A 72,089-nucleotide genomic window follows, 5' to 3' on the forward strand; every position below is an offset into this window, starting at 1 on the left:
CAGCTGTTTTTCTGCGGCTACATAGAAATAATAACGATGAATGACATTTTACATTATTTTGTCAGCTTCTGTTAAATATGATGCCAGACTGGTCAGGTCAGACTTCAGTCGGGGATGAGGAGAGGGTTATTTCAGGGTCATGCAATGAATTCAAGACCTACATAATTAGGGTCTTGTGAAAGGATGGTTTAGGTGTTAAAGCACCGTGAATTCATCGGTAGTGGTTTCTTAATGTGGGGGCTCGCCATACATGTCTATTCCCTAGCTAAGCAGTTATTCCTACCGGTGTTAGAGTCTGCCCTAGACCCACTGACACCAGCTTGATCTGGGTCCCGTTCTGTTTCTAGGCCGGAATGGAAGTTTATCCTTCTTCCTTCAAACCCTGCAGGTTACTGTCTCACGTATGCATTCAGGGACATTAGTACACACCATACGATGACTGAATCTATAGCAAGAGTGATGTTATACTCTACACAATTTAACTCTTGTATTGCTAAATGCAGCATCAGAAACATAACTCTCAGTACTGTTAAATGCCCAAACCCTTCACAGAAAATGAGATAAAGATTTCTTTTTCCCCCATTCTTAATTCACGATGTGAATCTGCCTCAGCACCCACTGGCTATAAAGTACCCCTTTAATCTTTGCCTGTGGATCTCTGTGCAATCTCATAATTATAATTGCTGGAACGCTACCGATTCCAATGTTTTTTCAACGAATACTGGCAGCTCCAACGAAGCATATTCTCAGAACCATTTGTGGCATGTGCTTTTAATGCGACTGGCACAGACATATTTATGGGATGGTTCAATTTAAATGTCCTGCGAGCGCCAAAGATAATAGGGGATGCTTTGTGAAAAATGCTAGACATCTGGAGCTGTGATGTGCATTACTGAGAGAGAGAAAAAAATCTATAACCTCTTATCTTCTTCGTATTATTATTTCATATTACTTACCCCATACGTATCACATTTGTCAACACCGGGACAAGATTTTTATGTTTCAAAATAATTCTGTCCCGAGCATCATCCCGCGCTTTAAGCACATGTTTGTTTTTAATTGTTCAATTGCATATGCTGTGTTCAATGTTTGCTAGCTACTGAGTTGGCCCCAATACGCCTGAGTTTATAGTAAACTGATGATCATTACAATGGGTGTTTAGTTTGTTTTACCTTGACCTATGTATCCTCTCATTATATCCCTTTATGTTGCTTTATATGACCTCTTCCAACAACCAGAAATGTATTTATGGTGGTTCCTGCTCTAGTGTAGCACATAGCACACCCGAATGAGTGTACCCCAATGTCTCTCTTCCTAAGGGTCCAGCATGGTGGTAATTTATTACCTCCTCCAGTCAGTGCTGACTGCTCAGTGCAGCAGCACAAGGGAAAAAGTGACAGAGTGTGTGCAGCAGGAGCTCAGGGCATATAGGGCAAAATACTTGAGGGCCCTTACAACTAGTGGTCATACTCTAACACTAGAACATACCCTCAACATTTCAGATGTCTAAATTGGGACACCTTTGGTAGGGAGAAGGATAGTGGCACAGTTGGAAGTGTTGTTACAGTTTGCCAGGGCATGACCACCCACCTACCAAGCCTGTCTAGCCACCTGGTGGTGTTCAGCATCGATGGGTCATGAGGTGACCAGGTGGGAGCAGCAGAGGAGGTCTGTGCTGCGACACCACAGACAGGGCATGACCAGCCTCCAACTGTACACTACCCATCTAGCCACCGGGCAGTGCTTAGCATCAATGCGCCACAAGTTGGCCACTGCAGTTGAGGACTATGTTGCAAAATTCATTTTACAGCTCCCTGGACTGGTTAGGGGAGATCAGCCAAACAGTGCCTGAAAAATGGGACACTTAAAAGGTATGTTTTATTTCCTTAGTAAGTCATCCACCTGCATTGCTACACTTTTATTTTATAACAATTATTTATTGCGTTCGTGTGCTACAATAAAATGATATAAAAGAGAGTAGTATAATTTTTAAAGGAAATTATACCCCTACTATTGCTTCTACCTCCCCTCTAATAAAAAACATGCCTGCGATAGATACCTATTATAAATTCAGAAATAAAAGCCAGAGTATGTCAATTAGATCTCTATTTATACAGTGATTAACAAATAATATTATAATGGAAATGTAGTTGCTCAATAAATTGGGATTAATTAATTTATATTTAATTTCCCACTTTACTCTAAACAATACTACATTTAGTGTAATGGTGTGATAATCAAATATGTCTATAAGAAGCAGTTTTGTTAGCTTCCTGTTTTCAGGGTTTCACATCTTAAACAGTGCTGGATAATGGGATTTGTTGTCCCAAAACTCCTAACCATTCGTTTCCAGTCTTCTCGCCCCCATTGTACTGCGTGCCAGAATGTTATATCATTTTCTGGCACAGAATCAGCATGTATGTGAGGAAATAGCTGCTGGAATATAGTTTTGTGGGACCCATGTTTATTCCAGGACAGCATATTGTCTCAGAAGAGGTTTCCTGATCAGGTAGTCCAGGAACCCATGGTCATCCTAGTGTGGTTGCCATAGTGCATAGTGGGCCTGTTAGAAAGACATGAGCCAGGATCTTCATCTGTGTCGGCCCTTATCTGATTCTGGTGTCTATTTTAACTCCCCATAATAAGGTTTATGTCCCTTATTATTAAGTCTCTTATTCTTGCTGATTGGTTAAGGCAGCCTTTGTAGGGGAAGGGTGAGGAAAAGGAAGTAAGGAAACTGAATAGATAACATAGAATTTGACAGGAGATAAGAACCATTTTGCCCATCTTATCTGTTCATTTTTCCTGATGTAAGGGGTTGAAACCCCTATCAGTCTTTGATAAAGCTCTGCCATGTTTTGATTCAGATCTCAACCTCTTTAATGTAGTCTATTTTTAATACCATTATACAGTGTCTGAAAAATGTTATAGGTAACTTTCATAAATAATTTTATTTAGCTGAAAGCTGTAAAGCCAAGTTCCACTTTAACATTGCAGAAACCCATGCCTTCTACCTATAGTTTTTTAACATGAAGTTCAGGTAAATTTTTTAATGCTGTATTTCAGGAAAAGGAACTGGCAATATATACTCACTGGACACTTTATTAGGTACCCCTGTTCAATTGCTTGTTAACACAAATAGCTAATCAGCCAATCACATGGCAGCAACTGAGTGCATTTAGGCATGTAGATGTGGTCAAGACAACTTGCTGAAGATTAGGGGAAGAAAGGGAATTTAGTATTTCAGAAACTGCTGATCTACTGGGATTTTCATGCACAACCATCTCTAGGGTTTACAGAGAATAGTCTGAAAAAGAGAAAATATCCAGTGAGCGGCAGTTGTGTGGACGAAAATGCCTTGTTGATGTCAGAGGAGAATGACAGAAAGGCAACAGTAACTCAAATAACCACTTGTTACAACCAAGGTATGCAGAATACCATCTCTGAACGCAAAAGATGTCGAACCTTGAAGATGGGCTACAGCAGCAGAAGACCACACCGGGTGCCACTCCTGTCAGCTAAGAACAGGAAACTGAGGCTACAATTCGCACAGGCTCACCAAAATTGGACAATGGAAGACTGGTAGAATGTTGGCTGGTCTGATGAGTCTCGATTGCAGCTGCGACATTCAGATGGCAGGGTCAGACTTTGGCGTCCAGCAGGATAACACACCATGTCACAAAGTTCACATCATCTCAAACTGGTTTCTTGAATATGACAATGAGTTCACTGTACTCCAATGGTCTCCACAGTCACCAGATCTCAATCCAATAGAGCACCTTTAGGATGTGGTGGAACGAGTGATTCGCATCATGGATGTACAGCCAACAAATTTGAAACAACAGCGTGATGCCGTCATGTCCATAAGAACCAAAATCTCTGGGCAATGTTTCCAGCACCTTGTAGAAAGTATGCCACGAAGAATGAAGGCGGTTTTGAAGGCAAAAGGGTCAAACCTTGTACATGTACATTTTAAAAATACATTGTTACCAGCTTCTCGTTGCTGGAAGTTATTGACAAATAGTTTAAAACCAAAACTAATGTAATCTTATGGCCTGATTCTATCTTTTATTTTAGTTTTTATGTTTTTTCGGGTAATTTGGCAACCCTAAATCCTTACTCCCACTATGCATTCACTTAGATTTGCTAGATTTGGATGTAATCTACAAATTATCCCAAAGAGTATAACAGCAAACTTTGAGATAAAAAAGGGTAATCTTGTCAAAGAAAAGCATTCTAGCCTTCTGTGTGCCCAGAAGGCATTGCTGGTTCTAGTTAATCTGTAAATCCTTAGTACAGGTTAAGGACTTCACATAACACACATAGTCAGGAACTGCATTTTCAGTTTCTGTATCTCTTGCATGGATAAGGGAGAAAAGATATAAGTGAAGCACTGTCTAATTCCTCTGTACCTGGGTCCTTTGCTATCGTAGCTGACACCAGATAGGGTAGGATTGTGTGACAGCTGGCTCAGTGACATCTAAGCAGCAGTAACCCAAGAAGGCATGCAAAGCATCAGGGAGATTCAGCTCATCATTCACTAAGAGATCAGTGTAAAATGAGTCATAATAATGCCTTTATCCCTGATGCCGACTCTTTATTTTTGTTCACTGCCTTTCCATCTTCTCTAGTCATTCCCCAGTCTCATTTAACTTTTTGTCGCATCACATTTTCTAAAGTACACTGTGTGCTTATCTTTTATTCCTAGCCGTCTATCGTTCTGCCATTTTATGTTTAATTATTTAAAAATGACTTTTAATCCGCAAACATATGGATGATGGGAACCACATGGTTGGTTCATAACATTATTGAATTTAGCAACTATATAATGGATAAGCAGGGCATAACGAGCAGTGCATCACTTAACAATTTAGTCTTGCAGACCCAAAAAGTAAGGAGGACCCTACTCAAATGAACTTACTTAACAAGATATTGATACCTGTTTCTATCTCGTGATTTGTGCAAACATAGTACTTTTCTTTTGTCACACACGCCATACCTGGCAGACATTTAGCAAAGGGTTAGGTGTTTATCATATCACAAGGTGGCCATACATGACCTTATGTAATCCACATAGGACATAAGCAGAGAGATGGCGGCTACAGATGTTTCTTACTTGAGGTACCATTTGGTCTAGAACTGGACCCATATTTGTCTGTGCTTAATTTTGTTATTTCAATGATTCCTTTGCAGCAGGATTAACATGAATAGACTACCCATGCATCTCAGTCTAGGGAGCACATGGAATTAGGACATGTATCTAATGAGTATATACAGAACTAAGGTCTGTTATAACAGCCTCAAATGGTGGTAATATAAGGACACCCATGGTTAACAAAAATGTTTTGTGGATGCACTTAAGGTTTGCTAGAGTAATGCTGCTATTTTTATATATTATACGGTAATAAATTGACTATTACTATTAATATAAATATTTTAATTATCCAGTTTTCGACTAAAATCATGGTACATAACTGCACGTTTTTGTTTTGCTATTTTTGGTGATTTATTTTGTTTTTATTTTCCATTCTATCGAGTTCCTCTTGTGACATCATTTGTTGGAGGTATAAAACTATCTCTGCCAAGTTGCTGATTTGATGACATGTACTGTGCCAGATTTCTGTTCCAGTCAGTAAGGAATATTAGCATTGCTGTCTCATTCAATAAGAAAACATGTGGGCTATTGCCACAAAGGATTTCTCTGATCCATAGTCACAATTTTCTTAAATCACTTTAATGAAGGTATTATTCTGTACAATTGATGGTTCATTGGTGACATATGGCCCAGATCTGCTTGGAAAAAAAACATACATTTTGTACAATTAATGGTGATCTCTAGGTAATGGAATATGCTCCCTATCCAAATGTGTCTCCATTCCAACAGTTGGTAAACTCTGGTCAAAGTATGGTGCAAAACAAGTTTATATGCCACACACAAACAAACATATTAAACAGAGAACTATTCTATTGCCATATTTGTGAAACTGACAGATACTCTATGGGAAGGACATTAATGGGCAGATTACTCAAAATGAATGAGGTCTTTCTCTCTTGGAATAGGAGATGGGGATGTATATTTATACGCTACGTTTTATTGGGATCTTCTGTTAGTAATTACATATTATACTGGGAATGATTTTATAGTCTCAGAGATATTCAATTGTATGGTGAATGAGCTCACAGCTAATTCAGCAAGATGAAACATTTTGCTACAAACAAGCTCTGTGTACCATTTTCTCTGACCTGCTATCTGTCTGTCCTTTACTCTTCTTTCCCGTTATGCCCCAAATACCATACTAGTTCCTGTTTGCTATATATCACAATTCCCTTTCTCAATTAAACTTTTTAGTTATTCTTCTCTTTCACTTCTCTTGCTCTCATCTCCCCATATATTCCCTGGGACCCCCTTGACCATTCCTGCTTACCTTCCCACACCAGCTCCTCCTTCCTTCCTTCCTTCCTTCCTTCCTTCCTTCCTTCCTTCCTTTCTTTCTTTCTTTCTTTCTTTCTTTCTTTCTTTCTTTCTTTCTTTCTTTCTCACATGGTGATGAGGAGGGCAAATAAGGGAGCATTTGCCCCATGGGCTGCTCTGGTTCAAACATTTGGGTTAGTATCTGAAGCTTTGAGTTCTTTGTGTAATCCCATATGTATCCACTAGAGTAACAAGGACTTTAGGGCGACATTTACATCCTGACTAGATCCTTTTGTGCTGCTTTTCTATGATTTAGCTCTCTGTAAATTTGAATATTTTTTTTCTTGTTATCCTATCCTTACACAGTTATTCTGACCATTCTTATCACTTAAATCCTAATTCCCACCCTTTCCTTATTGACTCCATTTTCTATTATTAATATTCTATGTAAATCTCCACCAGCTTGTGTTGTTGTACCCTTACCCATTTCAACTCTCTCCACACATGAACTGCCCTAGCTCTTCTAATCTGCCTTTACCCTTTCCCCACTCCACAAGCACCAGATCTTCTCCCCTCACCTCATGTATTTGTGACAACAGAACGTCTCACAGGTCACCTTCATCCCTTACACCCTCCTTACACAGAAGAGCAGCAAGAGTTAAAAGCCCTAAAAAAACCCCACACATTTCTACATGCACTGCAGGTGGTAGAATACCATTAGCAGAAATGGCAACTTCCTTTATATGACACACACTTTATTCTCATGGTAACATCATTTCTGCAGTGCAGCACCTGGGCTAAAATCCCATTACTGGCAAGAAAGGGTGCAGTTAAACCCCCCATTCACACGCATGCTCATACCAGACAGCCTCTCGTCTCCCCCACCTTCACTAAAGGACTGGAGAGAGCAGGGTCTTCCCCTCAGTCTCTCATCCAGGCTTTCCTGATGGTTCCTGTCTAAGATCAGCGGAGGTTCAAGGGTCTGATGAGTGCAGACCCTAACCCCAGGCATCCCCAGCACTGCAGGATGAAGGGGCAGTGAGGGAGCAGTGACGCCGGACCGATTTATTAGACACACACCCCTTGCAAGGACTTGTCCTCCTAGATCCTCTCTCTCCTCACTGGTACCCAAGTAGACCTGGATGCCCGGTGCACCGCTTGCCCGTGTTATGCCAATAATCATCAGGGCAGCTGACAGTCCCTCGGTGATTCTAGTGCCAGCTTCTATTTCTCAGCCTGACTCACAACAGCTGCATCTTGGAGGGCTTTTATCAATGCAATCCTGAAGACTTTAGCCATGGATCGACAGCATCTAAGCAGGTAATATCTTATTATTTTAATTTCTGATCACATATGTGTGATCTGCTAGAGCCCACAGACTCGTATTTACTCTACATCCGAAGTGCTTTCAATTATCCTTCTAATAAACCTTTCCGTGTCCACCGAGGCTCTGCTTTTGGAAAGAAGAAACATTAATGGGATTTCTGTTGAATAGCCTGGCAATTGTATAAAACACAGTCTATTTCCGATTATCCCTTATCTGTTTCATTAGGGTGCTTGCTTTTAAACGAGATACTGTATGTTTTGGTTTTTAATTTCAATTTAACACCATGGGGGAAATAATAATGACTTAATTAAACATTGGTAATGGGATTGTTTTGCTACAATGTTAAATAAAATAGCATTACTCTAATTTAATTACAATAAATAATGCCATTTTGTAACCATGCTTTTAAGACTGTGTGCTCTGCATGAATATGTAATGTGTACTCAAAAGGTTAACCACAAAAATATATTGTTGCATATTATATTTACATCCATGTAATAATTTACTATTACATTATATATATATATATATATCAACTGCAATATATATATATATATATATATATATATATATATATTGCAGTTAACCCCTTGAGTATCAGTTTGGTAGAAAAAATGCATCAATTACATGTAAAATAAAAAAGTTCCCTTATTTTCCTGGGATAATGAGCTAAAATTGTATTTGCCATAAAGCTGACCTAGCTAAAAAAAAAAAAAAAAAAAAAAAAAAAAAAAAGAATGATAACACATAAGATTCTGAAATGTTAGAACTTAACAGAGCCAGTGCAGAAAATTGTGTTATACAATTAACTTATTCCTGCCAATGAGGGCTTTAATTAATTGAAATGTCTTGCTGGAATACAGAATACTCTAGTTTTGAATCAAATTGTATTTTTGGCAAATGGTTGCACTCATTTCAGAACAACTTCAGACTTCTCAAGGGGAATGGACATATATACATTTTATTTCTTATGTATTCAGGGGCTGGAATGAAATCCATTGTGGCAATATAACTGGCATTTGTTACTCTTGACTTTGTGTGGAGCAGGTGTGCCATTAGAGTACTGTTGGCAGTTATGGGGAAATTAATAGGGGTGAAAAGAAATATGAGCAAGTGTGTGATATTAGAAAATGAACTGGGTACTATTTGTCATTGTCACTCCCACTGTATGAATGGAGCTATGGGTACATGCTTCTGTATACATTTTCTATGTAACCAATGTAATCTATCTATAAATCTCTCTATATACCTTTAATATGTTTTATAGTGACTAGATCATTTATTAGCCATAGCCAGTGTTTCAGCACTTTAGGGTCATTTTTATTTGCACTGAAACATAAAAATATAATATATGTACACACATATACTAATATATATGTATACAAAATACAGTTTTCTTTGAGGTGCCAAGTCATCTAATGATAGATAGATAGATAGATAGATAGATAGATAGATAGATAGATAGATAGATAGATAGATACCCATTATACACTTTTGCAACATCCTCAACCTTACAAAAATGTATCCTATGTGATATATCATTGATATTTATGTTGAAATGTCCTCTTAAAACCTTTATGGCACTTGGGGATAAAAGCTGTAATAAATCCAACCCTTTATATCATCTTTCTTCAATCCTGGTTTATCCTACCTGTCTGGTGAGCTATCTGTCACTTATGTCACATTAATGCAACATAAGGCAAAGTTACAAATGACTTTATGTTAAAATGAAGTGGTTATTTTTGGCACATCGTGCAGCCTTATAAATACCCCAAGTCTTGTATTTTGTAACTGTAACTGAGATCTTTCCTAACTGAGGTTGATAAATGAGAAGAAAGGAAAAAAGAAAGAAGAGCGAATTAATGTGAATGACCCTGGAGTATATTGGAAATGAACAGATAAGGGGCAGGGAAGGGTTCTGGGTGGATATGATCCTCCAGGTTAATTTATCTAAAGAAAGGAAGACGAGACAAGGCTGTAGCATTATCAGCTGGAGAAAGAAAATATAGCAATTTGGCGCCTTCATTTCCATTATAGTCCTGCAGCGAGGAGCCTCTGTTTCATCGAATTCTTCCTTAGGATGTAGATAGGGCGATGACCATATTATGATTGATTGAACTCCACTTAGCTAGAGTTCTGCCCTTGGGCTTGATAAATGTTGGTAGAATTCAGACATTTGCAAAACCAAGCCATTTTAATAATATGAAAGAGCTACATTTATATACCGTACTTCAGAAAAATGCCGAAAAATGCTGAAAAACACCCTGTACTTGCAAAATCCCAATTGCTGAATACATTTCTTTGATCAAGAGAATTGCAGGATATTTTTAAAAAAAAAAAAATCCATTAGAGGCTGGTAGATAATTGGAACAGCCTCCATTTAGAAGTGGTAGAGGTTAGTACAATGAGGGACTCTAAACATCCATGGGATAGGCATAAAGCTATCCTGAATCTAAGACAAGATCAAGCACTACGTTCTGAGTCTCTATATCTTTTGTTTCTATATTAGAGTCTGATAAATTATGAGATATTATGCCCACAAGGGATCAGAGAAAGCATGGCGGGGGGGGCAATGGACCCCTTATTTGATAAGTTACAGTGATTGCCAGTTCTTCCTCCTTGGATTGTACATGTGTTTTACTTACTTATACAGCGCTGCCTAGAGTGTTGAGCGACAAGGGTTTTAAGCAGTATTCACACAATAATACAGCAGTTTCTGGAATTAATACTAAGCAGTTTAAGGGAAGATATGCATTTTTTTTACAATATTGGTTCATTTAGAGAAACCTGTCACCCCATCCTCTTTCCTGCAGTGTGTTTCCATGTGCAATGGGGGAGCCTAAGCCATATCATTGTGATGACCCATTGTGCTGGATGGAGACGAGCAAGGGGAGCCACACTGACCCTTTTTCTCAGGACATATACTGTAGCATGTACTATGTATAAACCCACAGGAGGGAATAAGTTACTCAATTACATGTTCCACATTGTTTACACGGTCTGGCTGGCACCATGTGAAATATGCATGTATCGTGAAAACATGGGCGATGTGGTAAAGCCAACCACTATTGAAGAACGCTTTGGGAATGCACAGACGCATGCAACCAATAACTTTACACGCGCACAGCATCACATGCACCCAAGGGTCAGTGAACCAGTGGGATTTCTTGAGCATTACCACCCCTTTAATGCCCCCCCCTTGAGCTTAAAGTCACTTACCCTCCCCTTCATGATAAAACTGAGAAGAAAATAATGGTAAAGGAATAGGTTAAATCATGTTTAGGCAATGGAGCAAAAAGTTTCACCAGTGGATCAATTATATTTCTATTACACAATATTACACAATATTACATTCCTAGATACTGGTAATAATAACTTAATTACCGTATATTTAACCGTTTGTAGATGCCTTGTGTTGGACTCCATTAGTGATGTAAAATGTTAATGCATATCTAATATGCTGAAAGGTTTTAGATGTTAAATATCACAAGATATGAGCTGGAATTTCCATGGCAACGATCTATAGAAAGCAAATTATGTCTTGTTGCATGAGTCAGCCATGTAACATCACTTCAGCATTGCATGAGTTAAGATTCTCCCAAAGCTTTTTTTCCAGGTTGAACTGATTCATGGCAGTCTAAAGGTTAAAGGTGCCTCGTGTTTTTTGGCTTCCTTGGTCTCAATCATAACGTCTTGATGGCAACGGGAGCCAGGAGTCTTTTTTGCTTATTTTATAATCCGTTTTCCTTACCGATCTCATGATTCGGCTGGGTGACTAACGCATGTAATAGACAGCTAACAGTTAAAACGCAGCAAAGTTAATTAAAAATACATGTTAGAAACAGATAAATTGAGATAATATACACTCTGTCTACAAACTCGTGCAATGCAAGGGCTGATTGACCAATTAAATCTGCTAGACTCAAATTATACCTCATTTTTACAGCAGTGCTACATAAATCAACACATAATACCATTTTTTTTAGGAAATCAGAATATGCAGTGTGTATGATGACGGTATCAGCTATACAACTTACAATAATGTGAGTAGCTAAGTAAATACCCTCATGGGCCCTTTTAATGCTGGGACGCATGCTTAAAGAGAAACGTGTTTATCATTGGCACGTTCTTTTCATGCTCCTTGGTCTGACAGAAGTCATAGGAACACACAATTTGGTAAGAGATATTCGGCCACTAGCAGCACCAGACTGGCGACCACAAGGCAGGCCTGGCAGTTTAAGGCCAGCGGCTGCCTAGCGACGTAAATGTGGCTGAAGGCTAGATATACGTGGCTGCACTCTACATTTTTATGCTCATGTAGTGTGCGGTTGGGTATATCCGATGGCCAGCGGCCTACTGAGCAATTCTTATTACAGGTACTTTTCCCGGTTTGATAAATGACTCGCTGTGCAATGATACAATTCTGTGATTTTGACAGTTGGGGGTGCATTCAAGTCACACCACTACCTTGACTTGGATGTTATTCTATGAATACATAAAATGTTCTTCCAAATGGCATTCTTTTCTGTTTGCTGTCACAATCCAGGCAATAATATATTGTCTTACGGTACAGTTCCAAAAGACAATGATTTCCTATTGAGTCCCTTTACATGTTTTAGGTACATTTCTATTACAGCATAGCCATACTGGGGTTTATTCAATAAACTATGGGTTGTGGGCAAGTTGAGGTTGAGACAAAAACATTTTTATATCACTGACTTTGTTATAAATGACAGAGAGCCAACCTTGGCAACCTTATCCTTTGGGATAACATGTAATAAGGGGCACGCTGGTGACAGGCAACAAGAGGAGTAGGATTTAAAACCCCAGAACTGTTATTCTGCATCACCCTAGTGTCGTCCTGTGTTACCTATCTGGTGAATTTATTCCTGAACGTTATACTTTGACTCCTGGCTTGTCTGACCATCCTGCAATATTGTAACTTGCTGACCTGACCTGTGTATCGTACCTTGCTTGTCTTACTACTTGCTTCGTGTACCAACCTCAGCTTGTCTGACTACCTGCTTAGTGTACCGAACCCAGTTTTGCTTCTGGATTTCTACGAGGCATCTGATGTTACCTTCCCTGGATTTCTACCTGCAGTATTACCTATACAGGTACCCGGCTATTCCTACAGTGCTTTGCCACTTATACACAGTGCCTATTTATACCTGCCTACCACACGGTTGTGATCATCAAGGTTCCTGTCCCCTTATCTTGGGGCTCAAACCCTTCCTAGATGCACCAGGGCGAGAAACGCCTGTGGTGTGTGCTCCTGAGTGATGGCAGTCGTTACAGAAACCGATCATCAGACACTTAGAAGTCAAAGCTGCGATAAGGGGGTAGGGTGATAAAATGGCTCTTTTAATGTGTGAGATGTGCAAATAACAGATAAGAGAAGTGTAAATGTATTCTATCAAGCAATAATTACAGAAACATAATAAGTGTGTTTATCAGAGCAGAACCATTTATTAATTAGTAGAAGAAATCTAATAATGGTGTAATATATACAGTCTGCACTGATTCCATTACCCTGTAAATTAAATGTGCGTGTCTTCGTTGGGTTTCTCATTATTATAACAAAACTGTGTGTCTTCTACTTGGAGCCCATGTGCAGCAAATGTGGTACCCTGAAATTTGGATTAAGAAAGGGCTATCATTGGGGTTTGTTGTGCCATTTTATCCTTAGGAATGGGCAAGTGGGGCTCCTCCTCTCCTTCATTTGTGGTCCCTGCTTGTGCTCTTCTTCGTTCAGTGATGCAAAGACCGCAAAGGTGAGGGAGAGAACCGTAAACAGGGGTATTGTGTTACATCCAAGGTATGGGTCCAAGGCAGGATCCATACTTGCTCCTGCCTAAAAGACGGCATTGGTTATTCTCCTTTCATGATGAGGTTATCTTGATGTCTTCATGACATCCTGATAGCTACAAACCCCAATAATACTATTGGCACAATTTCATTGGCAAACAGATTTTATGCTGTTTAAACACACTTTGAACATTAATTGCAGTGGAGCAACATGATACACACACATACACACATACAAACACCAGGGTGGGTATAGGGACAGGGAAGGGACAGATTGATTGAAAAGCCAGTTGCGTGTTAGTTGTCCCAAATAAAGGCTCTAGTAATATATAAGAGATATTTTTGGCTCACCCTTAACTTGAAGTACAGTACCCCCTTACCTGCACATTGACCTCTTAAGGAAGGCCAGGCACTTTTAGCAACCGTAAAACCATCTGTCCCCATTTTCCCTAGCTATGCCCCTCTTTTCTGTGAGAGTAACTATAACCAAAAATACATGATTATATATACATATATATGTATATATATATATATATATATATATATACATACAGGGAATAGACAGTATGTTGCTGCACAATGTGCGGAAGGTCTTGCCCAATCAGTTTAGAGTGTGACCAATGTTCCATCTAATTTTTCTTAGTTGGCGTGCGCAGAAAATTTCTCTTGTGCAAAACGTGTCACAGAGCAAAAATTTTGTGCGCACAATATCCACACCGCATAAAGTTTCAAAAAAATTATTATTTTTTTCTTTTTTGGGGAAAAACTGTTGTGCGCACACTTTTTGGACATGTGCGCTCTCTAAAAAAGCTATGTGCGCGGGCACAAGCGCACAGCTTAGAGGGAACACTGAGTGTGACCCGGAATCTTTTTTGTGTTCCAATCTGTCAACCGAACAAACCCAAGCAGCTGTTGTAATTTAAATACACATATGATTTGGCTTTCGATTGCAGATGATTTAGTAGTAATTCAAAGCGATACTGGGGGATGCAAAACAGAGCATCCCTTTACTGCACACAAACAATTTGCATGCTAATGTCTTTCTTTCTTTACACTTGTGCATGACTATTAATGGGAAATTAATCAGTGTTCGCTGCCGTTGCATATCCTTAAACTACCATATATTATTCATGAGCTGTCGTAGTGATAGATGTATTGCAAACTTGTATGGCACAGGAAGCTATTAACATACCTGCATCATAGGGGTGTTGGGAGGACATGGCTGCCAGCGTTATAGACTCTTCATTTAACTCTCTGTTATTGGCTCCTATTTTGGTTTTAAAGATTCACATGTTTTATACCATGCATTACGCGGATTCGAGTCCCTCGTAATGGACTGCATAGTGTATAATTCAACCGGTGAGATGAGATGTTTCAAATCCCATCTAAAACGAACAATTCCTAAAACTATTAGTCTTGTTGCTTCTTATTTTCCGGCAGCAATATTGCATTTTGGAGGCAGTTTAGATACATCTTTCGTAGTCGCAGCTGTAACTTGTCTGCCCAATATAAGGCCATTAGATGTTCAGCATAGGATTTAGCCATTATATCATAGCCTTAAGGTACTTCAAACACCTCTATTTTCATAACTATATATAACAAGGTTACGTTTTCCCATAGTTCTAATTGCAGCTACCTACTATATTATTTTAAGCTATAACGTATTAGACAATTGGAGCGGTGTGGTGGCTTTTAATTATCATTATGTGACTCATGGCATTTATGCCTTAATTGTCACTTTTACACCTTGCCAAGTGCTTACGTCTCTAGTCTGTGGGTGGGCTGTGGGTCTTATTTTATATTATTTATTACTTATGTAAAGAGAGTTCTCTTAGTTTTCTTATTTTTGTGCTGTCCTGTTGTTAGTATCATTTTCCACCACCATGAACCAATAGCTGTTCACATAGTATGGCTGAACAGAAGTTCACATATCAGATCCATAAATTACAAACATATATAAGTACGACCCAATATGCGCCACTTTCTAAGATTTCCCATTTTACACTTTATTTTTTATTAATCCCGTGTAATAGTGTAGTCAGTTTAAAACTTACCAATAGAAATCTGTTACCTTCCCATTTGCAGTGTCATTTCTTATTACTAATGTGTCCCATCCTCTTGGGTAGTATTTAGAGTCAACCTATTGTAGAAGTATAAAGTATGTAAGTGTAGTTCTTGTCTGGCCTACCTAGCGATAGTGAAACTTCTTATCTGGGGTCACCAGCATTCTACTCTGGGCTACCGCAATCTGGTTTTGGATCATCCTGGTGCTTTGGTTGCAGATAATAAAAGAGCATGATTAACTCAAAGTCGATATTAAAAGCTTCTGCTTAATCAGAACGTATTAAATAACAAAAGCATTTTTCTAACCACAAACATATCTCAGCATCCTCATTCACTGTATTTTGGCTCTATGGAACCCCATCCATATAGATATATGACTCAACAGAGGACCATGACCAGCTGGTTGTTCCTTTCCATTCCTCCCTAAAAATGCAAGTTGTTATTTTTCATAGTTTGCTGAATGAGTTAAAATGTTTGTTCATTATCTGCCTCAAAACGTGTTAATTATATTTTGTAGACTGTTTTAATTGCCCTAAACTGCCATCTGTGAAGAATGTACGAACAGAAGCTCTGGATCCCTGCAGATCCGTGTTAGTTGAAGGCATTTATTACCCATGAAATGTTAGCTTTAACCATGTTACAATACATTGTGTATATATATATATATACAGGCACAAACATAATATGTATATGTTTTAATTATTTATTGGAAATGGCATATCCATGGTGAAGTATTGTAACTCACATTTAATGCGTAACTTATATATTTTGGAAGCAAAAATTATATTTTACTTAAATATTTAATTGATTATATTTCATTTAAAAAAAAAAAACTCTTTTTGGTGTTATATATTTTTGTAAAGTGGACATCGCAGTATCAGTTGTTTGAGAAATGAGTGTTTTTACAGCTCTAATATCCATCTTGTTTGTGAAGCACAAAATCCATCAATGATTTGGTAAATACACAGAAGAGGTCAGGATTCTGAAAGCATTTCCCTCATCAACACACAGGATTTTCCATGTATTCAGATTGACATTCAAGTGCTTGCGTTATTATATTTTTGTTAGAACAAAGTATCACTGGATTATCTACCGTGTGTACTTGAGTGCTTATGATACATGTATGAATATATTCACATATAACGAGTATTGACTATATACACATATGGAATGCATATATACAATATATAACGTTTACGTGTACATGTAAGATAATACACAAGAACACACACACACATATATATATATATATATATATATAGATAGATAGATGGATACAGGTATATACATTTATACATATGTATACACATTTATACATATATCTTTGTTCTTCCCCTGTTTAATTCATGTTGCCATCTTCTTTTATTTCCTTCTCTTTCTTCCTTGTTTAGCCACACAATGTTATTGTTGGTATACCCCCTCCTTCCATTTATACTTGCTCTCCCTACCTCCGGCAGTCCATGTAGTGGATGATATTCTGGGCTAGGTGCCTGTTTTCAGTCTGTGATTTCTATCTAATTACTCTTTGTCTAGGTCCCAGACTCAATAACAAACAGCCAAATTGTGTCCTTCTGTGCCAGTAGCTCGGTCTGTTTTGATGTTGCCTCTACAACCAGCTTACAGACGATTCTGTGGAAGTTGTGGGATACAGTGTGTCGCTTATGTCAAATTTACCCGAATATAACTTCCCACAATTCAATATGTATTTTCTTCAGGGCCACATTAGTAGTAAAAACCAACAATAGAAAGCTCCAGATGTCATCATTGTGCAACACATTACATATTACATTTAACGTATTTATATACGCTATATAAGCTAGCAGATTTCATGAAGCAGTATAATAATTTAAAATAACACACATTAACACATACTGGTGGAAAAAGAAAAGAGGGCTCTGCGCTTGCGAGCTTACAATCTAGTGGGTGGTTGAGGGGTTGAGGGGGAAATGAAACAGTAGGAGATGAGTTGATTAAATCAAGGATGACCCGTAGCAGTTTTTGATTGAATAAAGGATAAACTGTAGGGGTTGTTGATAATTCAGATGAGTTGATTAGGGTGCTGGCTGAGCGTTAGGAGGAAAGATTGTATCTTTCTCAAAAAAGGTGGGTTTTTTGAAATTCGCATAAGAGGGTGAAAGTCTGATGGAACAGAGTAGGGAATTCCAGAGAGGTAATGGGATGCTATCCATGACTAATTCAAGAAAGACGCTCAGCAGCACGTGAACACCTTTCGATGCAACAAGTTGATGGCCTTAAAGGACCATGGAGGAGGTGGTCCATCGTGATAGACCAAAAGAGGAGGAGAGTTATAGTAGGTTAGAAACAGGATGGGTCATCAAATCGTTATATCGATGTCCTCCAGGATTAGAATAGGGATGGTGGAGAAAGCAAAGTGAGAGAGCCATGCAGCAAACTGATCAAAGAATTGGGAAGCAGGTCCAGGAGACCGGTAAATCACAGCAACGTACAGGGAAGTGGAGAGAAAAGACAGACGCAATGTACTTCAAAGGACAAGAAAGAGGGAATTGGTAGAAGCGGGAGAGGAGGATTCCACCATAAAAGAGAACAGTAGGAGTCGGTGGGAGTTACCACCGATGTCAGGGGGTTCCCGCTGACATCAACAGGAAACACCCCTATTTAAAAGGAAAATGGGCATGGAGTGCAACCCGGAGGATTTGGATCTTAACCCGGAGAGCCGTAGAACCGGTGCTTCACCTGGAGATCTCCGGGTCAAATCCGGAGAGTTCCCAGGTATGAGGATTAGTGGTCCACCAATATTTTCCAGTTGCTTGTGTATGTGATAGCAAAGCAGAAAGTAGGGGCACAAACGTGACTTGGCTTTAACTAAAAGACCAGCCCAGAAAAAATATATATACAATATACAGATGAATTGCAGTAGTTGATGTTTTCAGGCCATGTATCACAATATTGTCAGACCTTATTTCAGTTTTATGTGTCCCTTAAAATCTTACATAATGTTGTCATGACCTGTTATTCTTTTATTCCTTCACCAAAGTCTTCCTCTTAATGATGGCCCTTCATAATAAACCTTGAACAAAGGGTTAGAAGAAGTTAATAGAATAATGTATTCCAGAGTCCCCAGGCGAATCCTAATGGACAGTCTTATTCTTTTGACCCCTTGAACTTTGACCCTCTATTCTCTTCGGCTTACACTTTTGACCAGCCCTTCTGTTCCCATTAAATTCAGTGAACAGCTGCCATGTTCCTTTTACAAATATACCCATAATGCATTATTGCAGTTTTATCGCTGCTATCCAGAAATAACTTTTTATTAAGAATAGCATAAGAAGCGTGTTCTTTGTTTCAGTATGGGGCCAGCTACCTCTGCTCTAGACATGGCAGTAGGGAGTCAGTTTGTCATTCTTGTGTTGTTTATAATATGAATGTCTTCTGTGCTTTAAAAAACAGCTTCCTAAATAAACTCACAGTGGAAAGTCTTGGCAATGGTATGGGGGTCAAGCCACTTACTGATATTTCTTGATCTAGATTGCCAGGAATCTGGAACCTAATTATTTTGTTGACACGTAGATTATGTTTTACCGGTAGATTGATGGAAGTTACAAAATCATCTAAGAAGATTTTTTTTATTGACATGGTATAACTGAATATAACTACTATATGAGTACGTTTGACTTGGCTGTTGGATTATATGCAAATTAACTGCTAAATTTGCATGTAATGGCACAAAAGGAGCAGACCTCCACACTGTATTGATAAAAAAAACATTTGGATGAGAGAACACAATCTACATGTGTTACAAAATTGATCTTGCGTATGTTGTAGCTATCCCCATATTCATTATGCAAATTATAAAACCATTAATGTATGATTTTTCAGTCAAATATAAAGGACGTCATTTAATGGACGGAGAGGGGACAGTCTCCTACATTAATACTCATACATTAAATAGCATGCCAAATTCTAGTTCTTGAAGGGTTTTAGGATGATAATCAATTTCTAAGTGAGGGCAAATGTTAGTGGATTATGTCATAGTGAAGGTCTGGTATGTATGTTCCCTTGAGCAACAGGTTGGCCACTCTGGATTGTGATTGCATCTATCAAAAAATTAGCCAAATTCAGTAAAACTATGATTTGCTTGTTTGGAACCTGGAGATAGTTCGTGGAACGCTGAAGGAAACCTTCAGGTGCGAGTGGTGATACTGTTCTGCTGTTCTGTGAACTTCTGATTTGCTCTGCGTTTTAATAGTTTGGCCCACCAGATTACACTTCTTTTTTACTGTGTGTTTGCTTGAAGTTCTACATATAGCCCCAGGGTATCTAGTGTAAAAATTACTTTAGGCATCGTTTACCTGATTGCTGAATCCTTTATGTGCTCTTCTCATGGGGTTTCTGTGAATCTATTTTCTTGTATATGCTTTATTATTTGAGCCACTTGAAGGGATCTTCTCCCAATAGCAGGACATTTTGACTTGACAGTGAAGCCTGGCAAGCGGAGCAATTACCCAACTGGGTTGCTCTGATGCAAAGCTGTTTTTTGGTCACCGGTGTGTTCAGAGAGACAATTACTTTGGCCAGCATTTGTACCATCACTGTATTGCAAGCTCTAAGAAACTGAATAAATAAATAAAAAAAACAGGGATACTGTGTAACAAAACAGCAATATGTCAATTTTTTTAATCCTGTCTCCAATTAACCGAGGACTACATTACAAAAGGAATCAATTAGGTGGATTTCTGAACCAGTGTCTGACTGGTGATGCTTTGTGGTATTAACCAGCCTGGCTTACATGTAACAGAATAAGAAGTCACAGAAAGCTTTAATGTCAGCCTTTTGAATTGAGCTAATTAGCAAATATATCCACAATATCCTGCCCTTCAGAGGTTTCATTCTTCTGCAGACGCCCACCACGCAGCTCAGAAGCTACACAATCACGCTGTTTTACTGCCCTCTATGATATCTTTTGTTGACGTAAAATGCACACGCTCTCCATAACACCATCTTATCGCTGAGCCATGTGTGTTATTGCAGCAGTTGTATTCTTTCCCCAGTCCCTCTTTTCTCTCAACTCTAATAAAAGATGCCTTCCCTACCCCCAATATTTTAGGTGTCTAAAGAGGGGCACTTTTGTCGGGGTGTTGGAAGCAGGGTGGGGTGTAGTTACAGGTGGGAATAGAGGTAGGACCATCCATCAACCTCACCTGTCCACCCACCTTGCAATGTATTAAAGAAGAACGCTAGGGTATGACATCATATTGCTGCTCTCAATTGAGGTCTGTTCTGTAAAAGCTCTATATGGGGTCAGTGGAGATCCTCTGATCTCCCTAACTTGCCTATGATTGGTGAGTATTTAGGAGGTATAGAGCTCTCAGAATGTGTCCATGAGTCTCAAAGTGTTTGCTCCAAACTTAAGTTCTCAGGGTGAATGAGCTGAATTCCAGGACCATACACACTGGAGCTGATTCCTTCATAAGTTACAATTCCAAATGGCGTCTTGAATAGAGGTGACATATTAATTATATATTTTTTATGTTGTTTAACACTGCCATCCATAGTGCTATACAAATATTAGGGATTGAACTTCGAATTCAGTATCGTTAGTTACAATTTAGTAGATACACATGGAATATTACAATATGTTGTACTTTTGAACTAATAATGTACCCGTTTTTCATTTAAGGTTAACAATGCTTGGAATATGGCTCGTTGTCTCTGGGACCATCAGCATAGCATCTGCTGCAGGTAAATATTACCTTTACAAGTACCTGAAAGTCTGTATATATAATTTAAGAAAAAGCAGATGCTTATGTATGTACTCCATGTTGTTAAACTAGAATATTGAAGACAAAGGTGAGAGTAGACCATACACAGGATAGAGACATGATGTGGGTTCATAGCCCAAGGTCCTTATGGATACACTTGTGATGCAAGCAGATGGACTATATGTTTTATAATTAAAAATAGAGAAGAACTAACAGCTAAACTGAGCGGCCAGTCTAGGAGTTTAGGATTAAAGGCCTCCAAAACACATCACAAAGGCATCCTCACATTTGCCACATTGCAATTTCATGTGTTGACACAGTACTTGTGTGATTTTGTTTGAATGTGGTCCCTTTGCAACCTGTATCAATAGTAAAACATGTAACAAGTAGCAAGTACGTATCACATTTATTAAACATACACAAAATAAATGGAAGCTGCTATAAAGATCTCGATAAAGTCAGCCATGGTTGGCCAATATTTGTCTGTGCATAAATGCATACCCACTATACTGTGATTCCTATAACACTATAAGAAACAAATTCAGCTGCGGTGGATTACTGAACCCTTATTCAGTTAAAAATGGGGTCAGAGTTAGCAAGGGATCTGGGTAATTAAACAAAGGTTTCATCTTGGGAGCCCTTTTCAGATCATCATAGGTGACAGTACCAATGGGAGCAGGTTAAAGAAAATGCCAAAGGCTAATTGTATTTTATATTATGCCTTTGGCAGTGAATTGGTTAATTCTTATGTGACAGAAGTCAATCCTTGGCGGTGTTGTGACAAGAGCAGATCCCATACACAGATTATAATTAACAGATGCAGAGAAACAGATCATCAGTTGCACAGTTTGGGAAGCAGTCTCATCAGGAGTGCAGAATAAATACATCCTTGAAAAATCATTCATAATTACTGTGAATTGTTGTAACCCTTCAATTGCTAGTAACTAGTAAGTAATTGACAACCAAATGTGAACTGGAAGGGGTGCATGCATGTTAAAAAAAAAAGCCAAGTAAAGAGTATCCCATTACCATAGAGTTAATATTTATATTATTAGCATGTTATAAAGTAATATACTTTTATGTAAATGCAAATTTTATATATATATATATATATTCATTCTCTCTCACTCCCTTTTTCTCATGCTCATCTCATTCTCCCTTTTGCTCATCTATTTTGATGATATCATCAAAATATCTCAAAGAACATAATGTAGCAGAGACATATGGTCACCCGGTTGTAGACCTAAATTAAGACTGAAAGTCTTACATAAAAAATGGCCTGGAGAGATATGTAGATTTAGGCAGAAAAAATTAAGGGAGTAAATAAAATGAAAATGGGGAGGGTAAGAGGATGCTAGCAGTTCGTTTAAAAGAACAAGCCTTGAGAGAAAATTCCCTGTGCAATGTAATACAGCTTATCTGCATACATTTTTCATGAGCATTATCCCTTACTAGGAGAAATGAAGCCACCTTAGGACATTGCAAATGTAGAAGAAAAAAAATGACACAAATAAACAATGTAAAGGAAGACTATAATGATAAGGAAGGGTGATTGGGAAGCATGTTAAATAATGAGTCTAAGGAAACTGAACAGGTCAGAGGCCACACAAGTGAAAGTGAAAGAGTTAACAAAGAAAGGAAAAAAGACCGTAATGTAAGTGGATCTAATTATGTTTTTGTGTGGTTAGAATGGGCCTCGGGGGACCTGTTTGATACCTTGCTCCTCATCTAAGTGTATTCATGGTTTAGAACAATAGCCGTGCTCGGAACGGAGACAGCCGCACACAATGGTGTTCTCACTACAGATGTATGCCTGTCCCCAGCTACTTTCCCCTCCCTAGGCTGCAGGGCACAGCTCGTCCCGTTGATACGTATCTCTGGCAGGCAGAATAATAAATCCTTGCTGGATGGATCACACCACTGACAAGAACAAAATTGGCTCTAATCTCAGCTGTGATCAGGTGGAGTAGCTTCCATTACCACTGCAGGGCACGATCCAGACCTGACATTGTGGAATGTATATGGCCCTGCAGAGACCGCATTTATTGGACTGGGAGATGCAGGAATGATCAGCCAGTTATACCCAACCAGTATAGTGGTAGCTGCGGAAGGCACCTGATTTGGGCCGGGTGCCATAGGAACAAGAAAACTGACAGTATCTGCTGTTAAAAATACAATAGGAGAGCTGCATAAATAATGGTGTTAATTTGAATGCTAAGCATGCTTGATATTTAGGACACATCACGTTCAGACGGTAGAGGAGGAAATAGACCCCGTACAACAAAACAACTACCCGCAGCTCACTACTTGGTTCTAACGAGCATTGCTTATGTATAAAACCAGAGAAGTGAAATTATTTTGCCTCAACTGAGCCTCCATCCTTTCAGTGTGATATTAGTGGGTGTTTGTGAAAAAGCAACATGGCAAAAGCTGAGAACGCATGTAACTACATAACACTAAACTACTGGTTGTTTAGGTGTAAATTGGGATTTATTTACATAAAATTTGCAAAACAGCACAAGCTATTTAATTTACTAAGCAGATGGAGCCAATTTGTAGAAACTCCCGTTATGTCGCTTCTCGAGTTTTATAAATGTATTAAAGTGGGGCCTTCAAGCGTGCAGGTTAAAGGAACATTGTGAAGTCAGTCGAGTCATATAGTAACATAACATAGTAAGTCTGTCAAGTTCAACCTTGTTGTTGATCCAATTCATTTGACACAATTGTTGTACTTAGTACAGTGGTAGGAAAATAAAGGTAGTATTCAAGTCCTAATTTGAAGGCACAATGCAGCCCTCAAAGAGTACATCTTTATGGTAGCGCTTAAGTTGGAAGCCAGCTTGTCTCAAAACCCACAGGTTCTTTTACCTTACCATGGGTGTCAACAGTTGGAGCCAGGAGGAGGCCCTTGCTTCCCCTCAAAATACCTGGATAATGCCAATGTATTATGCGTACCCCTTACCCCTTGGAGATTACCCCCTGTGTACTTTCCATAATTAAATCAGTTAGTAAAATATTCTAAATCTTGGAGGTCCTACATTATACAGTGTGATTGAGCTCCTTTGCATTTACACATCTACTTACTGGAGCGACTGTTGCTTTGTGGAAAATGTTACTTTGGAACGTTGGAGCAAAAAGGATTTTTCTTGTGTCTGCACCTGAGACATAAATCATCCTGTTTGTGTCACCTGAATACGTAAAGCTGTTCATTCAGTGTGAATGAGACAGTGGTGCAGAATAAACATTGAACTTGTATTTAAGTCTAGATGATGTCACATGTTTGTTTTACTGCAGGCTCAGAAGAAAGTGTGAAGCCTCTGCATATCCACAGACACCAGACCGGTCTAGTCAAATGTGGGCTGGCCCAATCAGTGGCTCTTCCTTGCCTTTTCCAGTTGCGGTCTTCTCAATCCCAGCAAGGCCTGGATGCCAGTCTAGAGTCCCCACGTATTAAGTGGAGTCGTATACAGCCTGGGTCAGACCAGAAAGAGGTGGCTGTGTTGGTTGCACGTGAGAATGTGGTTAAGGTGGCTCGTGGTTATGAGGGAAGAGTATCACTCCCTGGATACCCTCACAACCGCTTCAATGCCACATTGGTTTTGTCCTCTGCTCGCTCCAGTGACTCAGGAGTATACCGTTGCGAGGTGGTCCTCGGGATAGATGATGAGCAAGATACTGTGCCTTTGGAAGTAACTGGTAAGTTGCAAGGAAGGGCTCGAACAATGATCGGTTTCTCCCTTATTCTGAGGACCAGGCAGCACTGAACTACATTATCCAGCATAGATTGTTGACGTGATACAGTAAGGGGGTTTAAACTTACATGGGTTATTTTAAGAATCAGGCAAAGGTCAAGGTCAATTTATTTTTGTAGCGGATAAAAGAAGAAGAACATGATGGATCTTATCTACTAATAGAATCAACACTTCCATGTTTCTATCACCCTCAGTTCCCTTTCTGAATCCGTGATGGTGGTAAAAACATTATAATGGAAGATAATAACCAACGGATCTATTTTGTCTGTCTGGTTTCCTATCTTCTTAAGCATATCATATTCTTCTTCAGGCTAACATTTTGCTTATTACAAGCACTTTGGAAATTATTGGCAGCATCTATTAAACCATGTGTTGTAAACCTATTGCAGGTTTTTGCAATGTTATCATTAATAGACTTCCAGTAGAAATGGTTGCGTGACTGGAGTTGTCATCCCCTAACTCTGGCTCATGTCATTTATCTCTTCGTTTCAGTTGACAAATCTCTCTATTTCTGTATTTCTGTTTGTTTGCCACTAGCTTTCTTATTCAATTTCATCTTTCTCATTCCCCGAGTTCACCAGCACTCGCCATGCCTCTTCCGCGTCACCTCTTGTTCTTTATACACTGGCTGTGTGTTTCCCTTCTTCATTTCACATTCTCTTTCCTTTCACGCTCTCTTTTATCTCAGCACATTTCCATTGTTTGCATCTCTTTTTTGTCTTTCTTTATCTCTGTTTATTTTCAGTGTATCTGTAACCTTTCACACAACTCCCTCGGTTACATACTCTTCCACAGAGAACTATTATGGCACACGTGTAACATCTTTATCAGTCTAGTGTTATTCATGCATCACCTTCATTCCAAGTACCTGGTTCCTGGCTCACTGTCCTAACTACGATTCTGGCTCCCCTCTTCTAAGAACATTTGTGTGCCAGCATAAGTTGAAGCACCCCTCACCATCTCATGATGGATGCCCACATCCCCTCTCATTTCTGATCACCTTCACGTCCACTGCCTATAATATCCATCACTAAATTGGTATTCAATCCTTTCCATCAATCCATCAATTAAATGCCCACCCTCCAAAAATGTCTCCCTTTCTACATGTATGTCATTTAACTCTAGCACACTGATAGCGTTCAATTTAGATATTTCTTGAATCGAGCAGTAATTGCACATTTCTGATTCGCGACATCCCCTCCCCATCTTGTTTCACCAGCTTCCTCTCTCTTTCCATCTGTTCACACCTCCTCCCTGTCGCACCCCATCTCTGGTGCTTGGCCATGCTCTTTGTGTTGTTCCTTGCCTCCTATCCAAGTGTGCCTGTTTCACAGCTTGCCTGTGCTGGTAATTAATATCAATTATGTAAATCTGCGGGACTGTACTTGAGAGAAACTGCTCTGCTTTATTGGACAATACATATACAGATATTTTTCTTGTTGTGCTGTCGTATGTAAGAGGAACAACTACCGTTCATTCACCTATTGTAATTATTACAGAGAGTAATATTAAAGGACAGAGCCATTTTGAAGGCCTACACAGTATACATAGGTATGTCTTCATTTACCTTGTTATTTTAACATAAAAAACACAATTTGTTGAGCAGAAGTGACCTATCCACTTTAAGACGGTTTAACCTTAGAAATATGCCTGAATGTAGCTTTTGTATTGGTAGTAGAAATGCCAAAGAAAAATTCAGCACTGCTGCTACTTAGTGACAGGTGGTAGAGTATAGTTTGGTTTACAAGACAGAATCCCATGAAAGAGCTAGCAGCTGTATCCAACAATCAGACGTTGTCAGTAGGACCAGCCAGATGGTTCTTGATCTCCCCCTAAGCTGTGATTTTTATGCTCCCTGCTTCCCCATGGCTGGTTTTACACTCCAGATGCCCCTGATAACAAAGAGCACCAGAGTCCCCGTATGTAAAAAAAAGCTTTGTAGGAGGATCGTGTGCATAGAATGAATGGGGCAGAAAAGAATAGATGAATTTAAGGAATACCTAAGACTGAGTGGACGAGTTATTATTTACTCTCTCTCCTTGCACTCAGCTCCCTTACCCAACATTGTGATCTAGACACTTCCTTAGTTTTGCCTAGTGTGTGAGATCTATCATTCCCATCCAAGTGCAGTGGGTTGGATGGGAATGGCATGGCATGGGTGGTCCTGCATGATGAGTACATAATACAGTAATATTTCTTAAGTATCTGCCCAATGAAATGTGCATTTTCAGGGCCAAATTAGCTTTTCACGCAGTAGAATCTCTCTTGCAAACTCAGCTGTTCACTTTGGTGAATGAGCCTCAATAAATGAAACATGCTTAGGTCAAGGTTGTAAGGGGTTCACCAAGAGAGCTGTAGTAACTCCCAGAGATCACCCAGTATCCTCCTGTTGTCCCCGGAATAACTTCCAGCACCAGCCAGCATGCGCACCTTGGAACCCTGCTATGTGTACCCAATAAGTACAGCAGGAATGAACCGTTTATTGATGTAAAACATAGACTCATATATCTACAGAACTTCATTAACATAAATTAACATTGATAAACAGGTACATGTAGACAACCCAACCTTTAATCCCCTTTAGCTACTGAATATCCCCCGGCAGCCATCCTGTTAATGGGATTAGTCAACACAATGGAGTTCCTGCCTGTGCAATCTTTGTTTGGCAGCCAGGCTGGAGCCATCTCTGACTACCTTGGGGCCTTGTATGACAGGTCATTCTGTCACAAAGGTCACACGACTTGCAGATTGAACGTCTGGGTACCTGGCTGGGTTAACCTATATATGCCAGCCATTTTATTCTTCCTTACCTATCCTACAAGCGTGACCATACTGGCATACTGTTTTTCTAGGAGACCTATAATGTTAAAGGATTGTTGACCAGCACATGTAAAGTGTTGCCCTTCATGTCATACAAAACCCTGCCACGTCTCTTATCATAATCCCTAAAACAAGTGTCCCTCTTTTGCAACAATGTTGGGAGGTATGCTAACACAATACGCTACTGAACAAGAATCACTGCAGAACCGTGGTCATTATTCTTCAGATGAAACACAACTGGTACTCCCATTATATTGACAGTCATAGGCTTTATTTATTCTAGTGTGGCAAATCTGACAGATCAGACTATTGAACTGTCAACAGAAGAAAAGGGTTTAGTGATTAAATTGCCCCAGTTTAGCTTAGATAAATATAGCTCTGTGGCTGCTGTTTGCTAGTGCTTTATGTGAGTTTTAGATAGTATACAATACAGGACAGCATGGCAAATATTACGGTATATATAAATCAAAATAAGATTTAACATAAAATGATAAAAAAAACGTATTTTGGACACCTGTGAGGCCAGAGCATTGACTTCTCTGGTTGCTTAACTCCTGGACAGAGCCCAGGAATCAACTAGAACTACATCATTTGGCAAAAATGACATATGGAATCATGGGTACTTTATGTAAAAAAAAATGGGTTTTGGTGCAAAGTTTGAAAGGTGGTCTTATTTTGCAGCAGCTATTATAATGGTTTAAACAACAGGACTTTTCTACTGGTTGCTATAACAATAGGACCAAAAGCATATTCCCATCTAGGCCCAGTCTTACTAGTGGCCAATGGCCAGCAAAAGCAACGCATGTTTCATACCAATCCATGATGCTATGGAAACGAATGTCTTCAATAAGTTTTATGAAGGTTATATATAACCATGAATGGGAACTTCTGAGCTCCGGCTACCCGGGGCATCTTGTGGGATGCGGCCAGGACTGCACACTGACACCGGGGGTGTTCCCGCTGACGTCAGCAGGAAACAACTCCCAATTAAAGGGGAAATGGGCAGGGAGCAGGGTGTGTCAAGACACTGCTCCCGGAGGATTCGGGTCTTGACCTGGAAAACCAGTGAAGAGGTGCTTCACCCAGAAATCTCCAGGTCAAACCCGGAGAGTTCCCAGGTATGTATATAACCTTCCCTTAAAATTTACATTAAAATTGCATTTAAAAGTTTATTGAGATAACTTCCTTCTTCTGAAGCCCTCCTCTATGTATTACATCACAGCAGTCTGACCTCCTCTAACCATTCCCAGTCCCCTTTAAACTAATGACCTCTAAGAGAATGCCAGGTCTATGATGTCAAAACAGTACATTATTTATTATGAGTAGTGATTAGTACTTTAGGAAAGTTGGGGGAAACAGCACCTACAAATTATATTTTGAACAAATTTTGAGAAAATTTCAGGAAAAATGGGCTAGCATAAGGATCTGAGCGACAACAACAACAGGGTCATGAGCAGCCAAGGCCCATTGATGCACCTGAGGGAGGCGAAGGCTGACCTTTGTGGACAAATGTAACAGATGAGCTACTGTAGCTCAAATTGCTAAAAAAGTTAATGCTGGTTCTGATAGAAAGGCATCAGAACACAAAGTGCATCGCAGTTTGTTACGCAGGGGGCTGCATAGCTGCAGACCAGTCACATTGCCCACTCTGACCCTTGTCCACTGCCAAAAGCGCCAACAATGGGCAAGTGAGCATAACAACTGGACCATGGAGCAATGGAAGAAGGTGGCCTGGTCTGAGGAATCACGTGAATGGCTGGGTGCACATGCATTGATTACCTGGAGAACACATGGCACCAGGATGCATCCATGGTGGCCCCACCTCGCAACTCACAGGAGTTAAAGCATCTGCTGCTAACGTCTTGGTGCCAGATACATAGTTACATAGTTCAGTGATCGGCTATAATAGCCACGTAACATTATGAAAGGTCTATGTTGCACTTACAGTTCCCCTCATCATTTTGTAACCAGGCCACTAAAAGCTATGGGATGTCTAAGCAGCTCCATATTTTAGCCCACTGGTACTGCCTAACTCTTAAACCAGGCAATTTAATAACATGCGCTTTCTCCTCTGTAGGACTCGTTTTCCATTATCGGGCCGCCAGCAACAGGTATGCTCTGACATTCCCGGAGGCTGTGCTTTCCTGCCAAGAGAACTCTGCTTTTATTGCCACTCCAGAACAGCTGCAAGCCGCGTTCGAGGATGGTTTGGACAACTGCGATGCGGGCTGGCTATCTGATAAAACCGTAAGGTACTGGCAAAGGACGTAATAAATTATTGCTCATACAGCAGTGACAGAGTTAATGCAATTATTTTTGCAACTCCAAACGAAACATGCTTTAATATGAAGTTCTAAGGAAACGATCATCGTATTACGGCATATGTTAACTAAATCAAGCATGGCAAGAAATTTAAGTTCAGATCAGTGCTTCACTGGATGTTCCCAATAGGCGTTTTAACTGCATGCATGACTGAATTGATATATTCAGCTAATTATGCAGTAACACAATTGTTTGGTTTAATAATATGCGTGCCCGTGTGTTGGAGCTGCATGCAGCAAAGGAAGTCTGCAGAGGAATAATCTTATTAACAACAGAATGATAAATTTAGTTTTTACCTATACTTTAACCATGGTTGTGTTTGCAATGCCTTCTAAGTTAGTGCCGTAACAGTGGATATTTGTTGCTGGAAAATGCAGCTTTGCGAAAAACGTGTGGTGTGCTTTACTAGGAGACTTGACATTTTCAAGATATGTTGGAATAACTGGATTCTTTTATTGTGGAACATTTGGAGGAAATTAGTTAATATTTCCTCATCTCCTCTCTGTCTCACAACCCTAAGCGACTCTTTTTTACTTTTAATTCCTTAATTCCTTGCTTCCACCGACCCCTACTATGTGCACAGTCACCACCCTGCCCACACCCTCCTTCTGACTATGCGCCCCCTTATATCTTCAACCTCTCCCTCACTACTGGATCTGGCCCATCCTTCTTCAAGCATGCTACCATTACTCCTATCTTGTCAGGGAGGCTTACAAGAGGCCTACTGCAACATGAAAGGAACTGCAGGAATGTCTGGCAAGCACTGGCTGTGTGATACATGTGACAACAATCTCCCGTATTCTTCATATGAATGGGCTATGGGGTAGGGTGGCAAGACGGAAGCCTTTTCTTACAAAGAAAAACATCCAAGCCTGGCTGAAGTTTGCAAAAACAAATATCAAGTCCCCCAAAAGCACGTGGGAAAATGTGTTATGGTCTGATGAAACCAACGTTGAACTTTTTGGCCATAATTCCAAAAGGTATGTTTGGCGCAAAAACAACACTGCACATCACCCAAAGAACACCATACCCACAGTGAAGCATGGTGGTGGCAGCATCATGCTTTGGGGCTGTTTTTCGTCAGCTGGAACTGGGGCCTTAGTCAGGGTGGAGGGAATTATGAACAGTTCCAAATACCAGGCAATTGTGGCACAAACCCTTCAAGCGTCCGTTAGGAAGTTGAAGATGAAGAGGAAGTTCACCTTTCAGCACGACAACGACCCAAAGCACACATCCATATCCACAAAATCATGGCTTCACCAGAAGAAGATTAACGTTTTGGAATGGCCCAGCCAGAGCCCAGACCTGAATCCAATTGAACATCTGTGGGGTGATCTGATGAGGGCTGTGCACAGGAGATATCCTCGCAATCTGACAGATTTGGAGCGCTTTTGCAAAGAAGAGTAGGCAAATATTGCCATGTCAAGATGTGCCACGCTAATAGACTCCTACCCAAAAAGACTGATTGCTATAATAAAATCAAAAGGTGCTTCAACAAAGTATTAGTTTATAGGTGTGCACACTTATGCAACCAGGTTATTGTGAAAGATTGCAGCTTGTTTTGCAATTGAATTGTTCACATTATATCATTGTTCATGTTCTGACATGATTTATCTTTGTCTCATTCTTTAAAATCTCAAGAACCTGGCATTTAACAGGGGTGTGTAGACTTTTTTTTATCCACTGTATATATATATATAAATATATATATATATATATGTTTGTATGTATATATAAATAAATATATATATATATATATATATATATTTATTTATATATGAGCATGGATATGTAATTGTGTGTGTGAGAGCATGGACATGTAATTGTGTGTGTGTATAAGCATGGATGTGTAATTGTGTGTGAGCATGGATGTGCAATTGTGTGCGAGGGGATTGGTGTGTAATTGTGTGTGAGAATGGATGTGTAAGTGGGGTGACATGGAATGTGTGTTAGAATTAATGTGTACTTGTGTGCTAGTGAGTATGAGTGTGTGAATTTGAGTAAGTGTGTTTACGTATGTGTGCCGGAGTGTATGTTGGAGGGGGGGGCAAATATGGCACAGACCAGTTGTTGAAGTTGAGGGGCCCTGGGGCAGTTGGTTTCTAGTTATGCCCCTGACTTTAGTTTAGCCTAAAATCCCTTTGTGTGTCTATTTACAGGTACCCAATCAAAACACCTAGACCTGGCTGTTATGGTGATAGGAATAACCTTCCAGGTGTTAGAACGTATGGAGAACGGGATCCACAGGAAACATATGATGTTTATTGTTATACTAAGAACTCCCTAGGTAAGATTTCTGATTGAGAGAGGGTCAACTACATTATGAGAAACAACACATCTTATACCCATTCAGTGGCTCAAGGTTATGATGATTTATTGTCTTATGTGATATTTAAACTATAGGTGATGTATATTATGTTCCTGAGAGACGCTCCCTTGGTGGCGCCAGAACGTTGTGTCTGCAAGACGGGGCATCACTGGCAACTGTGGGACAGCTATACTCAGCTTGGAGGAAGGGTTTTGACCAGTGTGACCCAGGATGGCTGGCAGACAGCAGTGTACGCTACCCAATAAGGAACCCTCGAAGAAATTGTGGTGGAGAGGAACCTGGTGTGCGGACCCTTTACCAGTACCCAAATCGGACAGGATTCCCAAATCCAACCAGGAAGTTTGGAGCATACTGCTACAGAGGTATTGCTATAAGAACTGGGCCCCTAGGTGTTTGCTTTACAAAGTGTACTGTATGAAGGCATAGTTGAAGGTATTATTGGTATCAGTTTATACACCAGCACCCAACATTGCATTGTGGACATTGCTTTGTAGTATCCGCCACTGATTTTCTGCACTAGCACAGAGGTAAGATATACAGTAAGAGGTGAGCATTGGAAGGGAAGTGATTTAAAAAAAATCAAGTTTAGGATAATGAATAGTGTAACATGTGCCGCATAGTATTTGTATGCTTCCAAAACATCATAAATTGCTTGCATAGGCAGATTTTTTATGTCAAGTTGCTTCCTCCAGATCTAGTGCTGATTGCCTACTTTACAGTTCTTCATCACTGCTTATGTATAGATGTGTCTGTTAGAAACACTCTGAACTCACTTTCTTAATACAGATACCACAACATGAATATTTTAAAAAGACCATTTGACTATGAAAATCAGTAGTTAAAAGATCCATATAATCTGTTGCTTCAAATATTTTTCAGTCTAATATTTGGTATAATATCTAGCATTAATAATCAGTTGGTTTGATAAAGGAGCGTTATTATTGTTAATTGATTTATGTAGCACCGCCACATTCCATAGCAGTGTATAATTTGACATAACAAGTAGTGTACAACACTAACAAAACAAAAAGGTGGCAAAAAGTTAAGGCTTGCCCTGCTCAAGATTACAATCTAGCAGGGGGTGGGGGTATTTATATTTCGATAAGTTCTAGCCTATCATCTATATTCCAGCAGAAACATTTTTAAATAAGTTACACATACCAACTGTGTAGGGCTTCAGAAGGTTACCTGGAGATGAAAAAGGTAAAATTAATGAAGAAAGGCCAGAAATATTGATTCAGTTGAATCAATACGTTTGTCCTGACTAATCTTTTCCAATGAATATTTAATGTAAGTCTTAATCAGATAACTGATTATGCCCTTATGGAATAATGTTCTGCATGAGGCCTGCAAGTTCTCTTGTTTATTCAGGGTTGGAGGCAAGGATTTGGAGAACAAGCAATAAGGTAGAAAGCTTGTCAATAATTTATATATATAACAGCCAAAGATGTTTGACCAACATAGCAGGAATGTTCTCATGTATCAAAGTACTAGAACTGGATTTAGGGCTTTGCTAGGTATAAAACCTATGGAAAGCTATTCAAAAAATCTGTTCATGGCATAGGTTATTTGAGATGAGGTTTGGCCTGTATCCCGGGAATGCACATGCCCATCGGCTCTTGTCAGCTGAGCTTTAAAAACTTGTCTGTAGAGTACAAGGTGGATGCTTTCAAAATGTACCTCTCCTGTACTTTCATGTTCCTTCTGCAATATTTTGAATTTATAATGTATATCATAATATAAGAATAATAATAAATGTGACTAGTTGTCACCCTTACTGGGGTCAATGTTTGAAGAAGCTTGACTTGAAGGAAACTACTGTAGTTCCATCCCTTTCCTTTAAGGCAAAAAACCTATAAGCTGTGTTTCTTATAGCCTTGACTTCAGTGTGAAATGTTATCCTGTTTATTAAATATATTTATATCATGACAATAATTCAATATTAACATACACTGTATGACCAATATGATTATATGACACCTGACCATCACACCTTTATGAGCTTGTTGGACATCCCATTTCAAAACCATGGGCATTATTATGGTGTTGGACCATGCTTTGTGCACAGGGGCATAGAAAAGGGCCTTCCCAAACTACTGGCAAATATGTTAGAATTATACAGTTGTCAAAAATGTATTTTTTTGATGATATTAACATTACCCTTCACTAGAACTTGGGCCCAAAACCTAAAAAACAGCCAGGACCATTTGATTAGGCACAATGCATTACAGTAGGAAGGGTTCTCCTGGCATCTGCCAAACCCAAGTTCGTCCATCAGTGAAGCATGATTCATCACTCCAGAGGACACATTTCTGTTCTTCCAGACTTCCATACACTGTTTTAAAAGGTGCTTTGTGCAGGGATATGATGTCAAATGCCGGCACTCACCAGTAAAGACAACATTCATGAAAGAGGCTGCTAGGAGCGCTGCCTAAATTAACTCAACTCAATAATTAAGAGGCCCCCTCACATTGTTGTTATATAGAGTAGCTAATTTAAATATATGCAACATTATGGGCATCCAAAATTGAAGATATTTCCATATGCACAGTCCATCTTATATTAACCTGCCTTTGTTTGTATTTTTACTTGATGACAGGCTGAAATAATGGAATGCATGCTAATCCGGTTAGAGTTCTCAGTGTGGTTGTTGACAAAAATTAAACTCATAATTCTAGGGCTCTCAGTTCCTATGAATTGGCTGTTGAATGAAGCGCAGCTTCTTGCTATATTTCATAGCTTCTCTCTTCGTTCAGCATGATTGGATTCTAATTTATCTTTCTGACATGTTTCCTCCTAACAGCTCTTCAAGCAACAGCCCCAACCCTATTGGGGAATGAACCTCAAGGGCCAGCCTTCATGCCACAAGAGGACCTCGGGCTGATAAACCAAGAGCTTCAAAGTCAAAAGACTGGACAGGAAATACAATTGAAATTTAATAATGCTCTTCCTGCCATCGTCAAGCTAATGTCTACTACAAGTCATGGGTTATTTCAAATGGAAAGCAGTGATCCAGTAACACCCAGGGACTCAAAGGGAATTGAAAAGGAGATCAATGTCTTATCTTCACAGCTGCTTCTCCAGGCATCAGACACAGAAAATAAACAACAGACTGTGACCAGTGGACCACTTGAAGGAGGTTATTTCCATAACGTAGAGTCAGAAACATTGGCTGCAACAGAAATGTTAGTGTTAAAAGGAACAGCCATACATAAAATACAAGATATAAAACCAACTATAGTCTCTGTTAAAAAGAAAGGAAGACAATCAGCTGCTCCTAGGGGAAGGGAGGAGGACTGGTCATTAAATTTGGTGGATAGGGAGTCCAAGTCACAACAGAACCCTTGGCAAATTGTCAAACACTCAGAGACAGATTCATCAGAACAGTCTCCAGGCATTGAACAGTCATTAGAAAGGCATCCTTTGGTCAAACATACCAATGTAATATCTGAGGATGTCCGAAATTCACCTCAGTTTCCTTCGTTGTTAGATCATATAAGGAACCTGCCTACAGAATCATCTCCATCTAAAGTCTTTGAACTTACAACACTTCCAGAAAATGAGGCGCAAAGAACAGAGGTTTATACTGTGTCAAACCAAGGTTCATTTGAGAAGCCTAACTTTCATAGAGAAGCCGATTCTTCTAACCACACCTATATAGATCTCCACCAGCACAATACACAAAATCAGTTCAGTAAATCACAGTCGAATCTCCATACTGAGGATGAGAAGGAGCTGCTACGAACACATCACGAGAAAAGCAACCTGCTAGAAAACAGTGTGGAACTCACTACAGATATTCATCACAGCACTGTCCACTTTAATCATGGACATTTTGCACCATTGTCCAATGAAGTAAAAGTGGATAGAAATCAAAGTAAGCTTGCGTTTACATTTACATTACAACTTAAAGGATAGTTCTGCATTTCAAAAAGTAGATAATATACCAAAAGCATTATAATGCTTTCTGTTTTTTTTAACCGATTTGTTCTAAGGGGAACATTAACACTAGCTGGGGTACAGTTTAATCTGTGGTCCAGTAGTTGTTCTTTGTTCAACTAAATCGCTTTGACAGAAAACCAATTTGTACCTGGGCAGGCGTTATCGTTGGTGGCGAGTTTTATGAAGCATTAAGACAAAAATAATAACAGGAACAGATGGTGCAATTAACAATTATAGATTCTGTTCATACAGCTCTACAGGTAGATGGAGTAGAAGGAAGATTTATAGGGATGTGCTACATGGACAAGGAAGGTGTTTTGGGACGTTACATGTAGTTTGCTTTTCTTCTAGGATCGCAACTGAAGTGAAGAAAAGCAGATATGAAAAATAGAGTTATAGAAGGATTAGTGAGGAATCCAGTTGAGAAATTAATTGCATAATATCATTGCTTGTCTCCCATGGAAAAAGTTAGCCAACATATAGACCAGGATGACGCGGCTTAATTGATCTGCTTGGATTTCACAAATGTTTTTGGTGCTGTACCATAGAACAGGTCCCTGTATACTTGGAAACACACAGAAATGAGAAATAGTAGGCTTTAACTGCATTTAAAAAAAATCCATAAAAAATAGTGGAAGGTTGTGCTATAAAATGCCCAGGATTAAACCAGAAAGATTAAACACAACAAAAAAAAAGAGGGAAGGAGTAAGAGGGAGGCTGGCACATAGGCCTTTGCCCCAGGTTGCTTATACTACCTCTATTTTGTGCGTTTTACTTGTGGTCCAGCAAACAAGTATCTTAAATTAACAAGGATTTTAATTCAGAATTTACACCATTTACACCTTTCTGTGCTGCTATGGTGGGGTCACCTATTGGTAAATGTATGTTATATCCATACCTGGGAACTCTCCGGGTTTGACCCGGAGATTGCCGGGTGACGTACCGCTTCTCCAGTTCAAGACCGAATCCTCCGGGTCGCGGGAGCGGGGTCTTGACACGCCCCGTTCCACACCCATTTTCCCTTGAAACAGGGGTGTTTCCAGCAGATGTCAGAGGACCTCCCCCTGACATCAGCGGGACCTCCCCTTGATGTCAGTGGACCAGTAGACCAACTACAGTGGTCAGTCCTGGCCGCGTCCCACAAGGGAAGGCTCCGGGTAGCCAGAGGCCAAAAGTTCCCAGGTATGGTTATATCCCAAAAATGTTAGAGCATGCTGTGTTAATGGAATTTCCCTTGGGATAAGTGATGCCAGCCCTGCCATGGAGCCAATGCTCTTAGCATCACCAGATGTATTCAAGTTTATGTGAACAGTACATGCTTTCCTAGATATATTGACAGACTAAGTAGAACACTCTGTTAAGCTAATGGGTCAAATCATGGTGGCCCTATCTGCTCCTGTGGGTGCAGAATTGAGTCTTGAAGAGAGCAGATGAAGTGCCTTTATCTCCTGTTACAAGCTTCATTTAGCAATAAAATTACATCCTTGGTTACAAAATAGCTTCACAATAATGAACTTTCCGCATATCAGTCTTTACCAAATGATACAAGCATCCCTCCGCCTTCTAGCCTAGCTCATGCTGTTGGCTTTACACTGGTTACATCAGCCCTAAGATGGGAAGGAAACCGATCCTGGCACAGCAGTGGTCTGCATTGCTTCACAGGGGATTACATTTTTTTTACTTAGAGCTGTCAAAAATATTATTGCATTCAGTGGTGTGTGTTAACTTGTTACGCTGAGTGCTCCTAATGTTCAGCATGGATTACTGTTAGGCCCTGGCATAATGGAGGTGCGCTAACATAAGCACTTTAATGATCCAGTGGCTGAGACACATTTGAGTTTATATTTTTACAAGCCACATTAGCCCAGGAGATACAAAATTAGTGATTATCGGTATTAAGCACAAACATCATCACAACATGCCTGTAAATTGTTAGTTTTTCCGCATATGCCTCATTGTTCATTAGATATTTGTATGTGTAGATCATTGATAAACAGGGTATATAAACAATTAATACGTTTTTTTCTAGAATATGGCTATGGATAAATTGGGTTTTAGGGGCAAAATGGTAGGTTTTTAAAAACGAGTAAATACATACATACATACTTAAATGCTTTCGACTGGGAGGGAGGATTTACAGTCCCTGAGGAACATCTAGCTGTGAACAGAAACATTGACAGATCCAACTAATCTCTTTGTTGTTGTGGATTGGTCATTGTTTTAAGAAGTCCCATTCATCAGCCGGAGAATAGTAGTCTGGATATCGGAGAAAGGGACAGAGGCAACCATGCTTGAAATTAGTGTCAAGAAGATGTACTCATTCACATTTATATAAGAACACAGTGTGTGTTTATACATCTGGCCTTAACTTTCATCACTCGGGGCTGGAGATATATATATATGTATATATATATATATATATATATATATATATATATTTATATATGTGTGTGTGTGTGTGTCTGTAATAACCCCAGAGCAGATTGAACTGGACATGTGCATCAATACAAAATAATAGTAGAATTGGCTGTATACATCTGTAGGCACTGTTAAGTTAACAATACAAAGAAAATAATCATTTGTATAACATAATCAATTACTTTTCAACATCTCCGGTGCATGCACTGGAGATAAGACACAAATTCTATTTGCCAGAAGGCACTAGATATGCTCCATACCTTTTCTTATCCAATGCTAATATTCACAAGGGAATATTTGTGCATGTGTTCAGTATAAAATAATACTAGTTAGCTCTATTTGTAAAATGCAGGATTACAAATCATGATCTTTGGTATTTGGTACATCTCAGCGAAATTAGTTAACCATTGAAATACCTCAGATTACTCTAACATTTAACTTTTAAGAAAATAAATATAAAAAGGGTTCAGTGGACCTAAAGATCAAATAATGACTTGAATAGAAAACTAATGTTGCCTTAATTAGCTGCTATAAAATATAGTATATTCCTCAAATGAGCCAAAAACTAAACAAATAATTTGTCCGAAATTACTTTGGTCCTCATGCACCAAAGTATTTGCAAGTGTTTGGTGTCAAGATGTGCGTATCAGTGCAAGTATGTGTCAGATTATGTTGCTAGAATGTTAGGGGTGAGCCTAGGGTTAGTGGTAAAAGGGAGTGGTGGAAGGGAGGATGTATGTATATTTGTGTGAGTGTATGGCATTAGAGTGAGTTAGAGCAAGTGTCATGATGCCAGAAACCAGGAGCACACACCGCAGGAGTTATTCACCTAGATTAACCTACTGAAGGGTAGATGGGAGACCTGGGACTTTGAGGATCCCAATAGTATGAAGTCTCATGTAGAGGCAAATACTATAGGTACTGAGTAGTAGATAGCAAAGCACTTGCTGGAGGGCCAGATATCAGTATATAGAAGATACCACAGGTATTTGCTCAGGACAGATGGCCCCAGGATGCCAGGACAGGTACGCAAGGCAGGTAGTTAGCCAAAGCCGGGTTCTGTACACTAAGCAGCATCAGGATACAGATTTGCCAGGAAACAATCAAAATGCCACACTAGAGTGCTTCTGCACAGCCCTCATTGGGGGAAGTGATGTCACCAAAAGCCTGAACTAAGGGCAATGTAGTAGAGCTTGCCTCTTTTCACGTGAGGGCAAAATGGCTGTGCTTGCGCTGACGTCTTCTCCCCAATTGAAGAGTCAAAGAGTTACCACAAGCGCCTCCATATTGCCCTCAGTTCACTTGAGGACAAAATGGTGGTGTTTGCGGTGATGTCCTCTTCCTGATTGGAGGATCGGGAAGAGCATGTCACCACAGGCAGTGCCATATTGCCCTCAGTTGGAGCTTTCGGTGACGTCCTCTTCCACGATAGGAGGATTGGTGAGATTGACGAGGAGAAGAGAAGGGAGAAGATAAAAGATGAAGAAGATGTGGAAGTGGTCAGAGAAAGTGGGGAAACATTTAGAGAGCGTGAGAGAAAGAGTCAATGAGAGTGTGAGAGTGAATGGGGGCACCGGGCAACAAATTTTGTTCCCGAATCAAAAATGCCCTCAAATTTTGGCCGAACAGAATGGGCAGGGAACAAAGTTTGTTGCCTGAAAACAAAAAATGTGTCCAAATGTCTACAAACAACTGTGGTAATCTGTCCTGCATCGTTCTGTTCCTGTACTGTAAGGGTTTCCACTGTTACCATATAGTTTGCTGTAATTCTATGTCACACATCTAGCTGTTCTGATTTGAAGATTCTGACTTTCCAGGTCTTCTAACACACTGTCTCTCTAGACATTCTGTTCCAAACATCTTTGACATTTTAGATATTTTTTTAACCTGCAGATAATAGCTATTCTGCCTTGTCTAAAGCATAAAGAATGTGTCTCAGTAGAAGCCATAAATCATTGCTGATTGCAAAGGTGTAAAATACTGAGCAGATAGCTATATTGTCAGTTGTGCCATCACATTAAGCAGAACTGCTTGGAATCTGCAAATATGACTAGGAACAGAAATGACATTTTTCTTTACTGTTTATTTGCTAGCGAAAATATACCATCTGATTTGATTAATATAAGATGTTCTCTGTGTGACAGTGAGGAATACTTTTTATCCTAGTTATTTACCCTCCATAGCTCGGTTATTTACAATAAAATTCGTACAATCTAAAACAATGGAGGACTAGTAATGGAGAAAGAGTGGCAATCGCCATAGGTTATGGTTCTTATTTTGAGGACTTCTGTGTGTTTCAGCAAGCAATTCTTAATATGGCAGCAGTGCATATCTAAAATAATGAAGCCACATCTACAGGCTTGATTTTCCAATGGGACCAGTCTCTTGTGTTCTTACTTTTTATACCGGCTTTGTGAGGTCTAGACTGGTGAATAAAAGTCACCCTGGTACTTCAATGCTGCACACTAAAGGTCCACATTGTGCCTCTCTTGTCTTACACACTCTAACTTCTTTTTGTCCTTGAGTGCCACCAAATCTGATTGCAACTCTTTCCTATTCCATCCAAGTGAAACTGACAATATTTGGTTTGGGATATTTTGTGTCCATAATGGAGAAATTACCAACCTTGTTCAGAACTGCTAATACAGTTATTTTGAGCCAAGTGGGCAAAGAGAGAAGAAAAGACAGAATTGTGGAGCTATATTGCTTCACAAGAGTAGACAGAACAAAGTGGCCAGTTTAGTCAAATAAATAAAATAACCAGAACAGTCATTTTTTCTGTTATGGAAAAAAGCATTTGGAACACCGGTCTGTCTGTGTCACATGGCTGCAGGCTAGAATAATGAAATCTCTGGATTTATGTTACTATTTTATTTATAAACACCCAGTATATTCCATAGAAGAGCAATATATTAAAATGACACAATTTGTTGTGGCTTACGAAATATATATATTATTTTATACGTTATATTATATACAGTAGAGAAGGCAAAGTAGCCCACAGGTTTCCCAGGAACCTCAGACAGAGTATGTTTGCTTCTTAAATCATGTCATTTTTATCTTGATGTTAAAATGGAGTGTTATTATAAGGTGAAGTAAGTGATTGCTCTTCCTGCTGTTTATACCTTATTGACAACTGAGAGATAATGTAATGTTTCCATCTGAGTTTAATCATAGTGTGCTTGATATCACAGGACTGACAAACCTGGGGGATCAGGAGAAAACAGACAACTTGACATCTACTGCAATTTATCCGGACACGGGTGGTGTTGATGACAATAAACACCAAGAACAGACGTCAGTTCCAGATACATTCAGCTCCATTACATCAACTACAAGCTACCTCCTAGGTAATGGAATGGTGGATGCTTATCATCCAGCAGTATGGGATAGGAAAACAGAATTCTCCAGTGAAGACAAAGAACAGCCATCGACTGTGACAGTATCAATGACAGAAGAGGAAATTGGCAGACAGATTGACAGATTGGCATTAGGAACAAGTCAAAAAAATCCTAAACGTCTTGAAAATGTAAAACAGAGGGATGAAGAATCTGTTTCATCTTTCAGCGAAAGATCTAAGTTAACATTGGAGAAGTCTCACAAGAACCTAGCAGTACAGAATAGGGAAGATGCTGAGGGGGTTTCAGGGGATACCAATGCTAGCAACAGCATGGCTGAAGCTCAGGCAAAAATATCACAATTCCCTAGCACTCCTACTCCAACTCTGGGAGCTCAGTATTCAGATGACTTTTTCTTTCCAAGTATAGATATTTCCAAAACAGAAGCAAGCGTGAATAAAGTGAAATTAGACGAAAGAGAGGATGAACCGTATGTTAATTTTCAGGAAAGGCAAGGAAAAGAGATTACTTTCTCTGAAAAACTGGCTTCTGCTGTAAAAAAAGTCACAGAAAAGTCAGATGTCTACGAGGCCACCATACGCACACTGAATGAGCTACCCACCACTTCTCCACATTCAGGTTTTGATAAGCCTATCCAAAACATAAAAGGTGAAATTGCCAGCAAGAAAGATCAGGATTTGGTTACAAAAGCAAGTGGCCAGAATCCAGATACAGTAGGTTTTAGTAGAGCAGACACATTACCATCTTTGTTCCTTCCCTCTGCTACAGAAATGACAAAAAACACAGACTTCCTACATGTACAAAGTTATAGCTTATACACTGAGAAGGCAAAGCATGTCCTAAGTACCCACACATCATCTGGCATCAAAAACTATGAAACTCCAGGGGAAACAAGACTATTGGCTGCTCAGGTCACTCTGACAGAGCCAACCCATATTTTGTCTTTGACAAATCAATACAACCAGGACAAAATTACTGAAGCCTTACACTCAACCAGTAAAGATTCTCAGAGAGTTGCTGCAGAGGCTCAAATCTGGACCACAACAACACCCATTATTACACACATACTTGAAACTATTGATAACTTGCCAGTATCTGACTCCATAACTGAGAGCTACAAATTGTCATCAGAATATGGAAAAATTGAAGCGGCCCATGGGACATCAATACCCATTACTGAGTTTGAACTTTATGGACCAAAAGCAGATTCAAAATTATTTAGGCAGAATTATAGAAATGGTCAACCAGAAGTTCCCAGTAGAGAATCAGAAAACATGGTGAAGCAAGTAGTCACACCAAGATCATTGCAAAAACCCAGCCATCTACTACTACAAGCCACTGTGGGTTCCAGTGAAGAACAAGAGCTCAGTGTCCTGGGTTCTTCTGTCCGTCCTTCCAATGCACCTATCACTCATTCTATCAGCTCTGTTCTACGTCCAGTCTTGTCTGTACCAGAAAACACAGAAAGGTCACGGATTGAAGAGGTATGGTCTAGGGACAAAGGTGAAGACCTGGGTAGTGGAGGAGAAGAGGACAGTGAACAGTGGCTGATGGAGGATCGTACAAGTGCTCAGGGTTAGTTCCAGTTTAGTTAGACCATTACTAATTGTTGTGGCTTACTAGTACAAGCAACTTTTATGTTATTACTTGTAATGCATAACAATGCGCAGTAAGAAACCAAAAACATACAGAAAGATGTAAAAAGAAGGTAAGACACACATAACAGTCAGTTGCAAACATGACCTTTTACATACTGCTCATAAATTGCTAATTAATCTCAGTAATTGTGGTGATTAATCAGAAACAGAAACATTTTGTTGTTATTGTTGGAGAGAATAATCCACAAAAGAATGTTAGATATTAGATTCACGCATAGAGTGAATCATGGCCTGAGATATAGAACCTCAGAGATATTCTAAAGGGAATCATTATAGAACCAACATATTTCTTTTACTTGATAGCTCAGAAGAAGATCTACATAACATGCAAATTCATTGGGGGGTAGTAAATTAAAACATATTTGGAATTAAATGTTAAAGACAGGCAGGGGCACTTGGATAATATAACTGTGAATGATGCCCTGCCACCCATTTGTGTGCCAACCATAATATTACTTTATGATGATAAATATAAAAGGCCATGTATACAGATGACCACAGATGTTCAGTTTCCATGACAACTATACATATTCTGTGCCCTCTGCCAGGCAGTTAGGGGGGGGGGGATTTCAGCAGTGTTCTGCTAATGAGGCCCAGCGAGCCCATTCTGAGACGGACGTAGATTTAATAGGGATACACCACAGCATTTTCAGCCTGAGAGTTTTGGCATTCATAAGCCCATAACGGCAGATTATTCAAAAGGGAGCATCTCGGAATTTAAAGGTGCCTTCCCACTACACAACAAAGAGCTTAGAAATATGACAAATGTGTGTCAGAGGTTTTTTCATAAAATTGTAATGTTCGTATGTCTCTCTGCGCCGCCTTTCTCATCAGTTTCCCAGCTGCTTTGCATTTTTCTACTTTCTCCTTCTCCCCATCTATCCCTTCCCTTGTTCCTTATTCTTGTCTTGTCTCGTCGCTGCGAATCCCTTTGTCCTCTCCTTTTTCACTGTGGTCCTTATTTCTCACTGTTCCTTTGTTCCTGGAGACAATAATTGGAATGGGAGGTAGTAACAAAACAACAAAGGTTGCAGAGCCTTTTAATTGCTTTACGAGCAGCCTGCAATTCGGTAGCTTTTCTATTGAAACACTTTATAGTTTTGTGGAGTTTTATAGGGAAAAATCACTTCATTTTATTTCCAGCAGCTCCTGTTCTTTACAAATTGTAAAGCAAAAACTATGCTCATTTGCAAATGGAATATAAGATTGGATGGATAAATAAGCCCATAGTTGCTCTGGAGTAGGGGTACTCATCTCCCGTTTTAGTGCTGTGAAGCCTTGCAGCTGGATGCATTTAGCGTTATCTGGATGATGTCATAGATAGGCTATAAAATGGTTTTAGTCGTTCTAAGGTGAAATAGTCTATAAAGTAGAAGTCACGCTAATTTCTTTCTCAGTTGTCAGGAAAGCCAACTGTAGCAAGCAGCACTAACAGGTCTAATGCCCATGCCCACAGTGCTTGCACAGGCACAGATACTTTCCTCTTGTGGTTGGATTCAGTATTGATCTCAACCACTCAACAAGCCAAGGTGTTATCAAATAAAAGACACGGTGCTATGCAGAAACATTGCAGAACATGAAGATGTTGGGCACTTCAGTACTTTGGAATAAACGAGCAGTCATAGTCATCGCAATGAAGTGGGGTTACAACCCATGAGCTTCACTACTAACATAAAATGGTAATCACAAAGCAAGCAAGTTTTACTCCACCTTTATATAGAATTGCATTCTCTCACCCCCGGATGTGTTGTCAATAGATTTTTGACACAGTTGTTCTGTGAACGCATTTAGTGTAAGACACTTGTGTACTCTTCACCCTATCTTATCTTTCTTTTCTCGCTGTGTTTTATATGCATTATGATTGCAGGGCTCTTGAAAGATTCCGGCTCTTATTATGCTACCGAGTCGTCATGAATATGTCGTAATCTATTTGTTTCTCCATATACAATGATATACAATGACAAAAAAAAAGATGTAAACACAGATCATATATTTGTATTTGCAGAGGTCTGCTGAACAGCCAATAAAGTCAGATTGTCTATCAGTGAGAAATATCACATTATTATTACGATGCGGCTGGATTAGAATACCAAGCCCATCAGCCAGATACACCTTTTGACTTTCAGTGAATGTCTATCAGTCTGTGCACCGCTTCTGGCAATGTGATGTCTGCTTTATAAATCCCTTTTGACGAATAATATATCACAACGGAGAATATGCGAAGCGATGCCTTTTATTTATTCCCAACATAAGCCTGTCATTCCGATGGTTGAAGTTGAGAGGGATTGTTTAACCTTTAAGTCTGTATTTTGATTGTGTTTCAGGGGAGCCGCAGCCTTGTTCACACAATCCTTGCCTACACATGGGGAGCTGTCACTCTAATGGGAGCACATACAGCTGCATCTGCCACAAAGGTTACACAGGGGAGAACTGCGAAATAGGTACGTTACAGCACACGGGCTGTATTATGAGGGGGGAGCATTATATTGCATTTAATAGGTTGCGTGTGGGAGAGTTCTGTGGCATAAAAGCCGTTAATTATAAAGAGCTATAGGCAGGGCAGTGTAGGAGTTTATTAGTGATGTGGCTGGAAAAAATAAAATCACTGTTTATCAGCTTACCAGCAATGTACAGTATAAACCATGTCCACAAACCACTTTTTTGTAAATAAATAAAAATACATTTAAAAAAAATAATAATATATACCGGTATATCATAAATATATATAAAAAAAATACAAATACCCTTATAGGGAAATGATGCTACAATACCGGCTTTTTTCAGCAGCTATATATTATTATAAACCATAAAATTTCCCCAAAACAAGCGAGTACCTAAAAGCCAGGAACCATGAATAAGTGAATATTTCACAGAATAACAGCGTGCAGACATTCTTTTAGAAGACGCTGAATTGTACATAAAATTGCGAAAGACCGTTATAGTAACCATGTATCAGTACAATTGTCACAACTGGCGTGAACTATTATGAACACTGTGTAGGTATTCGCTTGCCTTGTTTTGGGGTAACTTTATGGTATATATATATATATATATATATATAATTACGAAAGTTATACATGGGTGCCCCACTGTCACATCGATCACATGTAAAATACATGATTTCCAGCAAAGCCAATAACACGTCTCACATACTCTCTGCCATCCCGTAATCTCCGTCACGTGATCCAATGGATGATATGATATTTCTTTTAAATGTGTGTGTCCCTCCACCATTGTGCCACAAACCATTTTTACCCCACCGGTTAGTGATAAAGTATACCCCACAATAACAAGGTAGGTTAATCATAGCAGTAATCATGGCAACTTCTAGTTTATTTTTTTGTTGTGTGTGTTTTTTGATGTGTGTGTATTTAACAAGGGGGGAGCGTTAAAAGAATGTGACAGAGGAGACTGGAACCCCTACCAACCCCGCTGATCATTAGGGGGTGCTTATTAATGAGTACCTGCTTTTCATTTTTTTATATGCACGGGGGGTATTGGGAGTGCTTGTTGACGTGGCTAGCTGAAAATCCTGCTTAATCTTGAATTAATTATTTTGTTGTGGCTAACAAGATGTGCCGATCAGTATAACAACCTCTCCATTATGCTGCTAAACATTGATGGAAGTCTTAATGTACCTGTATTTCAAATGTACTTTTCTTCAACAGCAGGCATAAGTAGTTAATGGCTAAAGAAATGTTTAATAGGCTAAAGTCCTCTGTAATAGCTACATATTCATTCACTATTAGAAGTCCAGTTACACACTCATACATGGAAGCCCAACATAGCACATCATAGATCATACTGCTTGCCGTAGGTTTCTAATTCTACTTGCACTGATAACAGCAAATGCTTGCCTGTTGTTTACAGACATTGATGAATGCTTATCCAACCCCTGTCAGAACGGAGGAACCTGCATTGACGAAATCAATTCCTTCCTATGTCTATGTCTGCCAAGTTACGGAGGGAGCACATGTGGCAAAGGTATGAAGAACCAGAGGACGCATCACAAAAAGTTAACTTCCTAATATACTAGGATAGAAGGAAGGAGAAAAAATATGAAAAGGAGAAGACAGCTGTTTGGAAGAAGACAGATAGATAGATAGATAGATAGATAGATAGATAGATAGATAGATAGATAGATAGATAGATAGATGGATAGATAGATAGATAGATAGATAGATAGATAGATAGATAGATAGATAGATAGATAGATAGATAGATATGGAGCCAGTGTGTACCATTCATCTCGGGTATTTTAGTATATGGTGTCACGTGCAACTTCCTGGCATATGCAAATAAGAGAGCCTTTGTAACAGTGAGACATACCTTGTCTATATATTTGCCCCGCAAAAGATAAATAAAAACAGGAGTGATTGCATTTAGAGGAGCACAATTAAGATACAAAGATCGGTATGGTAAGGTGCAAAAGGCAAGCAAATATTGAATAGCAAGACAGTGAGATGTCTCTAAGCACCACAGATCGGTCTCTCACTCCTGATAATTCACCAGAACAGCATTCTCAGATCAATACTTCAGCGAGGAAGAGTGCTCAGGAATACAAATAGAATTCCACCAGACAATTACATTGTCATCGGCGCATTGTGACAGCCCCCTCCTCCAGCTCCTTTGGCCTTAAATCTGCTTTCGGCAGTCACATCTGTCATTCTCTGTCCACTCTTCACATCCATTTATTTGTCTATGTCCTTTCTATGTATGTGTGCATTTAGTCAAATTATAGGCTGCTGGTTTTATTTGCTTTATTCAGAATAACAGAAAACCAGGTCCTACGACGCGGTTAGATTTCTGTTTAGACAGTATTGATACAGGATCATAGTGTGTGCTTGGGAGATGAGCGGACGGCAATGGTTAAATGTACAGAAAAAAAAAACATACAAAAAGGGGTGCGCACAATCTAGAAAGGTATTTTATTTCAGATTCCTGTGTATCCTTTTGTCCCGATCTAAGTTTTCACGGCTGAATCAATGGGGCTGCATTGCATTTTTAACCCATGGATACCCATGGACTCGCCAAACTTGGGGTATTTGACATAGTGGGGGCCCGAGCAATATATGGCCATATAGTGTGATGGAATACCCAATATTTATGTCTTATATAGGTGTTTCTTAAGTGTATTTGCTGGGTACGCGTTGAATTCTTGCTTTGTTTAATGGTTACATTTACACTTTGGTTAACAAGTTTCTGATGGGTGTCTAATTCATTTGTTTTGGGTTGATAGAAATTCAAGATGGCTACTCCTATAAAATACTGTTTATATTAGGAGCTTGTTACGTTAAAGCAACTGGCAGCAGAAGATTGTATGTTATTAATGATAATATGGTCTAACAATTTTAGTGTATCGTGTAAACCCAGCACCAGCCTCCTTGGCTATGTGGCAAGTGGGGTTAAGAACCAGGCTTGAGGGCAAGCCAGATGAAGAATCTTGGGGCCCTGGAGCCCTTATACACAAAGGGACCCCACTTTTCTTTGGTCCACGTCCACATAAATAAAACATTTAATGTAAAATGAACCAAAAACAGTATATTGCAGATTCCTTTATAATATCACACCAAGCAAACGCTAAGCATTGGCGTTATAATCTAAGGCTTGGCCACTGCACATGTGCAAACTCTGTTTCACCGTAAAATAGGCACTACGCATGCACAGCCAATTCATTACCAGTCTGTTCTGATAAATATATTTATTTCAATGTCATTGTTTCTTAATATCTCTAACTTCTCATTTACCCCCTGTCTTGTTTTCTCATAACATTAGTTTGTCTAGGTTTTTTTTGTATTTCTCTACTTTATTTTTCCTATTTATTTGACGTATTATTTCCTTGCATTTTTTGGCTGAGACTGAAGTGAATGGACCTTTAAGTACACTTGGAACACTAGATTTTACACAGACCGACCTGTCTCTTGCTCCATTACACCCTTATCTTTACTGATTAGCACGGGTAATGGGAAGGGACAAATAAGATGCTGTCATCCTACAGCTTCATAGAAAGTCACTTTACAATTATAATTGTTTCACAGTCTTTGCTGTTAGCTTAGTTTAGATTCCTTGAGGGAAGCCAATTAGACATACTGGAGGTATTGCAGCAGTTAGGTCAGCAGTTCGGGGTGGGTTGGGGGGGGTGTTTGTGCTGAGTCAGCTCCCCGCAGTGAAACATTACCTATGTCAGCAGTTGCCGCCACATGTCAGTGTCCACCCTTCTCGCCTCCTAATGTGTTTTCCTCCATCTGTACCAGAAACAAGACAGATGTGCAAGGAGAAAGAGAAGAGAGGAGAAGGGAAGTCAAGGTGAAGAATAATGAGAAGAGAGAGGAAATTGTGCTCTGTTTGGAGCATATAATGTCGCTGGCTTTCCTCTTCCTCTTTGTTCTTCTTCATAGATAGATGTCAGGATGGCCCTCAGTCAATTATTATTTTTCACCTTTCCTAGTGGTCAGTTGATCACAATTTACAGATGTGTCATACGCAGAGGCAGGCACAGACATGAGGACATTTTCGAAATTACCTGGATTGGTGGAGAACACAAACATTTTTTATTCATTAATAGTTTCCATTAGTTAAAGATGTATTAAGTAACCAAGTGCTTTTCACTCTATCCTCTTTAAGAAAAAAACCCAAAATAGTAATGAACATGCTGTAAAGCTAATAATGACACCATTAAAACACTAAGTGACTAGGTATTCACAAATTACCAGACTTTTAACTCATTAAGTCACGGTTCTGCACAGCCTATTGACTAAATCTTTACACTGATAAAAAAAATGCATATACACAGTTAAGTTATAACATTTCCTAAATAGTAGAGTTTAAAAAAAGAAATTCTGTCATGTTGTGTTGAATGGGTTACCACCACCATGAGTATAGGTAATTGGTGTTTCCAATACATAAAACAAAATGCCTTATTTTTTAAACCTAGGTTCTCAAGGCCACAATTATCACAGAAAGTTTTTTTTTTTTACTCTTGTTCACCTCTTTTATTCTTGCTGCCTGCTCCTTTTCCTTTGTTACATCCAGTTCTAGCCGATATTAAAAATTTCCTTTAACCCCAACCCTCTTCCCAGAAAAAGCCAACATAGCCAAGGAGTCAGCTATCTCCCTGATCTGGTACCGCGGCATGGTCTTTTTAAAAGCAGTCTCTACACTGCGTGCCGGAAAGTCATGTCATTTCTAGCGCCCAGAGAAGACTGCCATTAAAGAGACCAGATCAGGTCGCCACGACGTGGCAGTGTTTGATTTTGCGGTGGTCCCAGAGGTGGACACCGGACTTCTTTGTGGAGGACGCAGGTGTCCGTGTACAGACACCTTGCCCATCACTGATCATGGGACAGATTAAAAGGGATGTGTACTGTCCCAGACATAGGCAGTAAGAGAGTGTGTCCATTGCTTGCTCTCTCCTGACCATCAATTGCTCCCCAACATTGAAAAGACTATGCAGGAGTCTAAATATTCTCCATATAGTTATGTTAGTGTTTTTTATTTAAACACACATGATTATTTGTTTTTTTTATTGCATTTTAAACCCATTTTAAACCCACCCATAACATAGTCACTTTGGGTGCTATGTATAAAAAGTGATTCTCAGGCAAAAGTTGAAAATTTGTCTTACCCAGCAAAGTAGAATGGCATAGGCTGAAATCCTAGGTTTAGGACTAGGCCAGCATCTGGCGCAAATCACATGGCCCTGGGTTAGGCCTAAATACATCGGTGGTTTTACCACATAAAGCAATGGAAGTGAATGTAATACTCACTGGATTATTATATCGGTCACTTTTTATACATAGTCTGCTATTTATCAAGCATGTGGTATTGGTAGAACCAAAATCTAAACACCACATGCTCTGAGCTAAAATAACATGTACAGGAAGGAATTGTTAATGGGATTGAAAATAAAAAGATTACTAATTCCCCGGGGGGATGCGCTATGTTGCAAAAGACTGTCGTTGAATCAGGCCCGGACTGGGACAAAAAATAGGCCCGGGCATTTAAGCCTGAGCAGCCCATATTTATTGATTTATTTATTTATTTATTGTTAAAGCCCACCCTTCATGTACCATCTTTGCATTTAATCATTCACACAAATCATTAACACATTCATTAATGCAGTCTCACAAATCATTCAAGCAATTCATCCACACATGAATTCATTAATTGTCATACGCATTCACACAATTCATCCACACATTTATTCATTCATTCTCATACGCATTCACACTACCCCCTCTCATCATCTTATCTGCCCCTTCTCACTATGTTCCCCCTTTTCACTATGTAACCCCCTTCCCCACTTATCAATATGTACCGCCTCTATCTAACCCCTCTCCCCCTTTCTCACTACCTAACCCCCCTCTGCCCCTTCTCACTGCAGCCCCCTCCCTCACCCTACTTACCTTGTTGCCAGAGCAAGCAGCAACTGCGACCGCGCCTGTGGCAGGGCAGGATTGACTTAGGGGCTGATGGAGCTGCAGCTCCAGGCTAGTACCTTAAAATATGGCCGCATTAAGGCAGAGCCCCTTAAGCCCGCCGCAACTGCAACCGGGTCCGCCACTCTAAGGCAGAGCCGGCCTTAGGTGTTCTGGCGCCCTGTGCGGACTACTCCTCTGGTGCCCCCCCATCCCAAAAAAAGAAAGGAATAAAAACTTGTAACAAAACTCCCCTTTCTCACTATCTATCCCCCTGTATCACTATCTACCACCTCTGCCTCTTCTCACTGTTATCATTATATACTGAGGCAGACATTGACGGTGGTACAGCATAATACTTATCACTATATACTGAGGCAGAAATTGACAGTGGTACAGCATAACACCTACCACTATATACTGAGCCAGACAATGACGGTGGTACAGCATAACACCTATCACTATATACTGAGGCACACATTGACAGTGGTACAGCGTAATCCCTATCACTATACATTGAGCCAGACATTGACAATAGTGCAGCATAACACCAATCACTATATACTACGCCAAACATTGATGTGGTGTAGGCCTACCACTTCATTGTCTGGCTTAGTAGTAGGGATGCACCGAAACGAATTCTGGACTGAAACCGAAAATGCAGCATTTACCTGTCCGAAACCGAATATGACCTCCCCACACCATAAAAAAATCTAACACTTTTATTTAAAGTAAGTAACACACCAAAATAGGACAAAACAATTAAAAAACAATATTATATGTATATATATATGATTGTTAACAGCAATCACATTCCTATCATGCCCAGGCATACCCAGATTCCAGGATGTACTCGCAGACTTGGCATGATAGGAGTATGATTGCCCTATCTACCCCTTCTCACTCCCTTCTGCCCCATCTACCCCTTCTCACTCCCTTCTGCCCCATCTACCCCTTCTCACTCCCTTCTCCCTTTCTACCCTCTTTCCCCCGTCTCACGCCCTTTTCCCTATCTACCCCCTCCTAACTATCTACCCTCTCCCTCTTTGAAGTTCACTTACCTTTCAGGAGTCCTGCGGTGGGGGTGCAAGGCCTCTGCCTCCCAGCTCTGCCACTGTATGGAACAGTATAGAGTGATGGGAGTTATGATGTACTTTTAGAGCATAATTAGATCATGAAAAAGACATTGGAAATGGTACAGCATAACACCCATCACTCTCACACACTTACCAATCCACACATATATACCAATCCACACATATATACCAATCCACACATATATACCAATCCACACGTATACCAATCCACACGTATACCAATCCACACGTATACCAATCCACACGTATATACCAATCCACACGTATACCAATCCACACACATATACCAATCCACACACATACCAATCCACACGTATACCAATCCACACGTATACCAATCCACACATATATACCAATCCACACACATACCAATCCACACGTATGCCAATCCACACGTATGCCAATCCACACGTATATACCAATCCACACATATATACCAATCCACACATATACACCAATCCCCACATATACACCAATCCACACATATATACCAATCCACACATATATACCAATCCACACATATATACTAATCCACTCTCACTGAATATTTTCCTACCTTTCCTCTTTTCTCCTTACAGCTCCTTTTCCTCCTCTTCGCTCCTCTTCTTCAGTTCTTCTGTCTTCTCTGTCTTCTTCCGGTTCAGAGGGCAACAGCTGCTGTGCGCCGGGGTTTGTTGTCAGATCCCGGCGCACAGCAGCTGTTGCCGTGCAGATCACAAGGGAGCGGTATCAGAGGTCTTTAACAGACCTCCGGCTCCCTTGAGTGATTTTAAGCCGGGTTGAACCCGGCTTAAAATCAATCAAGGGAACCGGAGGTCTGTTAAAGACCTCCGATACCGCTCCCTTGCGAACCTGCTCCTCCAGCGGCGGACATTACTGTCCGTCTCTGGAGGGGTGCCGGGTGCCGCAAGTTGGCACCCCCTGATGAGCGGCACCCGGTGCGGACCGCCCCCCGCCCCCTAGAGTGTGACGCCCTGTGCGGTCGCACACCCCAAAGGCCGGTCCTGCTCTAAGGGGCCGGGAAGCCCCCACCAGGGCCGGCCTTAGGGGTCTGCGGCCGCACAGGGTTTAAATTAAAACATCGGGTTTTTTTTTCAACTTTATTTAACATCCTCAATGTTAAATAAAGTTAAAAAAACTTTATTTAACATGGAGGATGTTAAATAAAGTAAAAAAAAAACCCGATGTTTTAATTTATACCCTGTGCGGCCGCAGACCCGTAAGGCCGGCCTTGGTGGGGACTTCCCGGCCCCTTAGAGTGGCGGACCCGGTAGGTAGGGTAGGGTAGGGGCCTGGAGCTGCAGCTCCATCAGCCCCTAAGTCAATGCGGCCCTGCCGTGGCCCGGCCCACCGGGCAAATGCCCGGTGTGCCCGATGGCCAGTCCGGGCCTGCGTTGAATATTAAGGGTGGGTTGTTGGATGGCTGTCCACAGAGGAGCAGAAGAAGATTTGCACAATGTTGCACAGTGTGGTGTGTGTTTTGTTGAGGGTGATCTGTGGTGCTCAGAGTGGTGTGTGCGCATGGTAGAATGTGGTATGTGTGTTAATTCACTTAAATAAGCACACACAGTCAGAGCCGGCCTTAGGCGTTGTGGCGCCCTGTGCGGACTACTCCTCTGGCGCCCCCCCCTCACTACCCCCCCTCTCTGCCCCTTCAAACTACCCGCCCTCTCTGCCCCTTTAAACTACCCCCCCTCAAACTACCCCTCCCCTCTACCCCTTCAAACTACCCCTCCCCTCTGCCCCTTCAAACTACCCCCCCTCTGCCCCTTCAAACTACCCCCCCCCTCTGCCCCTTCAAACTACCCCCCCCCCACTTACCTTGTTGCCGGAGTCCTGCGGTAAGAGCGGGAGGCATCCGTCTTCTCGCTCTGCCAGCATTTCATGTTGAGCGCCGGACTATACTGGCGCTCATGAGATGCTGGCACCGCGACGGAGTCACGGAGAGTAAGGGGCGCCGAGCGGTTGCCGAGAACTTCACGAGCAACCGCTCGGCGCCCCTGACCGGGACTTAGATTAAAGCATCGTTTTTTTTTTAAACTTTATTTAACATCAATGATGTTAAATAAAGTTAAAAAAAAAAACAAAAAAAAAAAACGATGCTTTAATCTAAGTCCCGGTCAGGCGCCCCTGCAACCATGGCGCCCTGTGCGGTCGCACAGGTCGCACACCCCTAAGGCCGGCCCTGCACACAGTGAATGTACAAACACACACAGCACACATACAGTGAACAGTTTAATTGGAATAGTAAATGCATTTCATGCATTTTCCTCTAACCCTCTTTATACCTTGAAAGTGGAAATTTTTGTGTTAAAGGCAGTTTAAGTATTGTGCCTTTTTCTTGTTAGCTATTTGTATGTGTCCTAGCTCTACTAGACAAACACTCTGAGTCCTTATCATCATACCTGGGAACTTCTGGGCTCCGGCTACCCGGAGCCTTCCCTTGCGGGACGCGCCTAGGACTGCACGTGACGTCGGTGGGCGGTCCCGCTGACATTACTGGGAGTTCCAGCTGATGTCGAGGGCGTTCCTGCTGACGTTGGGGCGTTCCTGCTGACAGCAGCGGGAAACACCCCCATTTAAAGGAAAAATGGGCGGGGAGCGGGGCGGAGAGTTCCAAGGTATGCTTATCATGCTGCAGTGTGGTAAACAGTAGAATGTGTCAGTCTTTATCACCCAGCCAGATACTCTGACTAACGAAAGTTGCCATAAAGAATCTGCTCAGTGTGTTGTCTGAGCAAGGAAAGTCACCCAAAATATCATATGGCAGACAACAATGGTAGCCTCTGTGTTTACAGATAGGGGTTTATTGGGGGGGTATAAAACCAAGCTTTTTTTCTACGCCAAGCTACTTTACTATATACATCACTGTATGTTATGCTGAAAGAAATAAGGTTATTTTTTTTATATTATTCCATATGACTACCCCATTATCTTGTTTTGTCTGCTATGTCTAAAAAATATTATCTGTTCGTTTTAGACACTGAGGGCTGTGACCACAACTGGCACAAGTTTCAGGGTTCCTGCTATCGTTACTTCCCCCAGCGGAGGCCATGGGAGGAGGCAGAGAGGGATTGCCGCCGACGGGCTGGGCACTTGACCAGCATTCATTCCCCAGAGGAGCAGGCATTCATTAACAGTAAGCATCACTGCATGTGCACATACATTAAGGAGCATGTCCAGATTAACTAGTGGACAGTGGCGGCACATGTCTGGAGTCCATCTACCTTAAAGAAGCCATGTCTTACAGAGAAAATGTTGATTTGTATCCAATGTGGATCTGTGTATGCACAGACTGGTCTTTTCACCAAACTGTGAGTCCGTTCAAATTCCCAAATAATTTTAATGTTCTCCTGCTTAGGAGTAATAAGATACACTTCAGACCACAACGTGAAGAACCTAACTGCTTCAACTACTTTTAACTCTGTTCAACTCTGGAACTGCAATAGAACTGCTATAGCAGTGTATGTGTATGAAAAAAACTATTAATACCCATTCATTATTGTTATTGGTTGCAGGTATGCTGTCTTTCTTTCTACTAAAGTAAATACAGATTAATACAGAAGGTGTCTTCCTTCATCAGGCCTTTTCCACATTCCCTGTTCTCTTTAACACACTTTCCTGTCATACCTATTATTTTGTCCCTTCTTTATCGCCAATCCGTCTTGGTAATTTTTTTTGTCTTTGTTTCTATTTTGCTTCTATGGAGATTGTTTTTCACGATCCCATACTCTATTTGACCCAGTTCGCCCTCTTCCACTTTTCATCTGTTGAGGTCTTCTGTCCATGAGATAACAACAGCTAGGTTCCCCACTCCCTGGCCTTTCCTTAGACGTCTGTGAAGAATGTCATTGAAGAACATACAGCTTAATATTAACTGAAACCTGTATTGATCTGAAAACGATTTTACAGCGTGTGAGGCTTCATCCAATTAAAGGGCATAATAAATACGCATGGCTTCATCTTTTTATATATTTGCAGAATCATTACTGTTATACATGTATAGTATTATTATTATTGTGCCAATTCAATAACAGCATAAAAAGACAGTGTTAGGATGTATCTCCCATCTTGCTCTGGCTAGCAACAGAAATGCAAGTGGTTGTCCCTTTGGCTCTTGCGGCGGCCACTTATATGATACTGTGTTTCTCCAAAGACTTTGGCCGTGAAAATACCTGGATTGGTTTGAACGACAGGACAGTGGAACGAGATTTCCAGTGGACTGATAATACAGCACTGGTGAGTAAGCCTCAGACAAGTGATACTAGCGGTCTTGTGATGTGCATGTCTCTGCATAACTAAATTGTAACATGTTATCATTTACATGTTTTATTCATTTGTATTATCCCTCAATCGAGCTGAAGATTTTGTGCACTTGTTTTGTGACATGACATTTGCACATTTGAAGTGATGTTGGGACTGGGAGCAGTCTAGGATACTCAGAATGCCCTAGATGTGTTAAGTGTTTTGACATGGAACTTTCCTTGCTCTCCCAAGGCGGTAGCTGCATTTATAGCAGGTGTAAATCTTTCAGGTAGATTACTTACCTTGTAGTTTATACCGGATTATGGAATGGAACAGTTTTGTGACATGGTGTGTCCTGTCTCCACGTGTTACAGCAATATGACAGCTGGCAGAGCCATCAACCAGATAATTTCTTTGCTGGAGGAGAGGACTGCGTGGTTATGGTTTCACACGAAGAGGGCAAGTGGAATGATGTGCCGTGTAACTACAAATTACCTTATATCTGCAAGAAAGGAACAGGTAAATCGTCAATATTCAAATAGTTACTCAGAGACCAGATAGTATTTTAAAAACCCCCAACAGGTTAAGGGCATCCAATCCCAATCTTACAAAGTAATACATTAACTCATTTTGAAACAAAATACTTTAGTCTGACTAAAGCACAAAAGCTCATGCCAAGTCACCAGACTTACCATTTGTGTTTTCCCATTAAAAATGAAGTATGGAAGTCAGATGGTGTGTTTTGGACAGGGACATTGAACACTGTAACACACAAATGTTGTAATCAGATTGTTAATTTCTATTCTTTATAACAGTTCTTTGTAGTTCACCTCCTGTGGTGAGAGATGCGTATCTAGTTGGCAAGAGAAGGGAGAAGTATAGCATCCATTCTACCGTACGTTACCAGTGCCAAGAGGGATTTGTCCAAAGACACATACCAACTATCAAGTGTCACCGGAACGGGAGATGGGACAGACCAAGGATTCTTTGTGTTAAACGTAAGCCTTGGAATAGACTACCTGGAGAAGGTGCAACAGTGAAGGGGAATTCCATCCCTGAAATAAATACAAAGATCCTAATGACTTCAGACTACCGTTAGTAATAAAATCTATAGAACACAGTAAAAATTAAATCTATAGCTTAAAGAGCTAGTGTCAGATGCCTGCCTAAAAAGAATGGTCCTTTCACATCCCCAGTATTATTGGTCATTCAACAAAGGCCAAACATATCTCCCAAGATTCACAAAAATCACGTGTAAAGAAATATGCATTTAATCCATTTTTAGGCAGAGCTCTGCTTTCTTCTTTACTTTGAATAAGGTTGCACTTTGAAGAAACATATCACTGCATCACTCTTGTTTGTTGCTTAATGTCAGAGTTCTCTTAAAGCCATAGATTCTGTACTCTAAGTAAAAGTTAAGTACTTGGATACAAACCTTTTGGTTTAAAGTAAGTCTTCCCTTAACCAGCCCAAGAGCAAATCTTATTTACCAAGCAGTTAGAGGAATATTTTAACCCCTAAACACAATACTATAATATATTATTATTTTAAGCACATTGCTGATCCTGTTGCCCACTTTTGAAAACATTTGGCCACCCCTGTACTTTTCTCACTGCTGTATTACTGCTGAAATCTCTGCTTGAATAGAGGTGACTTACCTCATGACAACTAGTGGTTTTTATGAGAACTGTAGTTTGAAACTTTTGGTTGCCGGCATTACGATGTCATTACAATAGAATCTTTAAGTGGGGAATATTAAAGAGTCTGAGGATTAGTTCATTTCAAAAGTCTCCATGTGCATTATGATCTGAATAGTTCAGAGATGTGAAAAAAATCAATATAATTGAAATACAGATAAAACACTATACAAAACACATGTATTCATTCTTATTTGTCTTAATTGGACAGCAAGAAGACATCACAGGACAAGGAGACACCACCACCAACATTGGCATCACCCACACAAGCTGCATCGCCACCACAACCATCACCGCAATCACCACCAACACCAGCACAAATCTCACCGGGAGCGGAGGAAAGAGGATCGACACCCACACCAGCGGAACAAGGACACCTACTATTAGTCCAAATCTCCCGTTCCCTATCACCCATGCATTCCACCTCCTGCTAATAAAATACAACATTTTGTGGTGCCATCCAGTGCTGGGAGAAACAACACACTTATGTCCAGATTCATTTAAGGCTCATTTTTTATATTAAATACATTTCTTGCTCAAAAACAAGGTTGGATATAATACAGAACCAATTTCCTTCTTAAATCTGATGGTGTCCTACTTATGTCCTGGTTCCCTGTAACATAATTCTGTAGCCAGACTACTCTGAAAGGACAGAAATCCGACTTAAAAAAAAGCTGTGTAATTAAGAACGTGTAATATGTTGTCATATGGACCTCTAGAAAACTGATGGTATATTCTACATGTATTGTTTTGTGGACCCATAATTCCAATTGGCTTTAATTTTGAAGAAGCCATGAAAATATTTCATACTGGTCTTTTTTGTGATTGACCACTGGAAAAAACTAAATCAGTGATGCAGAGAGCTCTACATGGTAAGCAGGAAGATCACTTGAACCTAATCTACAACATTGGTTGAATTCTACACTTTAACTCCAGGATTGAAATCAGTGAACAGACTCTTTGATAACTAAAAGTGCACCCAGCACTAGAAACATTAATGATTGGTAGTATTACATAAAAGTATTTAGTATCTTCTAATTTTACTTAAATCTTGAAAAAAAATACTTATTCTCAACCTGATGGCGTACAAACAATGTAAGATGGTGGCTATAGTATACATTTTTCTCTTGTTATTTTTTTTAAAGTGCGAAGTATAACAATACTGAGTAAATGTATACACTTCCAGTGCTTGAATATTGTCCAGTGTATGTGCCACAACTAGAGGTCCACATTGTACTTGCTTTTGCCCAAAGTGTGAAGTTTGTGTTAGAACGGGAATAACAGGCTTATGGTTCTGTTGAACATGGCCATTATTCTCTGCCATTAATTGGTCAGTCAAAAATGAGGGAGGATCCAGGAAGCTGTACTGGAACAATAGCTGAAGAGTTATATCAGGTTAGAATTGGGGCCAGTGGGCACAAATCGGCCAACTAAGTGTCAGGGGTGCTGTGCTGGTAGGGCCACCACCATGAGGTTCCTTCGAACTGGCCCGGGTTAGAATACCTTCTCACAACTAAATTGCACAACCAAGCTGTGGAACATTGTGGTGGAATACATCATGTGATTAAAGAAAAGTAATAAAAAAATATGATTGTGTTTTATATGGTAGTGCATTTATGTCAGAAGGGTGTTTCAGTTAGGCCTCAATAAAGCGGAACTATTGTTACTTTTTGTCAGTGACAAGGGGGAGGGATACGTCTTTGTTTCTGGTTTTCATGTTTGCTTACAAGTGAAATGTAGTGTGGTGGTAGGAATTTTTGCCCCTTGCTCTTGCTTATCTATTTTAATAATCGTTTATTGTCTTTAGCTGTGTGCACGTGCATACAAATGTGTATGGGTGACTGGGGTGTGGGACTCAAAGACTGAACGAGAAATTCCTGCATTTTTGTGAATATCCTTTTATACTTGAACATGTAGCCAGATCTCTTGCTCCCTCTGGCCAATTCAGGCTCATAAAGCTTTGTTCTTGGGTGGGATTAGAAAGTACAGATGTATAAATTGTCCGATGTAGTTGTAGAAGCAGTTACAAGAGGTGTCGCAGGCAGGAAACAGTTTTCACTGGGGGATTTAGAGGTAGAGTTATTGTTGTTTGAGGTTGTAGACCCCATTCTAGAGAAAAAGGTTGTAGTAGTATTAAGCAGAACAATCAGGAGACCCTGAGTTTCTACGGGGCCTTGAAGTGCTAGTATTATAAATTAAAATTAATTTAGAGAAGTGTTCCCGAAGTTCTGAGACAGAAGCTTGATGGTGATCGATCCCCAACAATTACTTACTCTGACTTGCATCTAGTCATGGCTGATTGGCTTAGACACAAATCAGCGTGTGCCTGCTGCCCAACGAGTGTAAGTCAGCCTTAGATGGTATACCCTACATTACCAAAATTACAATGGGAAATGATAAAGCTGTTGTGGTATCAAAGTAGCCAAAACATTTTTTTAACGTTTGAAACCCAAAGGAGGCATACCTAACATAACAATGGCATTAATTAAATAAAGCCTAAGGGACATAATACAAATGAAACAATAGAAAGTGATGGAGATGAAGAGGCCTATAGTTGAATGCTCGCAGCTGATGAATCTTGATCTACGGCTATAATTATGGCAAGCATTATAAGATAATTAGGAACAGTCTTGGGATGCATCCTTCTGTGGAGCAACAAAGGTAGAGCTACAGGGAGAGGTCCTAGGGGCAGATATGAACAAGGCTTGAAGGAAACCTTATCAGCGTATTAGGTGCAAAATTATAAAGGTATTCTATGTAGTCGTGAAGTTAAATCTTGACAGAAAAACTATTCAAAAGCTGATGATAAAAAAGGCCCATTTTGATTCGTGTGATAAGAAAATTAAGGTAAAAGTTTATTGTTTAATTAACATACTCACAAAATTAAAGTTTAATATTCATTTTTCCCTAGCCACAAATATTTTTGATGCCCACAGCTGCAATCATCTTGCTATATAAACAGGATTATTATTGCTTTTATATTAGATGTTACCTTTCCTAGTAACTTTTTTAGGAAGAAACATTTATGACAGTTTTGCTTGTAAAGTATAGTTTAAATTGGCTGATTGTTGGCATTCCTGGGTTTTTCAGGACTTTCCAGAATATGCCCTGAGTGCTCCCAGAATATCAATGCTCCAGGAATACCAGACCATCAGGACATCCCTTGATCTCCGGGTGGGAGGAGTGACATATAGATCCCACCCTTTTCCTAGCATTGCCCTGCCCATATATATCTGTCCCCCACCTTATTCCTGCCATCCCATGTCACGCCTGGCTATGATGTGGGGGGGGGTAAAAACTGGGAAAGAACATCTAGTGCCCCTGGTTTCCATTTGTGATCACAGGGACAATGGTTACAAAATGATTATTAATTAAAAAGGAAGATATTGCATAAGTAAGACCAACACTACTCTTGTAGCCTTCTAGAAGAAGCAAAATGGCTGACCCCCTGTGATGTTACTTTACTGCTGTATCTCTTAAAATATAGATAGGTGGGTTAAATACATAAACATCAGTAGGAAATAATATTTGAAGGTGGCTTATGCTTTAGTTTTGGTTTTACTTCATGGAGTTTTTTTTTAAAGGCGGACATTCTGGAAGGACTTGATCGGAGTGTGGGTTGGACTGCTGTGTGGAAATGCTTCATCTTGTACTTTTGTTGGCTTTACTTAATTTTTTGCCATGTAGAACATTGTAAACAATGAAACAGAATGTGCTGTTTAAACACTGTGCATTGATGTCAATTTGGAATTTTTAATAAACTTTTTTAACAGTACAATTATATATTTAATGTAAATAAACATTGCCACCATTATATATATATATGCATATATATATATATATATATATATATATATATATATATATATATATATATATTTATTATATATATATATATATATATATATTTATTATATATATATATATATCTATATATACACACACATGAGTTGAGTCCTAAAATTTTAATTGGCACCATACAGCTTTGCTATAAATATTGTTCTGATGCCCATAAATGGCATAAAACGGAAAACATGGTCTGTGTGTCATAACTTATGAAACTCCCATGATCACGGCACTAGATACATTGTGGGTCCTGGTGTTACTGTTAACATTGATAACAAACTCTTAAAATAAAGACAGACAACCGAATGGATTTGAAAAGGCCACAGCTTTATTTACCATAGAATCAAATCGCTGTGACACATAAAACTTTATCAAACATCCAAACATATATTTTATTGTAAACTGTGTAACCTTCAAGATTTAATGTTCCACCACAACCATGGAGGTTACTACAACACCCCATGCGACAACCTTATGGCTTAACCAACGGTTCCACGTCCCCTCCAGGAACTCTCACAAACTTGCTGCCACGTACGTCAACCACGAGCTGTAAACTGCACTAGCACATGGTGTAAGCACAACGGACCCCTCTTTCCCTTGGGACCCTGCCAGTGTGAAAAGGCCCACAAAACTTCACAATAACCTCGGTTTCCATACCTCGGATGAGAAACCACGTATAACTTGAATAACCATGTAACTTGAATAAACCATCCATAAAACATGACCGGAACCTCGGTTCCTCACATTAAAAACTGCAATACTGAAAAAAAAGAAAAACTCAGGGCGGGCGAGAGGGAAACTCTCCTGAGCAAAATCACATCCTTATCTTGACAGAAAAAGGAAGGGACCTAAATCCTGACCCTACTTATAAAGGCACTTAACCCCATGCCCCCTATTAACCCTAACCTACTAAACTCAGTCACCAAAGGATGAGCATGCCCCTAACATGACCCAGGCGGAATCATGCCGCCCCTCCTCTAATTTGTCTGTCCGGGCCCACTTTGTCTGCTGACCTTGATCTCACCATTGTATGATACTGCACACACATATCATGTTCCTGCTTGCTCTGTGGAAGAAACCTGTATTGTCTTTTAACGTTTTGGCTGCCGCCATCTTCACTACAGGGTGCCATGACATAACATCATATCCACACGCTCTGTGTCTCAAGGTGCACAGCCTCCATAGTGTAAATGTGCTGGTGTAATTTAGCAGCAGCACACTGGAGTAGTCACCAACATTGCTCATGGTGGACATTTACTGGGGTCTGTGGTGGACAATTTAATGATCTTCTACAGACCTTCACAAACCCTGCCACAGACACTGATGTCCTTGTACAGACACTTTGCCTACCCCCAGGCCTAATTATCCAAGAAGGTGATCTGCCCCCAGGTTTTGCAGCAACGGTCTGCCGTCCTCTTTGACCTGCCGCCCTATGCCAGGATACATCACTGACTGGTAGGTTGTTGCCATAGAAACTGAAAAAGCATGTTGCTTTCATGTGACTAAAACCATTAGGGGGAAGAATTTAATGCCAGATCTGCTAAGGTTTATTTGCGTAGCATGCGAGAGACCATAGTTAAGATTTTTTATCCTTAATGTCTTCTCTGTAGTCTTTATTACCCAACTGATCATGTAAGGAGAACAAGGTTCATATATATAATGCAGAATAATAAGAACAGCTGAATTTTATCTAGAAGGCTAGGATGAGATTACCGTGTTATATTTTAAGTAACTAAACCAGAAATTCAGTGATCACAAATATTGTGCTTTTTGCAAAAAATGGTAAAATAAGCTGCTTTATAACAGAATGAATTAGAAGCTGCTGCCAATAAAAAGAAGACCGATACAGCTGTACTTCCACTTTAAGGTGGTTTTATGTACACCTATGGACTGCTAAATGACTTGCTGAGTAGATGAGGCCTGCAGGATTTATCCATGTCTGGAATATGCAAGATTCTCCCAGCGGGAGTTCTGTTTAATGCGCTACAGTCTGCTGCTTTCTTAGCTTCTACCTTATTTACATGGAAATGATTGGAATCTCAGCAGTCTTTTAATGTCAGTTGTTATTAAAGAAAGCCAGATCTGTCCACTATCAGTTTACACCCCTAAATCAACTGAAAGGTTTCTGCTCATCGTAAAGGCAAAATAGTCATACTAAGGGGAACGGTTTTAAAGATGTATGAAATCTGTTTTGCCCACTGTTCCAATGATTGTTTTGTTTCCTATAAGCCATTCTTATCGATCTTAGGTTTGTCTTGACCCACCTGTCCACCACCACGCCATAACACTAGCTACGATGCTTAATTGCTGCTAAAAAACATTGCCAGATTGTGTGGTCTGTGTTATTTGGTCAAGCCATTGCCATGAGAAATAGGTAAATTACCATATAATCGAAGTATGGGTAAGTGGAGGTGGGGGCTTTTATTTAGCTTTTCTCCCAATGACTCATCTGTCTGATTGAAAATTTGGCCCTGGCGCCGTATTATCACATGATAACTTACAACAATTTGTGATAGGCAAGTAGATAAGACAAGCATATGGGGAAATATGAGTCTACTCTACATACCATGTATTTATATAGCACCAGCAGATTCCATAGCGCTTTACAATCAGAGTCGGTAGGATACATTTTTAATCACAATCAATCTACCCAGCATTTAATTTTCAAATGAGAAATTTTGCCATCTTGCCATACAGTTATATCCTTAATAAGTACTTAATCATGCTCATGGCATGTCCAATTACAGAGCAATTCATTAAAGGATTTGCTTATATTACATAAGTATAGCCAATCAGATCCCTTCCCTTGCATTTGGATGTTTTGGTAAAGCATCTCACATGTCACATTAATATTAGGAATCTGTAATCATTAGCTCTTAGTTATACAGGATTGTGTATAAAGCAGACTATGCATGTCAAGATTTTATTTTTGTTTTAGGGCTTTAATGCGGCCTAATTTTACATTTTCATTACCAACTTTTCTAAAGCGATACACACTTCATTAATTTATTGCCCTTTTTTGCTCATGCTCTGTCCTCTTTTTTTTCTTTTTATACCAAACGGGTGGGTCTAGGCTTTTGGGTCCATAAGCAAAAAAATTTGAGCCCCATCTTTAATCCAAGCTATAAGATAATTATCATATATGTACTAAGGATCACAATATTAACAATCACAAATGTATTTGTCCCAATCTTGTATAGGTCTCTCCCCTTCAACATGTAAGAGGTCCCTGAGATCAACAGGACCATAAGCAGCTGCTTAATGAGCTTCTGTGGTAGCACCACCGTTACCAATACCCTGCAGGAGAGTGTCAATATACCGTCCTTTTTTGTATAGAGTGTCTTGTAAGCGTTTTCTGTTGCTAAATTCTTTTTTTATGATTTGGGATTAAGTCTTGTTGTTAGAATGTAACTTAATTGTCACACGTTATTATTTTTTAAAAAGTGTGACAGACATACGCATAGAAATAGCTCAGGCTGAGCGATTGCCTTGTTGGAAACAACTTGCATCTAATACATGTGTAGTTTTAATTACTTGGGTTGTGTGAGATTCCATCTCCATGGAAACGTTCATACCAATATCTTCAAGGTTGCTATGGAGCACCACTGAGACTCACTGCCCCACGGAGAAAATGTTTCTGAGTAAGACATTTAACTGGAAGCCACCTTTGTTTGTGTTATCACAGATGTGCAGCCCACGGCATTAACGTTTCAGAATGTATTATGTGGAAAGGAATTGAGCTAGGTAGATAGCCCACTTTATTTAGAAAGTGTGTGTCAACTATTAGATTTGCTGCATCAAAGTGCCAGCTCTCCTAATTGCGGCATTGTAATGTTGTGTAGGCTTAAGCTGCACAAAAATATAACATTAGTGTCCACTTAGCAATAAGGTCTGGAGCATGCTGAGGAGCTATTACATTCTACAGTGACATACAGTGAGTAAACAAGCCATAACAAGTAGTGCATCAAATAACAATTTGGACTTACAGAAACAAAAGGTAAGGAGAGCCCTGCTCAAAGAATCTTGCAATCTAGCCACATATTTGCATATTTTGGATAGTAGAAAACACACAAATTCACTCTAACAGCCATTCACCCTACAATAACACACAATCACTCTAACACCATCTATCTCTAATACACTTATGTATATATACATAAACACACATTCTCTTTCTCTGATTCCTCTTCTCCTCCATGCCACTAGCCTTAAGTTTATCCCTGACACTCTAACACCATACAGTAACACACGCAATCACTATACATTAACATATGCATACACTCATACACTGTGCGTACGCTCACACTAAAACACCATAAAGTAACATACACATACATGCTAACACCATACACTAACACACACTCATACGAATGCCACAGAGTAACACACAAACTCTAATACCATATGCTCACAAATGATAACACCATACACTAATACACATACGCACACACTCCAGCACCATACAATAACTCTTCTGCCACTGCATTCCCCTCTCCTGTTCTTCCAGTGCAGCTGGCAGTACCCCTTACCTCGCTTCGTATAGAGCCCTCTCTGCCACAGAGTGTGAACTGCTGCTCTAATACAACAGGTTCATCTAACACACGTTATGTGACCCTGTGGAATGCCTCAGTTGCTGGGCCCCTGGGTGCATGCACCTGTGGAACCCACCTTAGCGCACTCCTGGTATCTGACAAGGAAATGGCTGGACAATTAACATCAGATGACACCTCCTACTTACCTTTTTTGGCTCATGTGGCGGATCCTATCCTTTAGCGTGCTGGACGCGTACGGTCAAACCTTGCAATAGTGTAAGTATGCAGCGGACTTTAAATGCCAGGCTGATTTTAATCCCTAGTCTGGCCCTGATGGTAGCCTCTATTTCATTGTGCAGGTAGGAAGTAGAGGTCACCAATGCGTAGTCAAATGTGTCATTCCAGGGAGGTTTGAACAGGGAATAGTTTTAATCAGAAAGATGGTCACAAATCATAATAGATTTAAAAAGGGGTTTATATTAACACAGCAGGCACTACTGATCTCACTCATTTAGAATCTCCTAGTTTCTAATATTTTTCCCTTTTTATTTAGTGTCCCGTGACGCCCTCCAGGGCGACTCCTGCAACCCCTTGCTCCCGTCTTCTTATGCCGATTCAAATAGTTTAGAAAGGGCCCTTCCGACTTTTTAAACTACTTTGAACTGGCACGGGGAGACAGGAACATGTCGGGGTCACGTGACCCTCCAGTGAAACAGAGGCTCTTTGCACAGTTTGTGGTGAAAGGTAAGTGGCAGTGGGAAGGAAATGGGTTGTATGTATATGTTTTTGTATTTATGTATGTGAGCATGGATGTGTAATTGTGTGTGTGTGAGCATGGATGTGTAATTGTGTATAAGCATGGAAATGCAATTGTGTGTGTGTGTGTGAGCATGGATGTTTAATTGTGTGTGCGTGAAGGGGGGCAAAGAAAACACAGAATAGTTGTTTGGGGGGGGCAATGATGGCACAGCCCAGTTGTTGAAGTTGGGGCTCCCCACGCACCAGAGCCCTGTGGTTTCTAATTTCTCCCCTGTTAGTGTATCTGACTGAGTGACTGCTTCTCTGATGCTTCACATACCCTAAAGGGGCATTACAGTTATCAGGAGAGATTCACAGATGGGACATATTGCCTCTTCCCCTTGCATGTATACATTCTTACTCAGTAATTGTAAAACTGTAAACATTGTGTATGCATGTGTTTTCATTTGGGACAGCAATGTGCTCTTTGGGACGGCAATGTATTCTAGTATTCATGCATATTCATGCTTTATTTAATGCTACCCACCTGCTTACTAGTTTCCACCCAACCATATTTTCATATAAAATGCATACTGAAGTCCATTTTACATGATTAGGAAATAAGACTTTTTTTCTAATTACATTAAAATTGACAAGATACTAATTCACAATAAGAACTCTTGCTATTGTGAGAGATTGAAATTCTCAAGGTAGAAACAAGACGACAACTGCTAAAAAATGCTGCAATGAAAGCTAATGGGAAGATCTGCACTCTATCCATCACAGGGGAGGGCTGGCACCTTTGGGTCCGGGGGGGTCAGGTAAAGCCAAGTGGCCCCTTCCCCCCGGAAACTGACATATGCACTCGCACACACATATACATAAATACACTAGCACACACTTACACATACTGAATCTCCACTAACACACATTCTAACACCTCATGTTAACACACATTTACACATATACATTCATGCTCCCGCACACATACATATTTATACTAACACACACATACACTATCACTCTTACATATACACACTCACTCCCAATCTCCCACTGCTTCAAGCAACCATTCAGGTGCAAGAATTGTCGGATCACAATTTAATTTAATTTATTCAATTTTATTTATAAACCTATTTCCTTGTGGTATGGTAGAACACTGTGATATGCTTATACCCAGCAAACATTATGAGCTCCCAGAAAAGGCAGACACCCAGAAAAGGCACATAGGGATTTAGTCCCTCAAAAGGAACACTTGTGGGATATGAAGTGTACAACAAGCACCAGTCTGTGTTTTACAATTATAGTACTCAGGCACATTTCTGAAACACATGCATAGCATGCATATATTACACATGTTAAGTACATTTGTCTTTTATACCATAGCTGGAGTGCTAAGAGAAATTATTTCTAGCCAAGCACCAGCAGCCGTGTATATCACATAGTACGAAGACATGTACTTATATTTCCGCCATGTGCTTAATATAGTTAATACCGGCAGCATTTAGCCAGCGGACTGAAAGGTTCAAGCTCGTCCGCGGAGTTTATTACAAGGTGCCCGTCTGGGCCTGATCTGCCAAATGATGCAGCTTGTCAAATTCTACCATCAACTAAGGACAGCATTGTTCAGTGTATACTGAACAATGATTGAATCAAATACTGTTCCAGTTTTAAGTTTCTCCTCAAATGATTAAAAGGACTACAAAAGTAAATGCAGCTATGGGCCCACCAGAATGTTTGTGAACCAAATGTTAATGATTGAATGTTAATTAATCAATTGCTGCAACTACCTATGGGGCAAGCAAGGATAATTAAATATTTGGAGAGAAAGTAGATTTTGTTATTAGAAATTAATTTTAGGTGAGACAATCCAGAAAAACTGTGTAGTCCACATATGCCTACCTGATAACGTACACCGATCAGCCGCATTATGACCACTGGCAGGTGGGTGGGATGGCACCTGTCAGTGGGTGGGATATATTAGGCAGCAAGTGAACATTTCGTCCTCAAAACTGATGTGTTAAAAGCAGGAAAAATTGAATCTGAGCGACTTTAACAAGAGCGAAATTGTGATGGCTAAATTACTGGGTCAGAGCATCTCCAAAACTGCAGCTCTTGTGAGGTGTTCCCAGTCTGCAGTGGTTAGTACCTATCAAAACAAAAATGCTCCAAAGAAGGAAAAGCGGTGAACCAGCAACAGGGTTATGGGCGGCCAGGGTTCATTGATGTATGTGGGGGGGGCGAAGACTGGCCTGTGTTGTCAAATTCAACAGACAAGCTACTCTAGCTGAAATTGCTGAAAAAGTTAATGCAAGTTCTGAAAGAAAGGTGTCAGAACACACAGTGTTGCGTATGGGGCTGCGTAACCAAAGACGAGTCAGGGTGCTCAAGCTGACCCCTGTCCACTGCCGAAAGCTTCTACAATGGGCACGTGAGCATAAGAACTACACCATGGACCAAGGAAAGAAGAATGCCTGGTCTGATGAAGCACCTTTTCTTTTACATCTCATGGATGGCTGAGTGCGTGTGCATCGCTTACCTGGAGAACACATGGCACCAGAATGTATTTATGAAGGCCCCACCTCGCAACTTACAGGATCTGCTGCTAACGTCTTGGTGCCAGATACCACCAGAGGTCTTGTGGAGTCTATGCCTCGACGGGTCAGTGCTGTTATGGCGGCAAAAGGGGAACCTATACAATATTAGGCAGGTGTCATAATGTTTCGCGGATCAGTATACAATTATTTTCTCCTTGTGTACATTATCATGGGGATCTGAGTACCAGAATATTTTGCCTGCACCTCAAATCTCAAGAGCCCACCTGGCTCACACACACTTTAACACCCTCATGCACACACTAACACACCATTTAGAGCAGCTATGTGAGCTGTTAGGTAGTAACGTGGAGTCATGTAACATCACTCTACATGACCTTGCTAAGCTCACCTCTGCCAGTGATTTGGTTACAGAGGCACTTTCTTGTGCTACAATTGCTGCACCTGCCTTCAGGTCTTACCTGCTGCTGTACCCCCTGATTTAAGTGTCCCAGGCAGCTGCGTGTGCTGTCTAGTACTAAGATTGGCTCTGATCAAAAAGCAAGTCTAAAAATGTGTCGCTATTTGTCTTAAATGTAATGTGTGCCAGCAAAGAAGTACAATACATACTAAATTAGTTTATGTAGTGCCGGGGTAGCATGAAATTTTATTCCTCACTAGCCTGCCATATGACAGACACGTGATGGATATCATTTTTGGAATATAAGCAATGAGAAAGGGGCTACCATGTTTTTCACCTTTTTTTTTTATAACAAGTCTCTGTTTATTCAGCATGTTTGAACACAGAGTACATATACAATATGTTTTTCACCTTTTTTAACCTGTTTATCACATTGCACTGTTTTGGTGGCATTTTTATTTGAAATGTACATTTGACATGGTTTTATTTTTTGTAGTCATGTCGCAGCGTAGCCAGGTCCCTGGAGAAAAACATGGAAGGCAGATTAGGCTTTTGCCACCATCTTCTCTTTATTACGTCAGTGGTGCCTTCTTTGGAAGGGAAACAAGAA

At 40.1% G+C, this 72,089-nt stretch overlaps 1 protein-coding gene across 1 annotated transcript; it reads left to right on the forward strand.

The window, feature by feature from the left end:
* The first annotated feature begins 7,361 nt into the window (after positions 1-7,361).
* Positions 7,362-60,068, forward strand: NCAN (neurocan). The gene is made up of 15 exons (XM_053465739.1): positions 7,362-7,732; positions 21,271-21,332; positions 24,647-25,048; positions 30,002-30,176; positions 32,406-32,533; positions 32,650-32,937; positions 35,379-36,452; positions 42,130-43,869; positions 46,277-46,393; positions 47,823-47,936; positions 56,447-56,605; positions 57,623-57,705; positions 58,086-58,230; positions 58,527-58,709; positions 59,620-60,068. Exons 1-15 carry the CDS (start codon positions 7,710-7,712, stop codon positions 59,793-59,795), a joined length of 4,869 nt encoding a protein of 1,622 aa, XP_053321714.1. The 5' UTR covers positions 7,362-7,709; the 3' UTR covers positions 59,796-60,068.
* The last annotated feature ends 12,021 nt before the right edge of the window (positions 60,069-72,089 follow it).

Source organism: Spea bombifrons, chromosome 1, assembly GCF_027358695.1.
Source record: "Spea bombifrons isolate aSpeBom1 chromosome 1, aSpeBom1.2.pri, whole genome shotgun sequence".
NCBI classification, from domain to species: domain Eukaryota; kingdom Metazoa; phylum Chordata; class Amphibia; order Anura; family Pelobatidae; genus Spea; species Spea bombifrons.

What these genes read in the sequence shown, in the direction of transcription:
- NCAN (XM_053465739.1), top strand. Translation starts at nt 7,710, where the DNA reads ATGGATCGACAGCATCTAAGCAG. An exon ending in AAAAGTGGATAGAAATCAAA is followed by an intron (nt 36,453 to 42,129) that starts GTAAGCTTGCGT and finishes TTGATATCACAG; the next exon opens with GACTGACAAACCTGGGGGAT. An exon ending in GGAGCAGGCATTCATTAACA is followed by an intron (nt 56,606 to 57,622) that starts GTAAGCATCACT and finishes GTTTCTCCAAAG; the next exon opens with ACTTTGGCCGTGAAAATACC.